This window comes from Episyrphus balteatus, chromosome 1 (assembly GCF_945859705.1).
Source record: "Episyrphus balteatus chromosome 1, idEpiBalt1.1, whole genome shotgun sequence".
Taxonomy (NCBI): Eukaryota; Metazoa; Arthropoda; class Insecta; order Diptera; family Syrphidae; genus Episyrphus; species Episyrphus balteatus.
In genome coordinates this window covers 101,982,451-102,054,539 of record NC_079134.1, presented here as the reverse complement: position 1 = coordinate 102,054,539, position 72,089 = coordinate 101,982,451, and the positions used below count along the sequence as shown (strand labels likewise).

The 72,089-nt window shown below is 32.2% G+C and overlaps 1 protein-coding gene across 2 annotated transcripts; it reads left to right on the top strand.

Moving 5' to 3' along the window:
• The first annotated feature begins 33,700 nt into the window (after window positions 1-33,700).
• LOC129905685 (venom serine protease) lies at window positions 33,701-48,661 on the top strand. Of its 2 annotated transcripts, none has more exons than XM_055981224.1 (4): window positions 33,701-34,337; window positions 46,661-47,018; window positions 47,085-47,189; window positions 47,251-48,661. In XM_055981224.1, exons 1-4 carry the CDS (start codon window positions 34,101-34,103, stop codon window positions 47,775-47,777), a joined length of 1,227 nt encoding a protein of 408 aa, XP_055837199.1. In that variant the 5' UTR covers window positions 33,701-34,100; the 3' UTR covers window positions 47,778-48,661. The 2 variants fall into 2 exon arrangements, with proteins under 2 accessions (XP_055837199.1, XP_055837200.1); XM_055981225.1 differs by having other exon boundaries at window positions 47,270-47,422.
• The last annotated feature ends 23,428 nt before the right edge of the window (window positions 48,662-72,089 follow it).

The window sequence follows — 72,089 nt, the reverse complement described above, 5'->3', positions numbered from 1 at the left end:
ATGTTAATAATTTTTTCAATATTCATCACCCAAAAATAGATTATGTCAAAAAACAAATGGCATGTCTTAAATTTTTGACTTTTTTAATCGATATCTCGAAAACGGTTCATGATACACAAAAAATTTGTATGAATGAATTATAGAACTCTTTAAAAGCTACAAAAAAGCTCCTTGTAACTCGGTCAGATAGCCGAGTTATTGTCAAAAAACCAATTTTATCCTTTTTTTCAAAATGGCTGAAAAAGCTCATAGGAAATGTTGGTCGAAAACTATAAGTTAAGCTTTTTTAAGCATCCTCTACAACATATCCAAAATTTAGCTTTTTCGGTCATTTTGCATTTCTAAGCCGTTTTTTCCGACATAATGACTGGCCTAGTCGTTCAGTTGGTGCTTTTAAAACCTGTTGTCTCGACTTTTATAATTTTTTTTCTGGCAGCCCTATGTCAATTTTGACCGGTGGACCTCATGCTTTCTAATCAGTCGAGTGAATGCTGTCGTGAAGAATCCTACAACTGCATTGCAAAGGTAGATCATAATGCATTCAAAGCGCACAACCCTCTTCAAGTCGGCTGATTTACAGGGAACTGAACCACTCCTTAGGCAATTAAAATTATTTTAATAACAATCTGTTCACCCACCAAATTAGTACGATATTTAAAGCAAGAGTTGAATCTTCTGGCTTAACTTCAAACCGCACAGGCCAGAAATTTCACCAGTTTATAATCTGTTTAACAAAAATGAAGACTTTTACCACTTCTTAGCTATCTACCTGATTCTTCAAGAATTGGGAGGGCTATACTTTCAAAAGAGCTTTTTATCTATTTCTGAAACCATAGATTTTTTAAATGGTAGGTAATGATGGTTGGAAAATAATTTTTAATTTTTGGGATCATGCACATCAAATGGTATAATCTGGATGATGATTTGTATAACAACACCAATATATTTCGAAATGAAGAGAGTACAGCACAAAGTATGTTGGATCTCCTACAGCGAACTTGCATAGAAAAACCCAAAACACCGTTAGGGGTTTCAAAAGGACACAACCAACAAAGCAAAGAAACATGGTAGTGGAATGATGAAGCTAAAGCAGTTGTGAGTAAAAAGAAAATGGCTTTCAAAGATTTGTCGAAGTGCCCTTCTAAGAAATGTGCCCAAATTCAAGCCAAGAATACGGATGACCTATATCGGGAGCTAGATGAAATTTCTACCCCGACTGCTGGTGCTATTCAAGAGCTGCGACAAAACAAAAATAAGATAAGGGCGCAACCATCTTATAAATAGACGCTCAAAGAAGAAAAAATGCTCAGGAGATCTGTTTGCCAAAGTTCATTAACAATGCTCAAGGCCAACTACTTGTGGAAAACGACGAAATTCTACACAGGCGGTGACAGTATTGTGACGAACTTCTAAATGAACAATTTCCAAGGAAATACCCTCAGAGTTTTGGAAAAAGATGGGAGACAACGGGTCAAGATTCTTGTTTCCAAGCTTATACGAGGTGATCGCATGCCTAATCAATGGAGGGAAAGTTACGTTCTTCCAATATACAAAGGGAAGAGTGATACGCGAAGCTGTGATAATTACCGTTCGATTAAGCTGATGTCACACACCATGAAGATCGTTGAGCGAGTCTTGGGTAGACGACTGCAAAAAATAATAAGACTATCTGATGACCAGTGCGGGTTTATCTCGGGTAAATCAACCACAGTTGCAATTCAGAGTATCAGATTCATTATGAAAAAACATCGAGATTCCTTAGAGGATTAGCATGTGATATTGGTTGATTTTGAAAAAGCATTCGATCGACAACCACGAGATCTGATATGGGTGGCCCTCAGATAGGGTTGCCAGCCGTCCGGGTTTTCCCGGACATGTACTCTTTTTTGGCTGTGTGGGGGACGTCCGGGATAGTTTCTATCAATTGTCCGGGATTGTACTCTTTTCTAGCCTTTAAGTATCTCACTACTTGTACACAGAGAAAAATATGACCCGCTAAAAACTAACAGATTGCCATATTGTTTTACCGTCCATACATTTCATAAGGAAATCTTATTAAAATCAACGATTAATAAGGTTTTTTTAAGGAGATTTCTTATTATTTTTATAGAGAAAATCTTATTAAATTTGACTGAAAAGTTGATTTTTTTTGCAACTTAGCACTAGAACAAAAATCGCGATCAATATTCTCATGGCAGGTTGGTTCAGGTGGTAAGGTAGGCGACTAATGATTTGAAGTCTCCAGTTCGATTCCCAGCCTGGTCATCGTTTTTTATTTTTTTGCAGATTTTAAAACAATAAGGAAAACCCGATTGTTTAAATAAGATTTCCTTCTTGGATGAAAACCATAGAGAAATCTTATTGTTTTTGTTCTATTTTATGTGGTCTATTTTTCTCTGTGTATGCTACTCTTAATTCATTAGACTATCATAAGAATAAATGTCAATATTAAAAAAAACTTTTATTCCTAGGAATAAGCTCTGAGGTTTATCTGACTTTATCTGAGGTTTAATTGGCCCTTATTATTCAAAAAACGAATCGAGTTCATTAAAAGCGAGGCGTTTTTATTTTGGTTTATTATCTGCTCAATTCTGTTTTGTATTCTGTTCCAATATAATCAAAACTCAAAAATATACAATATGGCAACATTTTAAACGATTAAGGAAAATCTAAAGCCACTTAAGTAAGTTGCTAAGTCAAAAAGACCATTTCTTTACTTAGTAACTTACTAAAAATTTTATTTGTAATTTGCAATTGGTTTTCAATGGAATTTTGAAATTTTTTTAACTGGAATTGCATTGCAACTTTTGTAGTATTATAGCTCAAATGTTTATTATAATACTATACCGAGAAGGCCAAACTTTGTCTCAGAGTTTTTTATTTATTTTTTTATTTGTGAAAAAATAAGAAAAAAATGCTACGGGAACAAGGGTTAAAAATGTGATTTTTAGTTAAATTTTAATAGGATTGTTCGGTTATTTTTTTTTTAATTATGCATTTTTTTTGTCCTAGTTTTGTACTCTTTTTTGTCCTTATTTGTCCGGGAAAGTCCGGGATTTTGCATCTCGATTACTAGTTTCGTCAAAATATATCTGGCAACCCTACCCTCAGACAACGAGGACAGACCTCTGAATCATAGTCGTAGCTAGGATTTCATTTCGGGGGGGGGGTTAGCTCAGACCAAAAAACATTTTTTTAAGAATCACAATACTTTGTATCAACTATATGTAACTGCAGTCGATTCATAATAGTGCAAAAGCAAATGGTCATTAGAACTGTGTCGAAGCGAAAAACTTGTCAATATCCTTTTCAAGTATTCGTAATTATAAGTTTAAAATAGTTCTGCTTACCGTAAACGAATTGAAAAATGGCCGAATATTCAGCGGCATGTCTAGTTTAAATTGGTACAAAGAGCGAATACGTTGGTTGATATAAATTGCGAGCGTCAGCGAGCAAGAAAATTTTTGTGGAGAAACAAATTTTAACCATTCTTAGGCTTTATACAAAAAATTATTTCGCACAATTTTATATATAAATAAAATGCACGACTGGGTCGCACGTACTTGCCATTGTAGTTCAAAGTATCGTTATCTTAAATATCTATTTGGAATTTAAGTTTTTGTTTAGTGTCGAGAAAAAAAAAACTCCAAAAAAAATGTAAAGTTTAAAAATTTAAATTTAAAATTTTTTTTCAAAAACTTTTTTATTTTTTTTTTTTACATTCGACTGTTCCAAATTATGTCTATAAGTTTTGAATAAAATTGACTTATTTTTGAGGAAATATATGAACTTAAAAAATATGTCAATTTTTGAAAACGGCAACGCCATATTTCCGTTCTCCGAATTTTTTGAGAAAAACTAAAAACGCAGTTTTGTTAGAATCAATAAGAGTATGAAGTACACCAAATTTAATCAAAATCGTTAGAGCCGTTTTCGAGAAAATTGCAATACCTCGAAAACGTTGTATGGGAGATATGCGTTTAAAGGGAGATATTAAAAAAATTAAAAAAACTGGTCTAGGGAATTACGTAAAAATCATCTGTACCAAGTTTCAAGCAAATCCATCCATCCGTTTAGACCCTAGCTCGATGTACAGATGGACGCACAGACGCACGGACCGACGCACAGTGGGGAAAAGGCGGAAAAAACCCAACTTTCGGAAGTACGATTTATTTTGATACTGCACGTGTTTCTAACAGTAAATTAGTTGAAGAATCAGAAAATGAAAACTGTTTTTCAAAAAAAAAAATTGTGGGCCTGGAGATAATCGCTCAAAGTTGAAAAATAGTGAAAACTGATAAAAATACAAGTAGTTTTAAAATGATCTATTTACCGTATAATTTCAAGTTTTGAACCAACTTTTTTTGTAAATAGGCTTAAAATAAATTGACAAACAATATGGTACATTAGTTTAGCGAAAAAGAATTGAATACGATTTTTTTGACAAAAAACATTCCATTTTAGTGACTTTTTATGTTCACATAAGGTTTTAACTACTTCCTCTGTTTGCCTCTGTTGGCGGATAGGTTTCGTTAGATAGTGTTAAATCTCAGCAATAGTTTTCAAAAAAAATCTCACCCGAAGACGTCCGTATTCGGTTTTTATAGCAATTTCAATCTGAAAAAGTCATTCAAAAAAGCAAAAAAAAAAAATAAGGCAAACAAAAAAATAAGCAGCTATTTTCGCCAGACAAATTTTTCTAAATGTATTTTGGTATGCTGAATCTGAATGTGAAGTCCGTTTTGCGAAACAACCCAAAATTTTTGATAAGATTGCAAAAAAAAATTTTAAACCCACAATTTTAAAGTTTTTCCCAATTTAGTCGCTGTTGGGATCAGGAGTTTGTGTTAATGAAACCTGCATTGCACATTTACCTATTAAAACAAATGTTTTTTTCACTAAGCCACTTTTTTTACTTTATTTATAACTATCGAAATCGGAATACAGTAAAACTGGTTATTTGAAACCTCTCTTATCTTTAGTTCCACTTGTCTCCAAAAAAAGATAGAATTTGATGGAATGTTCCGCTAATTGAAGGAAAAGTTTAGGCTTGGTAGCCGTTTAAATTATAGAACTTACCAAGGAAAAAAAAGTTTCCAAAAAAGTTAAATTTTGAAAAAAATGTCATACCTACCGTTTTTGGATATTTTTCTTTTTTTTGAAAGTTTTTTATTTTTTTTTTTTTATTTATGTAAAATTTAAACGGTATTTATTAATAAAATGTTCAAATAAACTCAAAAGAATTTAATTTTTCTAGTAAAAAAGTGATTGGAAGTAAGTCATTTACAGCTGCAAAAACTTGATTTCAGATTTTTTAATATAATTTTTTTCTGAGTGGACGTGGCAATGAGTGGTCATTGATGTAGGTTTGTCTTGCTATTTCCTGCAAGAAAATTGGTTCAGTAGTTTTGTCTTAATTGAGTTTTTTCCGGTCTCCCATACAAGGTGCCCCACTGTGCGACGGACGGCATGACGAAAACCACTTTTTTAATCTTCTCCATTATCGTAATGTTTAAAACCTCGATTAAATGATAAAAATGATTAAAACCTCGAATTTTTTTTCTACACGAAACCAATACTTGCCCTATAGAGAGCAAGTAAAAAATGGACAGAAAATTAATAGATACATTTTATCTTTTGAGTTCTAAATTAAATTGGCACTATAGTCCGGTCAAATTAGACATTTGAGGTTACATAAATTCCCAGCAAGCTGAAAATTGGTAGGATTGTTGGAAATACCATCATAAATAAAATTTAAAAAGTCCTCATCGATCCGAGTTGTGGAAAAAAATTTACGGGGGGTCAAAGGTCAAAAAAATGGGTTTTTCACGATTTTTAGCAAAACCAAAAGTCTTATCAAAAAATTTTCAATGCGAAAATTGTAGACCAGCTTATTATCTATAAACAGTGTCATGACACTTTTTTTCCTCAGACCCACCGTTTTTGAGATATAACGATTCAAAAAGTTGAAGTTGAGTTGTAATCGTCATAATCAGGCATATTTTGAAAAAAAAAACTCCCAACAGAAAAGTTCCTGAAATTTTACTATCTTTTAGCTTGAATTTCGTTCTTCAATGGTTAAGAATATGGAGAAAGCAAAAAAAAAAGGAAATTTTCTCCATTTTTCCGATTGGGAGCCATTCTCCCGAAACAATTTCCCTGGGAATTTTTGTTTAGAATAGGTCTGAATATAAACAGGGTGTCCGATAGGGAATGGACAACCCTAAAATGGCTGATAGCTACACTTATGACTGTTCCAAAAACAGATATAAAAAAGTGCTATCGCAACCAGTTCATAAAATATTGACTTTTTTTCGTTCAGTGTATTTTAAATTTTATCATCTTGTGTTTTCGTTCACTACAACCACAAATGAATGAATTTTATTTATTTCTTTTTTTTATAATTTTTTACAATAATTGGCTGAGTACATATTAAGTTTAAAAACTTCATAGCTATTGCACATTTTTCTTAAAAAAAATTTGAAATCTGTTTTTCGAGCAAAATGAAAAAAAAGTATTTTATGAAAAATTTTAAACTACTGTGGTACAAAATAAATCAAAGGAACCTAGGTGGCCACCTTTTTTAAAAATACTCTCAAATAAGAGGAATTTCAAAATGGTAAAAGGTTTGTCATACCTAGAGTTATAAGGAAGTTATCGGTACCATGAGTCTGGTCAAATAAGACTCAAAAAAAGGGGTGAGGTTACAAAAATTCCCAGCAAGCTGAAATTTGGTAGGATTGTTGCAAACACCATCATAAATAAAACCTAAAAAGTCCTCATCGATCCGAGACCTGGAAAAAAAATTACTCGGGGTCAAAGGTCAAAAAAACGATTTTTTTCTCGATTTTCACCAAAACGGTAAGTATTATCAAAAAATTTTCAATGCGAAAATTGTAGACCAGCTTATTATCTATAAAAAGTGTCATGACACTTTTTTTGCTCAGACCCACCGTTTTTGAGATATAACGATTCAAAAATTTTGAGTTGTAATCGTCATAATCAGGTCTATTCTAAACAAGAATCCGGGGGATATGTTTTCTGGAGAAGGGATCCCAACTGAAAACTTCCCGAGATCTCAGTCTCTTTAAGCTTGAATTTTGTTCCCCCATGGTTAAGATTGGGAGCCCTTCTTCCGAAACTATTTCCCCGGGAATTTTTGTTTAGAATAGAAATGTATAAGTGCATCACAGTTTTACACCACTGAAGATGTAAGACAAGTAAAAATACACTAAGACCCCACATACGCGATTAGGCTCATACGCGATTAGGCTAATTCGCGATTAGGCTTATACGCGATTTAGTTTTTACGAACTTTCCTCCAAAAACAACATCTTTTTCGGGTATATTACCAAGTTCAGGTGTGGCTTGGTTATCAGCTAGACCCAAAAGACTGGGGTTGGAAGTTGGTCAACAATGCACTAGAACCTGTTCCAACATTATTCCCACCTGCACCGGAAAAACTGCTGAACACAATTTTTTGCAACTGTAAAAAGGGATGTAGTGCTAAATATGGTTGCAAAAAAGTTGGACTGTTTTGTTCTGTAGCATGGACAAATTGTCAAGACCGGTCGTGCTCCAATGTTGAATCACCAACAATTGAGGATTCATTTGACACCAACGAGGAGACAAGCGATGTGTCATTATTAACTTGCATCCAGGACCAAGAACAAGAAGAAGTTGAAGAGGAAGAGAACTATGACACAGATGGATAAATCTACCTATTTTTTTTTTTTTGTATGAACCCCAATAAATCCGTGGAATAAGCCTACCAGGGAAACCACATTAAAAAAAACGCGCTAGGTACACTACCTCAAAGGTGGCGTGGAAACGTTTGCATAATTATGACGATTACAACTCAACTTCAACTTTTTGAATCGTTATATCTCAAAAACGGTGGGTCTGAGGAAAAAAAGTGTCATGACACTTTTTATAGATAATAAGCTGGTCTACAATTTTCGCATTGAAAATTTTTTGATAAGACTTTTCGTTTTGCTAAAAATCGTGAAAAACCCATTTTTTTGACCTTTGACCCCCCGTAAATTTTTTTCCACAACTCGGATCGATGAGGACTTTTTAAATTTTATTTATGATGGTATTTCCAACAATCCTACCAATTTTCAGCTTGCTGGGAATTTATGTAACTTCACCCCCTTATTTTAGTCTAATTTGACCGGATTACTACTTAAAAACAAAAACTTTAAATAATCCAAGTTGTTTGGCATGAGCTAATTATACTTCACTTTGAAAATTAACAATAAACTGAAATTGTTTAATTTTATAATTTGAGAATAAATGGATACATTTCTCGGCACCAAAAACCTTGCATAAATACTTGTGGTATTTAAAGAGTATAAAGAGCATTTTAAAATGTTAACATGGTGCTTAAGGAAATGGAAATGGTTCGAAAAATCCCTTACCAAACGTTGTAATGGTCCAAAAAAAATTTTGTTTTCCCTTATAAAAACTTCATCGACAGCTTCTTTAACGATACAAAATTGGTAGAGACTTTAAGGGAGATTTCCAGATAGGTAATCAAATCACTAAAATACAAAAACAAAACATTTAGTGCTGCACATATTAGTTTTGTTTATAATATATCTTTTGATTTTCTGAAAAAAATTTCGGGGGGGGGGGGTTAAACCCCCCATCCTTTTGATTGTTACCAATTTCATCCCTTAGCTGGACAAGTCCAGGGTCCACAGTCGGTCAACACAGAAAAAATGAGAACAAAAAACAAAACGTGCTAGTAGTATCGGGTCTTAAAATGGGCTACGTGACCAAACTACCAAGCTTGGACTTGGAAGACCTCTTAAATATAAAAGTAGAAATTCTAACCTTCGATTTGGCATCTTTTTCATACTAAAGTTTGATAACTATAAAAATGCACAGCATACTTTTTCATTAATTGCTCAGAAATATAGATATTTTTTGACATTCTATGAGTCTATTTTTAGAAATTTGTAATCTATTCCTAATTTTTGTTATGGATTTATTAAATTCATGCGTTCCATTCCGTTCGTTTCCAACCTTAAAGCTGTTCGCGGAAACTGCCAGATTTGGCCAGGAAGGCCTTTGAATTATTAAAGAAGACATTGCTACCTTTCATTTGACACCAATTTCATCTTTTAGCTCGATGAGTTATAGGACGGAACTAAAAATCGACCACTTTAATGCGCCCTACCGCCACTCCTGCCAGGTTACCGAAAGGAAGACCTGTGGTTTTTTTATATACTAATTGAGTCTAAGACCACCATGGTAATATTTTTCTTTGGATCGATGAGTTGAAGGGTGCCTAAAAAATGCATCCGATTTCAACCTACCACGCCAATTCTGCCAGGATGCGGACGGGAAGACCTCTGGATTTCGAAGTTACTCACAATCATCTTTTACTACAAAAGTGAATTTTTTCTTTAGCTCAATGAGTTGAGCGATTCTCTGCAGCCGCCGCCCGCTCTAATAGTTTATTTCTTTTATATTTATATATTCATAAATCTGAATAAAGAATTGTTATTAATTATGTAATAATAAAAATAATAATAAATTAATCACACAAAAAAAAACAACATAATCTATTTTGGTATATATATATCTTCACTATTAAACATAAAAAATAATCAACACTCTGTTGATGCAATGGAAACATTTTCTAATGAGAAGTTGTTATGTCTTCTTCTTACTCTTTGTAAATTTAATAATGTTAATTGTTGAAATGAAAATCTTGCAATTAAGAACATACCATAGAATAATTATGAGAATCACTCGCTTGAAGAAATGTTTAGCGAGAGAGAGCGAAAAGCTTAATTTATTTCACCTTCACTATCTTGCTCCTATCTGAAGACATCCTTGATGGCAGGTCTTGCCCGCAAGGGTAAATTAGCCGTTGTTCATATCGCTGTCATAGTAGTGATAGACACAACTTCGGGTCTCTGTAATTTTCTTTTAGTATACTGTCCTGGCCGATTGAGGGAGACGCGCCGAGCCATTTACACCGTTTCACAATATACACGTTCTGCATCACTTGATTGAAGCTTATAATTCCATTACAAAAAAAAAAGAGTTTATTTATATACATATACCTTATCACAACAAAAACATTAGTGTTAAAAAAGGAGCCAAGTTCTCCTATGTTGAAGTTATGCTGACACAAAAAGTACTGAAATGTAAAAGTGTACCAAGTTTTAAAGCTTGGCTTTAAATTTGTATAAATAAAATGTTGATTGAAAATTTTTCTTTAAATTACCGATTTTTAAAGCTATTTGAAAAATTTCTAAGCAAACAATCAACATTTTATTTATACAAATTTAAAGCCAAGCTTTAGAACTTGGTACACTTTTACATTTCAGTACTTTTTATGTCAGCATAACTTCAACATAGGAGAACTTGGCTCCTTTTTTCACAGTAATGTTTTTGTTGTGATTTCACTACTTTTTGCAAGGTATTGCTGTAGAACTTAAAATCTCTATAATTGATGAAGACTCAGAGAAAATGGGCGGTTACCACGCCCCTTGTCTAAAATTCTCAAATTTTAATTTTTTCTTTTGTTTAAACTACCAGGTCTACCACTCTTCCAGGCGGTTACCACGCCCCTTGGCTAAAATTCTCAAATTTCAAATTTTTCCCTTTGTATAAACCACCAGCTCTATCATTCTACCAAGTTTCAAGATTCTACGATAGTTAGAAGTGCTCTAAAATAATTGAAGACAATTCAGCGAAAATGGGCGGTTACCACGCCCCCTGGATTGAAAATCTTAAATTTTCGATTTTTTTCTTTGCATGCACCTCAATTCCCATCACTGTGCTAAACTACAAGTTTCTACGATAACGGGAAGTTCTCCATAATTTTGATGATCTGTCAGTGAGTGAATCAGTCAGTCAGTCAGTTACGGTTTTTGAGATTTTCGAAGCCCTATATCTCAGGAACTACTCATCCTAGGCAGCTGAAATTTCATAAGGAGTTTGTTTTCGACTAGTTCAACAAATGGAGCTAGTTTGAAATTTCTGACATATTTGGTATAGAAGTTGGAGGGGGGTCGAAAATGGCCTGAGTTGTGTCCTGTAAATAAGGGTGTAGTGCCAAAGTTGCTATAGAACTTGGCTGGGCACCTTGATATTAAAATTAGGCCAGTCATTATATACATTTGGAAATGCAAAATGACCGAGAAAGCTAAATTTTGGATATGTTGTAGAGGATGCTTAAAAAAGCTTAACTTGAAGTTTTCGACCAAGATTTCCTATGAGCTTTTTCCGCCATTTTGAAAAAAAGGATAAAATTGGTTTTTTCACAATAACTCGGCTATATGACGAGATGCGAAAATTTTACAAGAAGCTTTTTTGTAGCTTTTAACGAGTTCTACAATTCATGCATACACATTTTTTGTGTATCATGAACCGTTTTCGAGATATCGATTAAAAAATTCAAAAATTTAGGACATGCAATTTGTTTTTTGACATAATCTATTTTTGGGTGATGAATATCGAAAAAATTATTAACATAAAAATTGTAGCCCACATTCAGACCTACTATGTCGTATTTTTATATTTTTTTTTGGACAAAAATTACGACTTCCAGCCGGCCGCAAAGTCGTTTAGTCCGCTCCCACCGCCAAGCAAGCCGCCCGTTCGGTTGTAAAAAAAACAATCATTCATGTTTTTTTTAAATATTTATATCATTATATCAGTAACACATACACTTAAGAGCAAAAAAACGGAATCAAAAAAAATTATTTATATTCAAAATAAAAATTGCAATGGATAAAATAATGTTTCTTCAAGTTTCATGGTCTCATTTAAAAGCTTGAATTTTTTACTTTTAACTGTTGGTGAAAACTTATAAATGCATACTTTAGTATCATAGCTATCTGTCAATAAATTGCACATCATTTTTTCTAAATGTTAAATTTTCTTGATACTCTCTGCTTCAATTTCAGATTTTTTTTCCTTACGTTACTATTGACGTTATCTGTCAATAAATTGCACTTAATTTTTTTAAAATGTTAAATTTTCCAGATACTCTCTGTTTCAGTTTCACTCTTTTTTTCCTTACATGCTTCATTTATGTTGATTGGATCTTTATAAAGTGAACGGGTTTTTAAGTTCTTAGCATTGATTTAAAGCTTTTGTTTCAAGCTTTTTAATGGTGCAATTAACATTCATGTATATCAATTACATCTTGACCTATTATCGTTTTTACAGAACGAAAAGTTTGATTCCATTTTTTTGCTCCTAAGTGTACATACAAATGTTTGTATTTATTTAATAAATAATGAGAAGAAGATGGTAATGGTTTTTTTGTTACCCCAATTTTATTAACCCACATTTTGTAAATACAGTATACCGGCTTTTTGTGCATTTTGTAATTTGCTTCAATCTCAATATTATTTAGTTCATCAAAATTGCAATTAGATCAGTGCCAATAATTTTTGAAAATAAAAAAATTATTAGCAGCATATGGGTGGTTGGAAAATTTAGGATAAATGGTATATGAAAGCGGAAAAATAAATTGCCCACAAACTAATTGGTGGAAAAGGGTGGGTGGGCGAAAAAGTGTTGGTGTCGAAAATCTTGGTTTTTTACGATTTCTGTCAAAAGTAGACCTCTTATCAACAAAAGTTAAATGCAAACGTTGTGGGTAATAAAAGTGTCATAACTTTTACTAAAACCATTTTATTTATATAAGCCGTTTTTTATTATCACTTGATCCATATAGATCATTAATTAAAATGTATTACAACAACTACATGAGATCATGCAAGATCAAGATTCATGATCCTGATGAAAAGCAAGATCACGATTCGTGATCCTGATGAAAAGCAAGATCTCATGTAGTTGTTGTAATTAATATTATTAAAACCTTTTATTTAAGATTGTATGGAAAAACTATACTTTTGATTTAGAAAATATTGAGAAAAATTGAAAAAAAAAAACGATTTTTAAGATCGATTTAAGATAGAAACCAAATTGTACATTTCTAATGGCCTTTGACCTTCTTAAATTCAATCTAGCATTAGAATAGCTCTAACGTGCAAAGTTGTTGAGATATTGAATTTTGAACGTTCAAAACACTATTTTTGTGATGTATACTTTGATTTCTATAAAAAAAAAAACTTTTTGACTAGTGAAATCGAACAAGGCATTCACCCGCCCCCTTTCCACCAATTAGTTTGTGGGCAATGTATTTTTCCGCTTTCATATACCATTTATCCTAAATGCTGCTAATAATTTTTTTATTTTCAAAAATTATTGGCACTGATCTAATTGCAATTTTGATGAACTAAATAATATTGAGATTGAAGCAAATTACAAAATGCACAAAAAGCCGGTATACTGTATTTACAAAATTTGGGTTAATAAAATTGGGGTAACAAAAAAACCATTACCATCTTCTTCTCATTATTTATTAAATAAATACATACATTTGTATGTATGTGTTACTGATATAATGATATAAACATTAAAAAAAACATGAATGATTGTTTTTTTTACAACCGAACGGGCGGCTTGCTTGGCGGTGGGAGCGGACTAAACGACTTTGCGGCCGGCTGGAAGTCGTAATTTTTGTCCAAAAAAAAATATAAAAATACGACATAGTAGGTCTGAATGTGGGCTACAATTTTTATGTTAATAATTTTTTCGATATTCATCACCCAAAAATAGATTATGTCAAAAAACAAATTGCATGTCCTAAATTTTTGAATTTTTTAATCGATATCTCGAAAACGGTTCATGATACACAAAAAATGTGTATGCATGAATTGTAGAACTCGTTAAAAGCTACAAAAAAGCTTCTTGTAAAATTTTCGCATCTCGTCATATAGCCGAGTTATTGTGAAAAAACCAATTTTATCCTTTTTTTCAAAATGGCGGAAAAAGCTCATAGGAAATCTTGGTCGAAAACTTCAAGTTAAGCTTTTTTAAGCATCCTCTACAACATATCCAAAATTTAGCTTTCTCGGTCATTTTGCATTTCTAAGCCGTTTTTTCCGACATAATGACTGGCCTAAATACTAAGTAACATATGCCTCGTTGGTTAGGCTGTGTGTGAATTGCTTTACATTTTTTTACATTGGCTTGGTGCTAATAAAGTGGGTTAAAATACATTCTGTTGTAGAGCAGAATAAAATTTTAACCAAGGTGAAAATTTTAACCCAAATTTTAACGGCCTGAACAAAAAACTTTCTTATTCTATTTTAATATCATAGACTAAAGACCAATATACAGGGTGATTCAAGAGTAAAGTGCCAAAAAACTGGAGCGTGTAGGTTGGGTCGAGACAAGAAAAAAATCGTATGGGAGAGGGGGGTCTATTCCCCCACCCTTTTAGCCGGGAGGGGCAATTTTATAAAAAAACGACTTAAGTTGGAAAAAAAATAGTTCAAAATCAACGGTTATACCTACAATGACGTGATATACCTTTTTGTTTTCTGTTTTTGTTTAAAAACAAATAAGAGTAGGTATGTATTTTGAAAACTAAAATAGTACTTAATTAGGTACATAACATTAAAAAAAAAAAAAGTTCCAAATTTTTTTGTCAATTTTTTTTTGCGAAATTTTGATTTTGAAAATTAATTTTTGAAAAACTATATCATAAATCAACTTTATTCAAAAACAAAATAAAAGACGAGGTTTGTGGTTTTACGAAAAGGAAGGTATAGCACGTCAATGTAAATGTAACCGTTGATTTTTAATATTTTTTTTCCAAATTAAGTAAATATTTTTAGAAAATTCCCCCTCCCGGCTAAAAGGGATTCCCCCCCCTTCCCATACGATTTTTTTCTTGTCGCAACCCAACCTAAATGCTCCAGCTGGTAGGTATAGGTACAGGGTGATTCAGGAGTAATGTGCCAAAAAGCTGGTAAGTGTAGGTTGGGTCGGGACAAGAAAAAATAGTATGGAAAGCAGGGGGTCTACTACCCGTCGTTTAGCGGGGAGGGGCAATAAAAAAAAAAAAAAAGACTTAATTTGGAAAAAAGAATTATTAAAAATCAATGGTTACATCTACAATAACGTGCTATACTTTTTTGTAAGGCCAAGAACCTTTTATACAAAATTTAAATGAAGCCATTTTATATTACAGTTTTTGAAAAATTAATTTTCAAAATCAAAATTTTACAAAAAAAACTTCAAGCTCATTTTTTTTCAAAATTTTATCTAATTAAGTAATAATTAAGTTTTTAAAACTCGATGCTCTTATTTGTTTTAAACAAAAACAGACAACCGTTTGAAGAAAAACGCTCTATCAGTAGTTTAGGCCGTAGCTCGAGGTACACACATATGAAAAGACAGACAGAATTGCCGGACCCACTTTTTTGGCATCATCGTGATGTCATGTAAAATTACTATATCGAGTTCGATTTTTTTACGAATCCTAAACTTGCCCTATAGTATCTATATCGAAAGTAAAAAAGAAAAGTGAACTCAATCAAAAGGCGCTGATCTTATAGGTGTAGTATACTGTATACTTCTTAATAGTACCAAGTACTGTTAAGAAGGCGTTGGAAGTTGGTAAAAGTATATCTATACATCTATCATGTATGTATTTGTATATCAAGGTTTTAGCTGCAGGTTTGAGGTAAGGTGTATTTGAAATGTTAAATCTCAATTTATCTTGAGGCCAACGCAAATTAGAAATACGGTCCAGGAGCAAGCTGTTGCAACTCCACGAGCTTGCACACACCTAGAATAATGAATTGTTGCCACAGCACATAACTGACTAATTTTATTTTAAAATGCAGCTGCAGGAGCAAATTTTACACTAATTAAAGCGGGTTTTTATGTTTGGAAGATGAAAGTATGAATGTTATTAAGATTAGAGCAAGAGAAATACTTACAAATTTTTGATATCAACTTGAATTCCAATATGTTTTAAATAGTACAGGTAAAATAAGCATTAAAAAAAAAAAATTGTTACACTCATGAAACTTGGCAAAAAGTTTGCTGAGTCTATAAGAAAAATTTGGGTGGAAGGGTGTTTTTTCGCGGACAACAGGGAGGGGGTGAAGGTCATAAATATAGTGAACAAAATTGTTTGTCTATCATCATGATGAATATCATCATATTTTATATTTTTTGATGCTGAATCTAATGACATAAAAATAAAGTCAATACGATTGCTCTAAGAAAAGTTATTATCGATTAAAAACAAGGGTGCTTGTTTTTTTGACCTCAACAGGTAAAATATAACCGAAACCCATGTGAAAAACATGTTACACTGATGAAATTCGGGATGAAGGTTTAAGATAAAGAAGGGACAAGGAATTCATAAAGTTCTTAAAATTATTTTCGGTGAAAGGGTGTGATAGGTTGAGTTATGTGTGAGAAAGGTATCATAACAGCTGACTTAAATTTTATTAATTTTTCAAACTTGGTGAAAAAGTTTTGTTTGTAATAAGAATTAAGAATCTATAAAGTGTACAAAATTATTTTGTGTGAAAGGGTGTTTTTTTTAAGAAATGATGAAATTCGGAAATATGACCACAAAAACTGGGAAAAATTGTTACACCAATGAAAATTGGTAAAAATGTTTCTTTATAACACAAACCAAGAATCTAAACAGTCTATACAAATATTTTAGGTTAAAGGGTGTTTTTTTGGGAAATAGGGAAAATCCGCGATAAGTCCGATAAAATAAATGTGGTATAAATTGTTCCCTTACGAAATTTATTAAAAATGTTGTCTTTCACGTAGGAATTACGAAGAAAACAAGTGTATAATGTTTTTTCATGTGAAAGAGTGTTTTTTTTTAGGTGTAGAGAAAATATGGGTATATTTGAAAGAATAATATTAGCAAGAGTAATATTAGTGGAACCCTATTGAAATTCAGCAATTATGTTACTTTTGACATTAGAAACAAAAGTCCAAAGTGTCTATAAGAATGTCGTGGTTAAAAGGGTGTTCTTTTTTAGTGTAAACAAAAATGGTGGGCCACCCTAATGAAATTTGATAAAAACATTGATTTTGGGATAGAAAGCAAGAATAAAGAGTTTTCATAAAAAATCTAGGTGAAAGGGTGTTTTTTTCGAAGAGACAGTAAAATCTGTAGTTGGTCCCAAAAAGCCAATCTCGGCGATGCGGTTAAATATAAGATTTTTTAACGAACCATATCGGGGTTTTCACTTTTCAATTCAAATAAAACAATCAAAAAATTATACTACATTTCCATCTACCCGAAATCCGAGATTTAGCAAAGGAGATTTAGAATAAATTTCGAGATTTATTATAAATCTACTACCTACTCAAAATCACGGATGTGAGTTCACGTTCAACTACCCTTAATCCAAGATTTTCACCTACTTTCAATCCGAGATTTAGAACAAATAGAAAAAATGATAGGTAGAGCATGAGTTTTTATATTTATAATTTGAAATAGTTTAAATTTAGCCCATTCACATTAACTTGAAAACTAACCTTATTTAACATAGAGTACATAGAGAATTTCGGAATTAGATTACTTCTACAATATGATGGTTAGAATCATGGTATAAAAAAAGAAGGTATGATCATTAGAAAAAAATTGTGTATCGAGGACTGTTAGATAAAAGAAAAAAGAGGGCTTCCTAAGTTTTTGACAGCTGCCCTATTGAAATTGTTGTTGTTAAAAATTTTTCTTGAAAATTGTAGTTGCTTTTGACTTTGCAAAATTAAACGTCAAAAATGTATTTCTCCATTTTGTAAATGATCATAAGAGTGAACATACTTTTTCTTCTTATGGGTAATGGGTTACAAATTACAATAACGATTGTGAGCTCATTTTATAGATAAATTATACATACAATAATTGGGCACGTTCAAACACCTATCGGATAGGCTATCTAAGATAAACATATCTGGAATATCTCTTTGAAACGATATCCAAATAGGTTGCCAAAGTACTTATCAACAAAAAAATATGTAAAAAAGAAAAGAGGAAATTGTTTCTTTTGAACAAATTCCTTTTTTTTTATTGTTGCATAGTACTTGCACAATCGATTTACTTTTATTTCTTGCAAATTTATTTTATTTTTAAGCTGAATAATCGCGCGAATAGAAATTAAAATAAAAAATAGCCAAATGTTTATTAGCTGAGTACTCGGATACCTGAGATATACCAAAAATTCTCGGATAGGTACCTTCAGATTATTTTGTGACAGAAAATGGTTCGTTTCTTTGCTAATTTTTAACATTGTTAACAACAAGAGAAAGCTATTAGATAGCTTTATGTTAACTGTTTAAACGTGCCCATTCTTTCTTCAAGAATAACCCAAACCAAAAAAATCTAAAGTTCGACAGATATATGAAAAAATGTCATTTTCCCCAATCTTGCGAGATAAAACCCGCACTTTGACGAACTATAAAATTGTATTTAATCAACTCACAGAATTGGTTTGTATACCTATCATTTTTTAGATAATTTTATTATTAATAAGCCTTACCTTCGTCATTTGTTTTGTTAAAATGAATAATAATAAAAACGATACCAATTTTTTTTTCAAGATGGCGGCTGCTCCCGATCTTTTATCATCCCAACAAATTGACTTTTATGATTAGGACAACCACCCGAACACATTCCATGAAAAAAATTTTGTCCCGCGAAAAATGCGATTTAATTTACTAATTTTCCTGAGCTATATTAGAAGTGCTCTAAAATATTTGTAGAAAAGATTTAAGAAAAATATTTTCTGAAGTCAAAATTTTACTCAACTCAAATGAACGCTTAAGTTGAGATGAATCCCAACTTAATAAATTTGAAATATTTAAATTTAAAAAAACAATTAACTAGTTGAAAGTATATATACGTTAGTAAAATTTATGTCAGACAAAGCCCAAATAAAAATCATCCCTGTGTTTCGGAATAGTAAAACGGGCAGCATTTGCAATGTATGTAGCGAACTATATAATTTAAATATGTAGAAGTGAACGCAACTACTAATGAAACTATGTACCATACACTGAGTATAAAGACTAAAATATAAAGTCGTAGCCTCTCATCATCATCGTCGTCGTTTCCATTCTCCAGTCGGTCGGTCTTCGTGTCGTCATACCAAGAAGACACATAGGCTCAGGCTACATTGACTATCTAGGTTTTAGCTGCTTTCTATCATAGGCAGGTCCTATATAGAGGAGTTGCGGAAGACTGCAATTGCAATGTGAAGAAGAATGGAACAACTATTTGATGAGGTTGACAAGGATTTAACTTAATTTCATTTGCACTGAAATTGGAAATAAGGAATTTTGAGTTTTGATCTTATTCTCTTGCGTCGTCGTCATCGTCCTTTTTCCAAAAGGTAAAAACACAAAAAAGCTGTAGTATGAGTTCAAGAATAGGTTATGGAAGTAATACGTATATGTACGCATACATACATATGTATTTTCCGACGACACATCCTTTGCAAGTGGGAAATTTTAATTTAATGACATTAAAAGGGAGGTAAAGCAACGGTATGCCGAACGAAGAACGAATATGAATTGATAAAGTTTGATGCCAGGACCTACTGTCGTCATTGTATATGAAGAATACCTACAGCAAATTGTTCCAAACACCGACCTGAACACTCAATATGAGTCTTACGCTTTTATAGAAACTTTTCATTAGTTTTCGCAAGATTACACAATTAAAAACTTCAATGAATATTGGAACGTGTGATGGAGGTTTTGTAGGAACATGGAAAACCTGATATTGGGTAATTATTATTGGGAATCGGACTTTGATATTTAAGGCTTCCATGGTTCTTGGAAAGAAACTTTCAGATGGTTTGACCACAATATAAATGAAGGTTGTAATTGGATTGATTAGTAATTGAATATTTAGAAGTTAATCACGTTTTTGAAACATGTTTGTTATAGAATTATTTATTAGATAGGTACATTTTGCTATAAGGAATCGATCAAAATGCATAACGTCGGCCTCGTACGGAAACCTTGTAACTCCACCTTTTTTCGAAAATGACTTTTGAATGCCATTTTTTAGAAAATATGCCAGTGGAGGAACCCAGAAATTTTGAAGTCATTCCGAAAACTCCAAATAGACTTAAATTCAAATTTTGCATAGCACGTTACTCCCCGTTTCTCTCTTTTGAGTTTGGGAGGTACGAGGTTTCCTTATGAGACCGACTGCTCTTTTTAATAGTTGAGATGTTTTTTTCGTTGACTTTGTTTCAAATTCTCTACAAAAATGATTATGAATTTTTACAAAAACTAAAATAATGACAAAATATCATTTACCAGCTATGAGTACCTAAGTGAAAAATCTAAGTTATATAAAGTTTTTAAAAGTACAAGAAGGATTTGTCTAAAATAGGGCGATTTTGACCAAATTACCTTGGTTTTACTAATCACTTTTGGTGTTCGGTAAATTATTCCAACTCTAGTTAAGTTAACGTGTTTTCAATGCCAACAATGGGGTTACACAAAAAAAAATAAGGTGTGTACCTACCTATTTCTTGTATATTTAACTATAATCTTAACTTAATATAGTGACGTGATCAGTGATCAAATTTACCTTAGGTAGGTACTATTCAAGTAAATTTCGTACAGATTTTTTTGTATGAATTATGAAACAAAAGGAATCGGGTAAAAATTCTGGCTTCAAAATTCTGTTTTTCAAAATTCTGCTTTTTTTACGAAAATTCTATTTTTCAAAATCTGCTTTTTTTCTATTCTGTCTTACAAAATTCTGCTTTTTAATGGCCAGAATTTTGACCCGATCCCATGGAAATATTTCACTCGGTGACAACATTTTTGACTGCTAAATACATGACTTTTTACCAGTTTTAAGTTATTTTGGCAGCAATCTTGAAACGCACACCCTTTTGTTATGCATCTATAAAAAGGTTAGGAATTACTCCATCTATCTATATATCTTTAATTAAAATTGAACTCAGGGTTCAAAAGTTATAGCCAGATTTCTCGCGGTGGTAGCGTTTTTAACTGTTGAATATATGACATCTGGGCCGGTTTTAGGCGCCCCAATTTGTTTTCTATTTTACTTTTTCAACGGCGCTTTTTTTTGTCCTAAACTTTTTGAAGAATGAAGGAGCCCCCCAATTTTGGGTCAGTTTGTTTGGCTTCCGGAAGGACAATGGTGTCAAAAATGTTCTTTGATCTTTGAAGAACAAAGCGCCCCAAATTCTTTTGAAAGACTAAAACAATCCTAATATTCCTCCAACCAATTTAATTATTGCAAAGGCGCCCCTATATATAAATCACTAAATTATAATTATAGCTGGTAATATGGAGATGGAGTGTGTTTCTTTATTTTTTCCGGATATGGAAAAGAATAGGCCGACGAGGCAAAATAGTTTATGGAGAATATCCAGACTGTAATAATGAATAAAGAAACAGAAGGGAGACGGACAGAATCCCGAAATCCAAAATCCAGAAAGGCCAAGATCCAGAAAACCCTTAATCCCGAAAACTCAAAAATCCAAAATCCATAAAAAACCCAGAATCCCGAAAATCCATAATCCCGAAAACCCAGAATCCCGAAAACCCAAAATCCCGAAAACCCAGAATCCTGAAAAACCAAAATCCCGAAAATAAAACAAGGAAAATAAAAAACTCTTCAAAATTGTGTTTCACTGAATTTTTAACTGAAACATACAATTTAAACCAATTAAATAACAATTTAAAATTACAATTATTATAAGTTGTATATTAAAACTCATAATTCTTTGGATTTTAGTTGAACGAATTTTCCAACTGAACTCAATAACAACAAAACACAATAAGAACTTGAAATCATGTAAAAAAGAGATATTAACGGAATCATACACTTATATTGTTTTTTTTTTAGGTACGTGTTAACACCTTAATTACACACTAACATTGTTTTCGACATCGAAATCCCGAAAAAATTTTCGGGATCACATTCGGTATTCTGGGTTATCGGGATTCTGGGTTTTCGGGATTTTGACCCCAATCCGATATGTATTCACGAAATGGGTTATTTGTAAAATATTGTACTTTAAAGAATTATGAAGATTTAAATAGTTGCAAATAGGTGCAACTTAGCACTTTAAAACTTTCGGTATTTATTAGTCTTATTGTCCACAATTTTCATATATTTCAAATTAGACGCAAGAACTACTCCCGAGCTCATATTCCAATTCTTGAAAAATTGACAGCTTCTCCATTTCTAATAAAAACTACGTTTGTGTGTGAGAATAAAAAAATAGGTCTGTTCCTTGCTCCTCCATCCAGGGCACTCCGAGTCATGTCAATTAACTGTCAAAAAAATCAGAGTTTCTCAGGTTTTCATTTTACATCGAACACCTCAAAGATTTAGTTTCATCAGCTGATTTCAGTTTTGACATTTTTTACTTTATTTAGTTTCTTATTTCATGAATTTCGTGAAAAATCTCATATTTACCACACAAATTTTGTATCCACTTTTCGCACTATAAAAATTTTTTTTTTTAAACAGCTGATTTCATTTTGATAATTCTGCTATGATTTCATTTTGATAGCTCCGCTCTGACAAAATACCCAGAGTTGTTCAGGGTGCGTACAGAGCGAACATCGAACACAGAGGAAATAGCTCGGGTTGAAAAAGTAGTTACAAAAAACGCTTGACAACGGATTCGGAGCGACCCAGAGTGCCCTAGAGCTCACAACGAACAAACCTAATACTTATAAAGGTATGTAATTTTCGATTGGCCGTCCAGAAGCGTCCAGAATCATTCAGAAGCCTGCTACAAGTTTTTTTTTCTCCTAGTGAAAAAACAAAATTTATTGGATTTTTCACCCACACAGCTATATTAAATTTCAGAATTGGGTGGAAGCGATTCAAACTGTTTTATTGGATTTTAGAATGAGTGAATCATAGAGTGATTTCCAATCGAAAACGACATTAATGTACCTAACTGAAAAAGTTTTTGAAAAAATATTGTTCAAAAAAAACCAACTGTACCTACTCTTTAAATGTGTTTAAACAAAAAAGTCAGAGATAAAGGTAAACTGGTCAACTGAACCTAAATAACATGAGTATTTATTTTTTTTTTTAAGTTAAGCTTTTTATGTACTTTAATAAACGGCATATTGTTACATAAATGCATTAACAAGTATATGAAAGGTAAGACATAATCTACTATTGCTTTTTTTCGTGATTTAAAAAAATTGTTTTAAAATGAATTTTTTTTTTTGAGAGGCGCCACTTGCAATCTTGCCCAGGGGCGCCGCGCCGGTAGTGCGCTGGCAACAGATTCGGTCGCGACAAGACGCTCTGAGTAATGTTTTTGGGTACATTTGATGTCATATTGTGAGTAAGTTTTGTATGTTTTTGGCTAAACAGTAATGAAGAATTGTTGATTAAAGTGTTAAATTTGTGTTTTAATTATAAATATTGCAAAATCTCAGTACACTTTTTCAGAAACCGGTTTTTCTGTATTATGTACAGCTTGGGGAGCATTCGTACAGTCAAACACGGGGCACATTCGTACGCCTACGTATGCTTTCCATTAAATTTTCTTGAGCAGATTACAATCAAAACACGGAGTTACAGTTGTATTGAACTGAAATTTTAACCTTTAAAATTAGTTTTTTGCGTTCTATTGTAAATTTGGGTTGGTATTTTTATATAAATGAAAATAATAATTTCTTTCAGAATCATGGCGCGAAAAATTAAGTGTTTTATTATTTTTTGTTTTTTTTAAATTTTTTTAAAATTTTTTATTATTTTTTGTTTTTACTCGTAGCGTCAAAATGAATTCCTAATTTAAAAAAAATGCTGAGATCCCATGCTTTCCTTATATAAACAAAGTTTGAGTTAAATATTTTTCATTTTTTTTTGTTCAAGCAGAATTAGAGTTAACAATGAGTCGAGTTCAATTAATTAATAAACTAATAAGTATTTAAATGTTTTAAAACGCGTGTTCGGCATTATAATCAAAAGGAAGTCAAATTAACGTTTTAAATATCCTGTACGAATGTACTCCATGCGCTGTACGAAGGTACCCCACGGATGGGGAGGATTCGTCCAAAAATCTAATCTATTGAAAATGGCTATACTATAACTATTTAAGCCTTTGACTTAGAAGTGTCAAACTGTTTCGTAAAGTGTAATAATATACATATTATATATAAAGTCCATTTACTCGAAGCTGGAGTGAGTTAATAAATAACTAAAAATAAATAAGTTAAAACTGTACGAAGGGCAGTGGCGTATCCAGAAAAAATGTTGGAGGGGGCAGGAAAATTTTTCAAACATTTTTTAGAATGTGCGAAAAAAATTTCATTTCTTTTTATTAATCGAGAGTTAAACGCTATGCTGCGGTACTGAAAGTGGTAAAGTAGCATTATACTGCTCTAAACAGATTCGTACTATTGTCTTCTCCTTTCATACATTCAGAGTAGGTACCTAGTGTTTTTTCAAAGTTCTTGTGTCCCAAACAATTTAAACAGCAAGGAGTTGAGTCATCCTTAAAAAAAACTCTTTATTTCGTTCGAACTTTGTCATGTGCTGAATCCAAAACTGTTTACAGATTTATTCCTATCACGTCAAGAGTTTTTGGGCTAAACTCACCAATATTTTCGTTATATGCGGCCATGTTCCGCAATTCGAACGAAAGTGAATTCAAATCACTTTTCAATTTCACGTGAAATGAAATATATGTATATTCTTCATTTCGATCGGTTTTGAAAACTTCGAAATTGCTTCTAATTGTGAAGGAACTGAAGGATCTTCCATTTTTATTTTGTTTCTAGTGAAATTACTGCAATTGCAGATTCATTGAAAAAGGCCCCCAAATTCACGAACAGAAACAAAGTGAATTGAATTCGATTAGAAAATCTAAATGAGTGAAAAAATGCAGAACACCTATTTCACTTTCGGCAAGTGAATACGCAAAAAGTGAAATGCAGAACGTGAAAGTCTCAAAAACTAATTTTGAATGAAATTCTTTTTGATGTTTAATTCGAAATATAGGTATCAAGGGGCACGGTAGTGCCCAGCCAAGTTCTCTAGCAACTTTGGCACTACACCCTTATTTACAGGAAACAACTCAGGCCATTTTCGACCCCCCTCCAACTTCTATACCAAATATGTCAGAAATTTCAAACTCGCTCCATTTGTTGAACTAGTCAAAAACAAACTCCTTACGAAATTTCAGCTGCCTAGGAGGAGTAGTTCCTGAGATATAGGGCTTCGAAAATCTCAAAAACCGTAACTGACTGACTGACTGACTGATTCACTCACTGACAGATCATCAAAATTATGGAGCACTTCCCGATATCGTAGAAACTTGTAATTTGGCACAGTGATGGGGGTTGAGGTGCATACAAAGGAAAAAATCGAAAATCGAGATTTTCAAGTCAGGGGGCGTGGTAACCGCCCATTTTCGCTGAATTGTCATCAAATATTTTAGAGCACTTCTAACTATCGTAGAATCTTGAAACTTGGTAGATTGATATAGCTGGTGGTTTATACAAAGGGAAAAATTTTTAATTTGAGAATTTTCGCCAGGGGGCGTGGTAACCGCCCATTTTCACTAAATTTTATCAAATTTTTTAGAGCACCTCTGATTATCGTAGAATCTTGAAACTTAGTAGAATTGTAAAGCTAGTAAGTTATACCAAGGAAAAAATTTAAAATTTGAGAATTTTGGGTAGGGGGCGTGGGTACCGCCCATTTCTGCTGAATTTTCATCAAATATTATAAAGCCCTTCTGACTATCGTAGAATCTTGAAATTTGGTAGAATGGTAGAGATGGTAGTTTGTACAAAGGAAAAAATTTAAAATTTGAGAATTATAGCCAGGAGGCATGGCAACCGCTCATTTTCACTGAATTTTCATCAAATATAGAGATTTTCAATTCTACAGCCATACCTTGCAAAAAGTAGTGAAATCACAACAAAAACATTACTGTTAAAAAAGAGCCAAGTTCTCCTATGTTGAAATTATGCTGGCACAAAAAGTACTGAGATGTAAAAGTGTACCAAGTTCTTAAGTTTGGGTTCAAATTCGTATCAATAAAATTTTGATTGTTTACTTGGCAATTTTTGAAATAACTTTAAAAATCGGTAATTCAAAGAAAAATTGTCAAGAGAACAATCAAAATTTTATTGATACGAATTTGAACCCAAACTTAAGAACTTGGTACACTTTTACATCTCAGTACTTTTTGTGCCAGCATAATTTCAACATAGGAGAACTTGGCTCTTTTTTAACAGTAATGTTTTTGTTGTGATATGTTTTTTCGTAATATGTTGCTCTTTAATCCAATTCGGAAGCGCAAACTGCAATTTTCTTAAAGAAATTTGTTGACCACTTAGATTTTGAGATATCAAAAATTTCTATTTCCAGTATCTTTGATCAAATACAGCGTTTTGAGAATGCATAAGAAGTATTGCAAAAATTTAACGGTAATGTAATTGGACGCCAAAATACTAAGAAAATTGTCTAAAGAATTCGGAATTGGACTAAAATCTGAAAAAAAAAATTATTACAACCCTCATAGTCAGCTAAGGCTCCTACTCAAACAAACCAAAACAGCCGTTTCAGAATTTGTAGGTGGCTCAAGCATCTGTGATGCCTCTAAATCTCTAAGATTTACGAACAAGTTTCAGTTAATCATGTACATTTTGATGAAATCAGCTAAATAAAAACATGATCTTGAGGGCGGGGGGGGGGGGGGGGCGGCTTGAGCCCCCTGAGCCCCCCCTCAATACGGTACTGAAAAAGGGTGACCACTTCCCCCTTTTAACGGAAACTTAAGATATCTCGAGCAATAAAAAAGATATCGGGAAAATTTAAACAGTTTTTAAAAGAAGAATATGTGTTCTTATAATCACCGTTACAAATTTGTTTATTACATTAAAACAGAACCTCGAAAACAGCCAAAATGACATTTCTTAGCATTTTATAACAAAGGCTAATCAATTTTTTTAGATTCGAATTCAGTGCATCAAAAACCCCTAGAAAAGTATATCTTGGTTCTTGTGGCGAAAAAAAAAATTCAATTTTGTTGACCAGTGTTATCACAGATAATATAATACAGATATCTTGTGTGCTCAGAAAAATTTTTTTTCCTTACCAGACAAGCCTTACCGGATAAGGAGCTTTCAAAAATAAAGCTGAAAAAGCCCTTTTTCAATGGGATATTTTTTTCTCATTCATTCTCATAGGAAAGAAGAGGTTTTTTTTGTCAAGAAAGAAGATGAGCGAGATGATTTTGTGTGTATTTACTGAATATGTTAAAGCTTTTGGAAAAGCTATTTTTTGGTCAATTGCAGTTTCATATATCATTTCTCTCTAGATGAATAAGACATCTGTATAATTTATTCAGCTCGTTTTCGAAATAAGCTGTGTAACGTCAAAACGGAATAGAGCAAGATCCCAGGGCCGCCAGACATTACTTATTTTCTCAAGAAAAAAATGTATGGAATTACGTAGTGCTAGGACATACTATTAGTGAATGGATACTGGCTATCTTGTGCCGACGGCCATTTTACCACTAACAGGTGCTAAAGGTACGAAAAATACGTAGTTACTTTTCTTATTTTCTCAAGGCTGATTTTTATATATGATACTCAGGGAACAAATACATTAATTTTTGTAGGCTGCCAGACCCGTCGGATGGGCCTAACACCTTGCCAGACACGCATTTTAGTATACGGGAAAGTTAGATTTTGTTATATGGAGGTCTGGGAAAAAATTTATAACACATTATGACTTTAGGACTCGAAAGAGTATTAAGACACGAGTCGAAAACCACATTTTGAACAATCGCATCTAGAGTCATTTGGCCGCCATTTTGTTTTTTAATAAAAATTTCAATTTTTCACATAACTCATGTATTTTTGAATCTACAGAAAAAAAATGTATTGCAAACTTGAAGATAATTTAATTTACTACAATATATGTTAAATTACTTTTTTCGATTATACCTTCGGTTTAAGAGTTAGGGTGGTTTTTTTTTTGAAACCATATTTTCGTCATATCTCATTTATTTGAGCTTTTTTAAAAATTAACTTGAAGTAAAAGTTGTAGATCTTTTTATTACCTTCAATTATTACATTAACGGTTTTTCGATTTGACAGTCCGTTTTTGATCTGTAGGAAAAAAACTTCAAAAAGGTTGCAATTTTTTAATATAGGAAAAATGTTCTAGTACAGGGTAATTTGCATTAAATATAACAACAACCTAGGCGTGTAGGTTGCACTCAGACAAGAACAAAATCGTATAACTAACACTGCCAGACCCATTCCGACAGCCATTTTTTTTGCCAGACACCTTAAAACTTTGAACAAAATAGTTTAACTTTACTTATTTTCTCAAGCTTAATTTTTATATATGATACTCAGGGAACTAATTCAATAAATGTTTGTAAGCTCACGCTGCGCTGGCGCTGATACACATAGCGAGCATTTGTGCGTGTCTGGCAAGGTGTCAGGCCCATCCAATGGTCTGGCAGCTTACAAACATTTATTGAATTAGTTCCCTGAGTATCATATATAAAAATGAAGCTTGAGAAAATAAGTAAAGTTAAACTATTTTTTTCAAAGTTTTAAGGTGTCTGGCAAAAAAAATGGCTGTCGGAATGGGTCTGGCAGTGTTAGTTATACGATTTTGTTCTTGTCTGAGTGCAACCTACACGCCTAGGTTGTTGTTATATTTAATGCAAATTACCCTGTACTAGAACATTTTTCCTATATTAAAAAATTGCAACCTTTTTGAAGTTTTTTTCCTACAGATCAAAAACGAACTGTCAAATCGAAAAACCGTTAATGTAATAATTGAAGGTAATAAAAAGATCTACAACTTTTACTTCAAGTTAATTTTCAAAAAAGCTCAAATAAATGAGATATGACGAAAATATGGTTTCAAAAAAAAACCACCCTAACTCTTAAACCGAAGGTATAATCGAAAAAAGTAATTTAACATATATTGTAGTAAATTAAATTATCTTCAAGTTTGCAATACATTTTTTTTCTGTAGATTCAAAAATACATGAGTTATGTGATAAATTGAAATTTTTATTAAAAAACAAAATGGCGGCCAAATGACTCTAGATGCGATTGTTCAAAATGTGGTTTTCGACTCGTGTCTTGATACTCTTTCGAGTCCTAAAGTCAAAATGTGTTATAAATTTTTTCCCAGACCTCCATATAACAAAATCTAACTTTCCCGTATACTAAAATGCGTGTCTGGCAAGGTGTTAGGCCCATCCGACGGGTCTGGCAGCCTACAAAAATTAATGTATTTGTTCCCTGAGTATCATATATAAAAATCAGCCTTGAGAAAATAAGAAAAGTAACTACGTATTTTTCGTACCTTTAGCACCTGTTAGTGGTAAAATGGCCGTCGGCACAAGATAGCCAGTATCCATTCACTAATAGTATGTCCTAGCACAACGTAATTCCATACATTTTTTTCTTGAGAAAATAAGTAATGTCTGGCGGCCCTGGGATCTTGGACTAGAAAATCAGTGCAAAAATGCTTGGAAAAAAATATATTCCTTGCAAGTGACAAATTTGAGTTCGTTTAGTACTTTGTGAGGATGGCCGAGCGGTCTAAGGCGCCAGACTCAAAGACATATATTTTGCCTGCATAAAAGGTATCTAAGAGGTCTGGGGTTCGATTCCGGCTTCGGGCAAGACTTTTTTTTAATTTTTTATCTACATTTTAAGATTTTTAATAAATTTTGCAGTATAAACTGCAGTAAATTTAGAAATAGAGCGCTAGTTAGTAAAAGAAGTGATTAATTTTGTTACTGGTAAAACTACATTTAAAGATGTGTTTAAAATTTAGCGATTGATTTATTAGTAAGGCCCATGTTAATAAATATTTTATAAACATTCTAATGGAATTAACTTTTTTCTTTTATTTCAATTGGCTTTTTATACAAGAATTCCTATCGAACCAACTTAACAACTCAGAGAGCTTTTGAGTTTGGGCATTATTTGTTGTTTTTGAACTTTAAAATAAAACAAATTATAATTTTTAACCAACAAAATTGTAAATTACTTCACACAACATGTAAATAACTTTCATTTTACATAAATAGAACTGTTTTCATTCAGACTCCGACACAAATATTCTGTCGTAGAAAAAAGGGTTCCATTCCATTCCACTCGAATTCAATGATTCCTGTTTTTTACGAATTTCGAAAATCGTAGAACTTTTTCCACTCCGAATTTACTACGATGGATTTTAAGATAGTTTTATTGGGAAACGTAGGATATTTTCACCGACGATGGAATTTGTGATAAGGCTGTTTATCTATGGTGTTATCTTGGCCGTGTTTTATTGGTACTCAGTATTTTACTGAGTAAACATTTTATGCTCTAAATAACAAAAAAAGATTACTTTTATTTATTTTTTATAATCCTTTATTGTCGAAGGGTAAAAAATGTATATGTTAAGAAAAAAATTTTCCCTGTAAACCAACAAATAGTATTTTACTGAGTAAACATTTTATGCTCTAAATAACAAAAAAAGATTACTTTTATTTATTTTTTATAATCCTTTATTGTCGAAGGGTAAAAAATGTATATGTTAAGAAAAAAATTTTCCCTGTAAACCAACAAATAAAAAACTTTTGTTTATCCTTAGCAATCATTTGTTGTTGCTTACCGTGTAAAATTTTACTAAGCTAAGTACTGAGTTACCAATAAAACACGGCTCTTACTAGTCATATGTAGGAGTAGGTATATAGTAAGAAAAACTAGATTCATTTTTCTCCGTGTATACAATATAAAGAATCAAAGATATTTTCAAATTAATTTAAATTAAGTAGAAATGTTTCTCTTTAATCTTTATTTTATGGTATTTAGAATCATGTTTAATTTAATAACAATATGTAGGTACTTGTATTTCTAAACATCTTGCACATGCCTCGACAGATTTGTGAGATGTCAAAGTCTATTAAGGACCAATATGCAATGCGACTATTTTATCAATATTAAAATCATATTGTTTTGTATTCAATATTCAAGTTCAAAGGCAAAGACAGATAAATGGTGTGACGAAAGTACTTTTACTGTGGAATTTGTATTTATGTGCGTATTGCGTAAGTTGTATGTAAACAACTAACACAATGTTTAAATGGGGTCAACTCAACACAGTCGCTTGCTTGTAAACTTACACTTGAAGAACGAAATGTGAAAATGAAGAGCAACTAAACTAGGTACTAATGATGATCTATTTTTTCAAACCTAGCCTAACTAAAAATACTTTTACCTCTATTGGTTAAAAATTGCCGTATTGTTTCTTAAAGTTAAAATTAAGTTTTTTATGAGCAATAACAATTATTTTTTTGTTGAAATTTTATAGTTTAAATGGTACCAAAAGATTGAATGAAAAAATATTTATGAGTGACAATCTTCGAAAGATTAAGTGATAAATGCAATTTTCTCACAAATTGTCTTCAAACACAAAACCAAAAACTATTTTGAATACAACGGGAACACCAACAATATTAAAATATACATTTTTAATAACCAAGAAGTTCATTCCTATATGTTAAATTTAAATGAAATACATTTAAAGAATAGTTTTTGAAAAAATGGTCTTCACACTCAGAATTTTAAAGTAAAATTTTATTACAAAAATTATTATTACAAAAAAGTTTGAAAAATAGTCATTTACTTTTTTTCAAACTTCTTCGTAATAAAATATAAATTTATCTTAAAATTGTTGGGCCATAAATATTTTTAGTTACCTAAATTCAGAAGAGGAAAAAGTAATATATTACTTAATTTTAATATTGAAACAATTGATTTTCTCTAAGACTTTGACAAACAGAACTTTCAAACTTCTTCTATTTAACCTTCAACAATAAAGTCTTTGAATGAAGAAAAAATAAGTTTGTATTCAAATGCTGACCTCTGAAATACAAAATAAGATAATTTTTTTCAAAAACTTCTATTAAAAAAATGAAATATTTTTGTACTTTTTTGTATGAACTTAAATTATATATTGACATTTTCTTTTCGGAATTTATATAGATAACAATAAATATGGCCAAAACATTTTGAAAAATAAATCCAAATTTTATTACGATAAATTATAAAGAAGAACATGGTGATGTTAGCATTTTTTCAATAAATATTTTTTTCAAAGGAGAATGGGCGTTTTGGACGGTGAGCGGCCATTAAAGAAATTAGTATCAAATGAAAGACCCATTGAATAAGAAGTACAGGAAGGGGTGTTTATCCAAATAGGTGAAACCGCTTTTTATTAGTGTGAGTTGTACAGATGCACATGTATTGGTAAAGGGTCGGAGTGCAGATATATTGTTCACTGAAGGGGCGGCAACAGAAATGTAACTGGTCTCGTGAGAGACTTCCGTATAAATGCTATTTTTCATCATAATTATATACGAATTTTAAACTGTTTTTTTTTTTCCTAAACTAAAAACAAACTGAAAATTGTTTTAAAATCATCAAGAGTAGCTGAAACATTGGCGGTCAATGATTGCATCGCCTTGTCATCACCAATAAGAGTGAGTTCGCCCCTGGAAAACGAGTTCGAAATTTGACAGATTATATAAAATTTTTGACAGTTTATATAAATTTGTTTTTTTTTTTTTAATTTTTTTGTGGCTTCACTCGCCAACTCTATAGGTGTGATATACACCCCTTCCTGTACTTCTTATTCAATGGAAAGACCTTTAACTTAGGAAAAACTTTTACGTTGGAAGTTTCGCTGACAGGCATGATACTTTTTACATTGTATATAAATTCCCCCAACACGCCAGGGCCCCGTAAGGAGACAATGCACAGTGGGTACCCTCCCACACAAAGTGCGGTCAAAAATATAATGACCATTTTTTTTTGAACGAAACGCCTGTATTATCATTTTATATGATTTATTATTGCAAAAAAATGCATCAAGTCAGTTTTTTAATATTTTTTTTATTTTGAAGAAAAATAAAAAAAGGTAGGTAATAAAAAAATTTAAAAAAATTTTTTTTTTTTAATAATTAATGCCGGAAATGGAACATGACTGTCAGTCGAGCACCTTATCCTTACCCTCTAGTTCAGTCTTTTATAAAAATAATAATGCCAAAAGGTTTTTTTTTAGTTTTACGTTGTAACAATATAATTTATTTTTTTAAGAAGTATTAACCTTCTCGTTTAATATCCATAACAATTTAATACTGTTCACAATTTTTTAACACCCGCTATCACTATCGCAAGTTCACACCTTATAACTGCAGCGAAAAGAAAAATGTACCTTTTTTTATATACCGACTTTGAATGGCTATTAAAAAATGAAAAAAGGGGTAACCGTCAAACTTTTTTTGGTTTTGGTTCGATGGGAGATTGTAAAACGTTGTTTAATCATTGTATTTTAAAAAAACTGACATTTACTTTTTTAAAAAATTACATATTATCTTGGGGCCCCAAAAAATATTACTTACATAATTTTAGCGCCCAACAAATGATAGGTACATCAGGGGCCCCAAAAAAAATAAGTGGGTGTATAGGTCCTTTTTTATTTGTTCTTATTTTCTATATCAAAGGGGCCCCAAAAATGTAGTCTTGGCCTGGGGCCCCGACAACTCAACGTACGCCCCTGCTCTTAAACTCGTAAAAAAAGAGATTTCAAGTTTAAAATTGCTTTTTATGTCTCCAATACGACAATTTTTAACAAATATACGAAAAAACTCGTAAAAAAGAGATTTTAAGTTTAAAATTGCTTTTTTTATGTCTCCAATACGACAATTTTAAACAAATATACGGTCATTTGATAAATTGTAAGAAGAAACCTAAAGGTTAATACAATCTCGTATACCTACATACTTTATTAATCAAAAAAATTTTTCAGTGTAGGATTAATAAATACGAGTATAATAATAGATACATACTACATAAATAAGGCGCTTAATATGTAAACAAAACAAGAAATGAAAAAAAAATTACAAGTGTCAACTTAGCATGACAAGCCACAGTTAAACCAGTTCACGACTGTAGGCAATTTGTTATAGAAGTACGCTATCCAGTTAAACTGATCAGTGAGAGCCATAACTGCAAAGAAGTACTGAGGAAAAATCTTAAGAAGCAATTTCTTACGGCAACTGTGAACTTTTATTTGTTTTTTAGTGTCAGTTCAAGTTGAAACCGGATGCTAAATAGTGTGATTCTGATCAACAGAATATTAGTTAAAAAGCGTTTAAGTCATTATGAATTCTCGAAATGCTTCAATTGTATTTGTTCTAGTTTTGTGGTCCCAGTGTTTTCCATCGAATGGATTATTTGAAAACTGTAATCATGTGCTTGAACTGAAACCGGATCAAAAGCTTTACATTAATTCACCATATTATCCAAATTCATACCCGCGAGGCACATCCTGCCGCTATACGGTGCAAGCACCAATCGACTTTGAAATAAAATTCGGTTGTGAAATTGATTTTAGTTCGGTAAATAAAAAGTTTTATAAAAAAAATTATTTAAGTGCTGAAGAAGTTGTTATCATCAATAATGGCTGAAACTGACAAACTTTGAACGCAAAAGTGTAACAAAACAGTAACAATAATAATAAATCAATAGACCGTAAGAGGGCAGTTTATTTATTTATTTTATTTTATTCAACACGTTAAATACTAACGCAGTAATCTCTTATATTATAACATTATAATGTACATTAAATATACTCATAAATACTTAAATCTATTTTATAATGGATGAAAAACATATTCTTAGGGATTATCTTATTTTAAACAAAATTATTTTTCCTGAACTTTTTTTTAAATGACGAAAGGGTTTTGAATGATTGACTTTGCGTGAGCAACCATTTCTTATCGCTGCCTGAGAATTAAAAGGTTGCATGTCACCGCAGCTTTATTATGAGAAATCGACCTTATAGTCCGGTCAATTTAGACATCCGAGGTTACATTAATTCCCAGCAAGCTGAAAATTGGTAGGATTGTTGGAAACACCATCATAAATTAAATCTAAAAAGTCCTCATCGATCCGAGGTGTGGAAAAAAATGTACGGGGGGTCAAAGGTCATAAAAACTGGTTTTTCACGATTTTCAGCAAAACGGTAAGTGTCATCAAAAAATTTTTAATGCAAGAATTGTAGACCAGATTATTATATATAAAAAGTGTTATGACACTTTTTTTCCTAAGACCCACCGTTTCTTAGGTATAACGATTCAAAAAGTTGAAGTTGAGTTGTAATCGTCATAATCAGGCCTATTCTGTAAAAAAAACTCCTAACTGAAAAGTTCCTGAAATTTTATTATTTTTTTAGCTTGAATTTCGTTCTTCAATGGTTAAGAATATGGGAAAGCAAAAAAAAATGGAAATTTTCGCCATTTTTCCGATTGCGGCCCTTCTCGCGAAACCATTTCCCTGGGAATTTTTGTTTAAAAAATGTCTGAATATATACAGGGTGTGCAATAGAGAATGGACAACCCTAAAACGGCTGATAGCTACACTTATGACTGTTCTAAAAACAGATAGAAAAAAGTTCTATCGCAACCAGTTCATAAAATATTGGCTTTTTTTCGTTCAGTGTATTTTAAATTTTATCATCTTATGTTTTTTGTTCACTACAACCACGAATGCATGAATTTTATTTATTTCTTTTTTTTATAATTTTCTACAATAACTGTTTGAGTACATAAATGCTTTAAAAACTGCAAAACTAGTGCACATTTTCGTAAAAAAAATTTTGAAATCTGTTTTTTGATACAAAATGTAAAAAAAAGTATTTTATGAAAAATTTTAAACACCTGTGGTATAAAATAAATCTATGGAAACCTAGGTGGCCAACTTTCTTAAAAATATTCTCGTTTGAGGGGAATATATTTAAGGAAGTTGGCCACCTAGGTTTCCATAGATTTATTTTATACCACAGGTGTTTAAAATTTTTCATAAAATACTTTTTTTACATTTTGTATCAAAAAACAGATTTCAAATTTTTTTTACGAAAATGTGCACTAGCTTTGCAGTTTTTAAAGCATTTATGTACTCATACAATTATTGTAGAAAATTATAAAAAAAAGAAATAAATAAAATTCATGCATTCGTGGTTGTAGTGAACAAAAAACATAAGATGATAAAATTTAAAATACACTGAACGAAAAAAAGCCAATATTTTATAAACTGGTTGCGATAGAACTTTTTTCTATCTGTTTTTAGAACAGTCATAAGTGTAGCTATCAGCCGTTTTAGGGTTGTCCATTCTCTATTGCACACCCTGTATATATTCAGACATTTTTTAAACAAAAATTCCCAGGGAAATGGTTTCGCGAGAAGGGCCGCAATCGGAAAAATGGCGAAAATTTCCATTTTTTTTTTGCTTTCCCATATTCTTAACCATTGAAGAACGAAATTCAAGCTAAAAAAATAATAAAATTTCAGGAACTTTTCAGTTAGGAGTTTTTTTTACAGAATAGGCCTGATTATGACGATTACAACTCAACTTCAACTTTTTGAATCGTTATACCTAAGAAACGGTGGGTCTTAGGAACAAAAGTGTCATAACACTTTTTATATATAATAATCTGGTCTACAATTCTTGCATTAAAAATTTTTTGATGACACTTACCGTTTTGCTGAAAATCGTGAAAAACCAGTTTTTATGACCTTTGACCCCCCGTACATTTTTTTCCACACCTCGGATCGATGAGGACTTTTTAGATTTAATTTATGATGGTGTTTCCAACAATCCTACCAATTTTCAGCTTGCTGGGAATTAATGTAACCTCACCCCCTTATTTTAGTCTAATTTGACCGGACTACTTAAGACTTATTTTGCAAACCAAATATATTAAATAAAACAGTAAGATTTTATGAGCTTTTTTAAAAAATTTCCTGGAAACTTTTCATACAAAAGTTACTTAAAAATTATTTACTAAGAACATTGTATTTTTTAAGAGTTCATATGAAATAAATAGGTTTTATATTGAAAGTTTGTGTAAATAAGTTTGAAATTTCTTTTCACAATCTTATTTATTGTGAGAAATTATTTTGTAGTTCATTCATAGTTTTCTTAGAACAATCATACCATCTTTTGAATTAATAAATAGTTTGTTTTAGTTTTTGACTTTTTTTATGAGCTATGCTGAATGGGTATTGGTTGTTGGTTGATTCCAAATCTGAATCAAGATCAAAAATCCATTACTGGGCTAAAACACAATAAGCCATATTCAATTCAAAGTTCTGTGGCCACAATCAATGACCACTTAAGTGAGTTAGGAAAAGCTGAGTTTCACTATAATGTTCCGCATTTTGTTATTTGCCGCAATAACAACTCAATCGTTTCATAACTCGATCTAGGGGGTTTTTAAATATCGTTTTTTCATAGTAAAAAATTAAGCAAGTGTAGACTTAAAAATGGAAAGCATCATAAGACCACTCAAATATTTTTTTCTTAGCTCACTTCGTGGTCATTGATTGTGGCCACAAGTAATCGTTTTACTTAAACTGGAGTTCTATTCATCCAAAGCAATTCAAATGGAATAAACTCAAGTTTTTTTTAAAAGCATCTTAAACAGTATTTATGAATACGCCCCAATGTAAACGAAAAAGTATAAACAATTGAATTAAAGCAGTTTTCCAAATTTTCTCTTTGTGTTTTCTACCTATAGCAAGAAAATATGATTGAAAAATAACACTGTGTTACAAGACAAAAATCATGTGAATCCAGTCAAATAAGGGTTTAATCTCGGAATTAATGCTAATTGAAATTGTTTTTCCTCAATACCTTTGTTTTGGCATTCTTTAACATACCTCAAAAGTCTAGAAAAATCTCATGTCCGCAAGTCGCGATTTTCAAGGTCATAGCCCGAAATGGAGATTTTCAAAATCAGCAAAAATAGACGATGGTTTGTATACACGTAGTGGCGAAGCTAGCATGGGTGGCACCCGGGGCAGCAATTATGGTGTCACCCTAAGAATGAAAAACAGTAAAATAATTGAAATTCCATTATTCTATATAATTATGATTTTTAACTTGCATAGGCAAATTATTTTCGAAAATTTCACATCGATTTGGGAATTAGTTTTAGAGAAATCAACGTACTTGTGAAGACGTTTTGGCATGGTTTACATGGTTCCCAAAATTTTTAAAAGGGAGCGGGTCAAAATTCTTACTTCAAAATTCTGGTTTTCTAAATTTTGCTTTTTTAACGAAAATTCTGCTTTTTTTCTATTCTGTTTTTCAAAATTCTGCTTTTTAAAATTCGGCTTTGCAAAATTCTGCCAGCATTATATTTGAACAAAAAAAATTCTGGCAATTCTATTTTTGACGTGATAACGTTTTATAAATCGATGAACCATGGCAGCCACCACAAAAAAGTGACGCCATTTTCTAACGTTACATTCTCGCACCTTCGCAGTGCGACAAAAAATTTCAATTCAAAATTATAAATAAACTATTAGAGATACAAAAATCTTCTAAAGCTTATTTGAAAGATAATAACCTAAAGCTTAATTCAAATGAAGGATTTTTAAAAATTACGTCATTTAATAGGGTAAACAGGGGTAAAACGGAAAGATGAAATTTGGGCTAAAATCTAAACGCGAAGTCGTAGAGAATTGATTGCTATATATAGATGAGATTAATTTAAAAATAACTGCATTTAAGAAAAAAATTCTAAAAAATTTTGAAACTAAGCTATAACGTTTTGTTTGAACGTTGTACACGTGTTGGGGCTATGACAAAATGATGATTTTGGGTAAAAGAAATTTTTTTTGACAATTCTAAAGATGTCAAATGAAAGATGGGGGAAAAAAAATTAGGCGTCTAATACGGATTTTTTTAAAATACACTGAGTTTTAAAATATGATTTTTTGAAAAACACCAATTTTGTAGGGGTATTTTTGGGTAGTTTTTTATTTTTAGTATTTTTTTGGAGCGCTCAAAAAATTTAAAAGACATATAGGCCTGGGCTATCCGCATACATGTGCAAAAAATTGGAGTTCTAAAATGATTTTTGACTGAATAACAGGAAAAATAAGTTCTTTAAAAACAGGTTTTTTGAGCGTTTTTAACCGATTTTCATCGTTTTTGATTTTTATCTTTTTTTCTTTAACAGATAGAGAAATGAAATATATGGAGAGTTGATAGAGTATAACTAGGACTATATGTGTGTGAAATTTCAACATTTTTGTAAACACAATTATGAGATAACGGTAAAATAAAATGTTGGAATTCAACAGGTTATAACTTTGATCTAGAGCACATAGAAAATTGATTAAACTTTATTGAGCATTCTGATACCATTACCTTTCATTTGGTATATCACACATAACGGTAGACTAACTACAAGCTACACAATGTTAAATCAAGAAACTTGCGAAAACACTCAAAACACCAGTGGAGATCTGTTGCCCCCCGAACAGCCACCAGTGTGGGAAGTACCGTAATCTCAGTCTGGAAATTCGACATGGTTGACTTTAAAAAATTGTAACTTTTCTTGTAGGCAACTTGGAAATAAGATTGAACCGTCATGTGAAAGGTGAAACAATAAGCTTTCACGTGATATAAAAATTTTTATAGGTTGTCATTGCAAAAAATGATTTTATAGCATGAGAACATAAAAATAAATGTTTTTTTTTGCTTTTTTTTCATGAAAATACATGGAGTTCAAAAAATTCTAGCTCTTTTTGTAGATGTCTCAAAGACCTGATATATATATATATATGTATATTTTGAGCTATGAAAATGATTGTTTTCAATAAATTATTATTTTTATACTTTTTGCGCATTGTAAAAATTTAAAAATGGTTTTATTCTTAAGAAGAAATACTTGGCTTTTAAATCGCATAATTTTTTTGTAAGCTTTTAAAATAAAAAAATTAATACATATAATGAGAAAATAAAAAAGGTATTTTTTTTAGCTTTTTCTTGTAAATTATGATTGTTTGAAATAAGTAAACGCTTCAATTGACTCATTTTAAACAAAAACACACAACCTGTTTTCTGACGAGGTTATCACGTAAAATCATCGTCCGTAAATCGGCTTTACAGACAACCTTTTTTTTTATAGCGCAGCGCATATGCTGGAAAAAGAAAAATACACCTCATTAATGTAATTCAACATTGGTACTTTCCTAAATTTTTTTGTTTAAGTGCCGCATATATTTTTGTAAATGTATAGACTGACTTTGTTTGATACAAAATACTCTTTTTCTTATTAAATTTTTTGAATATTCATCTATATTTGAAAAATTAATAAATTTTTAATTATTTTCGGAAATCTTTAATATTAAAAACCTTTCCTTTAAATTTTCAAATTTATTCATTTATAAAACCAAAATTAATATGCATTAAACGAATGAGAAATTATGTAGGTAAGTAATCAAAAAGCAGATAATTTTTTCGATTTTTTAAGCCACTCCAAAGTGTAAATTTTCTTGGTAAAAAACCATTTTTTTCTTTGGGAAGCCGCCATTCCTTCCTATTCCTTCGTTCATTACTTGTATTAATCTGATCTCAAAACGAATCTTTTTGTTTTTCTTATTTTAAATAATTTAGGTCAGAGATATCTTCCTCACCGCCGGACATCTTTTTATGGAAGTCCTCTAGGAGATCTGCTACGAAAATAACGGAACTCAATATACATCGCGAATTCTTAAAGTACACTAAATTTTCTATATGTACACTGAGGTTGAATGGTCTTTGTTTCAAAGATGAACTACTTTGATTTATGTGACTTTAAGATACGAAATCATGAAACATTTACCGTTTTTCCACGTTGATTTTAAAATGTTCATCTTCAACGCCAAATCATTCTGAATAATAATTAAATCAATGTGTTTTTCATTGACTTTATGTTGTTTTATGGTGGCTTTTCCCTCAGCGTACATTTTTTGTACGTATTTATTTAATAGAAAGCCTCTTCACAAAAAATTCAAGAAAAGATTTTTCGCACTTAGGTACAATTAGATATAATGTCCCATTCACAATATTGCGAGACGACGAGACGAGAGCGAGACGTTTTTTCTGAACGTTTTCGGTTTAAAAAAAAATCGTTTTAAAATCGTATGGAAATTCACAATACTGCGATTTTTTATTCTATAAAGTAAACAAAAATAAAAAAAAAATAAACAGTATTTACGGAGAATCGAACTCCGGGCGAAGAAGTTGGGAGGCAATCACCTTCTCACCTGAGCTAACTCGAATGTTTTAAATTTAGAAAACTTTTATTCATATAAACTGTCAAGAATAGCTGCGTTCCTTTGGAAATCGTCGCTTATCTTTCTCAACCTCGTATCTGCAAAATTTTGATTTTTCGTTTTTTTCGGATTTGGTATCGTTTCTTTCCGTCTCATAAGTGTAACAAACCCATATCTAAATAGCTAGCTCAAGTTATCCAGAAATGACCATGCAAATTCCTTTCATCTTACTTCCTTTGTACTTGTTTACTGCAAGAACCTCGTAACTCGAAGTTACGAGGTTTTCCACAATACCTCGTTACCCAAACTCGAAGATACGAGGTTGTTGCATTTCATACATTACAGGAGCGACCAATGATATTACTGTTGTTTTGTTTTCAAATGCAGATTATAATGAAGACGAAACTTTTCTTGAAATTCTTATGGGTAATTTTCAAATTAACCGTAATTAAAGCGGTTTGTACAAGTTTGGTTGATTTTCGTTAGTCGTGTTGTCATTAAAATCGCGTTGATAAAAGTGTTTCTTTGAAGCCAATGTAATTTTCGCTCGTATTTTAAAGGTATAATATGGGCTATTTGTACTTTTTATTAATTAAATTTTATACTGATAAAATGCGTAGATAGTGATATTTTTAAGGCCTATTGCATCAACCACTTTGCATTATGCAACTTTGCACTTTAATTTTGCAACTTCTGTTGCACCAAACTCCAATTTGCAAAGAGTTTTTTGAAAAGTAAAACAAAAATTCCTTCTTTGCAAATTTTGTTGCACCAACCTCAAATTTGCAAACCTCAAAATTCTGAAAAGCGCAAAGTTTTGCCAATTTGGCAAGAATTCTTTGATTTCGTTCCACCAAACAAAAAAAACTTTGCACGTTCCATTTCAAATTCTGCAAAGTTTTGCAATAATATGCAAAGACAAAATTTCATTTGCGGATGGCCATTTCTCGTGTAAAGTTGATTTTAAATATGATAATTTAAAATGATTCGCTTTGAACGACTTTTTGAAGATGAAGAGTATAGTAATAGTTACGTGAGTGACGTAAAGTTAAGAATAAATTTTGAAATTAGGAATAATTAACTATCGGAAATATTTAACTATGGTTAGTATATGAAAACAAGTTGAAGTGACATTGTTAGAATTTGTTGTGTTCTTTTTACAAATCATTTAGGAATGATTTGTTGTTAGATAATGTTAAACTGTTAAACGACTATTTTTTTTTTTATAATAATGCCAATTTCATTACTTTAACCGAAAATCATGTTTTTATTCAAAATAAATTTTCTCCCATCATGAAATTTCAAAAACTGCATTTGAAGTTAATTTTCCGATAATTAATAAAAGAAATAAAAATGTTTGAATTGTCTTAAAAACCAAACATCTAATTTCAAAGATCAACACACTAAACTCATATCATGGAAGAGAGTTGGAAATAGTTAAAAATCGTGGCTATTTGACATTTCAAATAGAATCTAGGAACGATGTTCAGCTGTCTAATAGTTAAAAATTGTAACTAAAGAAAAGACCATAGTTGGATATTATAAACATAAGTAAACTATGGTAAAATGAAGAAGGCACCTCTGCTTCATGGCCACATAACCTCCTCTAGAATTCAAAATGTTGCATCATTCAGAGAATGATTGCAATTTAAAGTTAAAATAATGATATTAAAAATTCTGTTATTTTTTTCTCTAACCAAATTGCAGCAATGCAACAGTCTAAGTAACTTTAACCAAAAAAATAACAAATGAAAAAGTAAAGTACAACAAAATTTCAAAAGATATCGTTGGTTAAGTAAAAACGAAGATTTTAAACTTTTTTAACAACGAAAAGAAGTTGAAACTATTTACTGCTTTACTTTGCAAATTTTCAAACTACGCAAAATTCCATTTTTAGTTGTTGCAACGCCCGCACTTTTTGTTTTGCAAAGAAACTATAAAAAATTGGAAAGGGCAAAGTGGGGCACTTTTAATTTTTGGTGAAAAGTATTATTTTACAAAGTAGTAAAATGCAAAGTGCAAAGTGGTTGGTGCAATATAGCCATGGTATATATTTTACTAATGGCATATAATATGTTGTACCTATATATTTTTGTCATCTTCAGTGCATTCGTTAAAAACTACAAAAGTTCTTGGTTCTTTAATGATTAGTGTTAATACAGCAACCTCGTATCTAAAATTTTCGGTAAATCGATTGCACTGGAACTCTTAATGCTGTAACCTCGCATCTGAAAAAACGTCTCTTACCTGGAGACCGTAATTTAATACAGGACTGAAACACATGAAAATCATGCGTGTTGTAAGTTCAAATGAAATGGCATTTAAACATTTGGCTTAAAAAAATTATAGTACGAAATAATAAGTTTTTTCTTCCTACTGAAAACCTATTGAAAAGGAGATACGAGGTTGAGAAAGAAAGACGACGAAATATTTATCTACTTTTTAGTACTTAAAGTTGCTTTGAACTACTTTTTCAATATAGCAAAGTAGTTCAAAGTAGTTTTAAGTACTAAAAAGTAGATAAATATTTCCAAAGGAACGCAGCTAATATTTTTATATTAAAATTTCATTTTCGAAAAATCGTCGTCTCGTGCGTCCTTTTTCCAAATTTTCGGAATTTCAACGCAACGAGAATCGGAATATTGTGTATTGTTTCATATATTTTCATTACTTGGAATTTTTTTAAATCGTCAAGGAAAATCTCGTCTCGCTCTCGTCTCGTCGTCTCGCAATATTGTGAATCGGGCATAACCCCTTAAATCAATAGTAGGTAGATTCTTGGATATTTTTAAACAAAATTGTTCTATAGCTCTATCTACCAGCCTGGGTTGCAAAAGTCGATACGATTGTATTTTTTTCGATACACTTGGCTTGGTTAAAGTACACAAATACAATTTTACTAAATTCGATACAGTTTTGTCCTTCCGCTTATATCATTGTTAAAGGTATTCTGGATCAATTTTTGCTTTTCGATTCTTCTAAGATATTGTTAAAACTGCAATATTAGCCAAATACACTTTTGATTTGAATAGAACATTAAACGGTCAAAGGTGAATTTAAAGTCTTTATTTAATTTTCTTCAAAGAAATAAAATTTTCTTTTCAGGACATTAATTTTTTGTTTACATTTGAAATTTATTTAACAGAATGGCACAGGTTAGGTTTTTTAATTTTTTTTAAATTCACCTCAATTTTCATAGCCATTGACCACAGTACACATTACACACATCTTCTGAACGTTGTCAAAATTTGTTTTTCAAAAATGGGAACCAATCTGTTAGGTCGGCCTTTAATTTTTTTATTTCAATCGCAGAATGTTTTAATTTTTAAAATGTCATTTGAAAAAATTATGGTGAATATGGTGAAAATATGATGAATAATTGTTAAAAAATTAGTGGTTAGCGTGGTTTTTCGGTTTTTGTGCGTTTTTCGCACAATTCTAATTTTAAAAAATTATGATTACGTTACGGCAGCTGACATTGGTCGCCAAATTGTCATGTTTTCAGTTCGGAAGATATTACCTTATTGGGTCTGTTCCAGACTTTTTGTGCACTAAATTAGGAAGTCTGTCAAATTAATGAGAGTTGGGAGAGTATTCTCTCAGTAGGAAATAAAACTACGAAAGACTGCCAAAAAGTCTGGAACAAGTTGAACACCATTATATAACACAATTTAATATTTTATGCTTAATTCGATAAACATTAACACTTTTTTAATGCAAAAAACACGTAAACGCGATTCAATTTAAAAATCACTGCAATTTGATTTGTTTTCTTCTTTATTTATTTGTTTGACATACGTCAATTTTTCATTTGACAGAACTCATATTTCTGCCGGAAGAAATTCTTTGGGCTAAACTTGTCAGGGAGGGGAAATTTTACTCTCTCGTGAGCGCTCTTTTCTACACAATTTTTGAAGTTGGGATCAGACTCTGACCAAAAATAACCAAATATTATGTACTAAATTCGGCAGTTTCAAAATGAGTGTGAAACGGAACTAGAGCTGTGTCAATCGTGATTGATTCGGTCTTTTTGACCCGTTCACCGAAAATTCTGAGTGATTGCAATCACTATAAACCAAATCAATCAATCGTTATATCAATCTCGTTCATAAAATAAGAAAGTACGAAGTAGAAAAGTGCGTTTCGTTCATCCAAATCGTTTACAATCAAAAACCACGAAGTGGAAAAGAACGTTTCGTTCATCCAAATCGTTCACAATCAAAAACCACGAAGTGGAAAAGAACGTTTCGTTCATCCAAATCGTTTACAATCAAAAACCACGAAGTGGAAAAGAACGTTTTGTTCATCCAAATCGTTCACAATCAAAAATCATCTAAAAAATCTCTCAGAACTCGGATTTCGTTCATTCCATTTTCCATTCATTCTCAATCATCATTTCGATTCCATGCATACAACTGATACAAGTTTATATAAGCAGGTTCAGAGTTTGAATTGAATCGGATTCGATTGGGAATTTCTATCGAATATCTGACCTTGACTTCTTTTTATTTTTGATGTATCTATTTCGACGTTTTGAACTTGGCGGAGACATAATGCCTTACTGATAATCAAAGTTACCATTAAAATTTTCCAAAAATATATTTTCAAAAAAAAGCGGAGATAATTAAATTTTTAAAAAACTCTCATAGAAAATATAAACGAAAAATTGTTTTATATGGTTGCATTGAAATGTTAATATGTAAGGTTATATGCCATTTCTTGTTTCTTCTCTCATTTTTCAGAACGAAATGAGTGAAAAAGAAATGGTTTCGAATAAATGAACGAAAGAACGATTGATAGAAAAGACCGAATCTTTGGTGAAATCAATCTTTGAACGATTCGATCTTTTGAAATGAACGAGTTGCCCAGCTCTAAACGGAACTATTATTGTGTGCTGTGGCCATTAGGGTCGAGTTATTTTATTTTTGTTTTTTATTTTCGAATTGGCATGGTAATTAAAAGTTGCGCTATTTATAAACGAACAAAATTGTATACTTAAAATTTTTAAATAATTTCATTTTGAGGTGCCCCAAGCCCTCTGAAGGCTTAAAAAGGGGACTTTTTTACCTTTAAATTAAATGGGGTAAATAAAGGAAACACTTTAAAATTTATTATTTTCAATAAACATTTTTAATTTCAAAGTAAACAATTTTAAATTTACACTTTATATGTTAAATTCGAATTTATGAATAAACACTTTCAAATTGAAAAACTTTTATGTTAAAAAAAAAAATTAAAAGCATTTCCTTTTAATTTTAAATTGAAAATATTAAAAACGCCGATTTTTGCTTTTAACTCCCGTATTTTTTTTTTCACCAGTAAACACTTTTAATTTTCAAACTTTTAATTTAAAAGCTCGGACTTTTGAATTTAAAGTGCACTTTTTTCCTCAGTGTACCAAGATTAAAGAAAAAAGATTGCTTCTTCAACAAGATAAACTGAAAACAAGGTCAATATGTCTTCTCCGTTACTTTGGAATGGCCGTTGAGCTAAGTACTGAGTTATCAATAAAACACGGCTATTATCGTTATCGTCCGTAAACCGAACTTACACTTTTTTTTAATTTACCTACTATCATAAGTTTTTCAAGTACTATTTTTCATTTATATAGTTCAATAAAATTAACTGCAACTCGGATATATTTTATTTTAACAATGAAGGAAGTGAGGTTCTCTACGGTTCTGAATATTTCTGTGGGTCAGGGAGGATAGAAAAGAAAAGCTTCATTAATAAAGCAACAATTTCGTATATTTCTTCGAGTGTTTCCCAACGCATTATTCATGACAGCAACTCTTCACAATCCGGCCGCTTTTCGTGTTTAGTGGAAGTAATTGAACCTCCTTGTGACTGTGGATGGAGCTCTACAGAAAGGGTGACTGGTGGAAGCGCTGCTTCCTTGGGAGAGTTTCCCTCAATGGCAGCAGTCGTTCGAAAGTTTGGAAACAATTTTTTTTGTGGAGCTACAATAAGTAAGTTGAAAAAAGTTAAAAGATGACCATGTCTCATTCTTTTTTTTTTTATTATAATTATATTAGTTCATCATCGATATTTGCTGTCAGCTGCTCACTGCTTTATAGCTCAGGAGGTATCTCTACCCGAACTTATTAAAATTGTTGTGGGAGAAGACGACCTCTCAGCCAGTAAGTTTTAAAGAATAAAAAAAAAATAAAGAGAGAAAACTATACAAACAATCACGAAAAGTTTATGATTCGTTTTACAGCCAGCAGTACGACATTGAAGAAATTATAAAACACAAGAACTTCGAGTTGATGAATCTTAGAAATGATATTGCTTTGCTGAAAACAGTACAGAATATTGAATGGAGTCGGGTAGTGGGACCAACATGTCTGCCCTTTCGTTTCGTAAAGAAATCATTGGGTGGCTATCAAGTGGATACTGCCGGGTGGGGTACAACAAGTTTTGGTGGACAACGGTCCAGCAAATTATTAAAAACAAGCCTGTTCGTCCTTAGTAGTGAAGTATGCAAACAAACTGTGGATGCAGTGATAACAGGCCAATTGTGTACTTCGTCGTTGTCTGGAAAGGACACGTGCCAATATGATTCTGGTGGAGGACTTTATTTAAGAATGAGTCGAATGTATGCAGTTGCAATTGTTAGTTATGGCTATGCATGTGATTCAGAAGTTCCCTCCGTGAATTCAAGAATTTCAACATATCTGAAGTGGGTGCAAGCCAAAACTGGAAATGTGAAGTTTTGTGTTAAATGATATAAGAAAATGTTTTGTTTTGGTCCTGAAGCTTTTAAGCTAATAAAGTGCTGGATTTGGAATTTGAAGAATTTTATTGTTTTTTTTTTTTTCAGCATTTGTTATTGTCGGTATAGTAAGTACATATGCACACATTGAGGGAAAAATAAGCAGAGTAAAATGTAATAAGGTCATAGTCAACGTTGGTTTAATATTGAAAAAACTAAGATGAAACATATTTAAATTAAAATTGAAAGAACATAAAACAATTTTTAATTTTTGTCGGAATTTAGGTTTTGTTGCATTTTATTACCCTAATTTTTAACAGTGAGATAGCTCATTAGTAAAGCATTCACTGAAACAACTTTGATAGGTGATTTATAACGGCAAACCACTTTAAACTAACGGTGTTCTATTTTGATTTTAAAATTATCGTCTTCAACGCAAAACCATTGCAAAAATAGTTGAATCAATGTGGTTTCTTTTTATTTTCCTCAGTTTGTGCAAATGATATAACAAACAGTAGGACTAACCATAATCTATGTTGAGGTAATGAGGGTAAAAAATAAAAGTTTCTGTCTTAAATTACATATATCTACATTTTAAGATAAAAAAAAAAAACAAAATTTTAAAATATTTTTTTCGTAACCTAAAGCACTATTCACATGAGCATGCCCAACGAATGAACGAAAACTCGTTGATTTTGACATTTCAGATGAGAGTCTTTAATGCGTCGCGAATGAAGTTTGAATTTGACACCGTTCACCACCAAAACCAAAACAAAAACAATTTGTTCGTTGGAAATGTGCATTTGGAACGCGAATTTAGTCTGACAGTTCGAACCCACTAGATTTTTTTTCGCGACGAATAAATTTGTTTCCTCAAATTTATTTACATTTTGTATTAAAAAGTGAATAAATGTATCATAAAATGAAATATAAACTGTATTTCTATTTATTTGTTGAGAATAGGAAAAGATTATTTAACACTTTTAAAGTCAAAGGTGTCTGGGATGGAGGCACTTTTGACAAAAAGACTTTTTTAGAAATTTGTTTTAATGTTAAAATGTTTTCTGTAAGTAGGTATAATCTTGATTTATCAATAACTCAAATAGGTACAAAACAAAACATTGTTATACATTCCAAGTTTCACAGACCTTTAAAAACTAGGTGTCAAATGAAACCTCATCTCTCCTAAGTACATATATGAAACACCCATAGGAAATTTCATAGCTTTATCACTAACTTGGAAAGAGTAAAGAAAGTAGGTATAAGACTATGCGCTTATTTATCTTTTATTGATGATTGTAAAAGTGACTTAATCAAAAGCGTGCTATAATTTGGTATTTCATTTTTGAAGAAATCCTTTCATTAATTAATAATAAACAAAATAGGTATACATTAATTACCGATCCCATTTAAATTATAAATTGAAGGTTTCAATTTGTCAGAAATATAATATTTTTGTTTGTTCTTTTGAAGAAATTTCCTTTATTTCTTCGTACAAAAGTTATATTTTTCCATTAATAATTCTAAATTAAGAGATTTTCTCAATAGTTGGTTCATTATCTTTCAAGTTATGTGCCATTAAATTTGATTAAATTCATATATTTACCTAGGTATGTATATATTTTCAATATGTACATAAGTAGTACCTAAAGCTTAAAATTTATCACAGGTATAATTTCTTTATCTTTCATAAATCACCGTGTCTCCTCCCTTGCCCAGTTAGCACATACAAAATTCAAACTCCCTTACAAAAAAAAAAAAAAAACACGGTTGGGTCAAGCTTTAATGCTTAACAAACGCCATTGGCATTTTTGCTCGGTTTGACTACAGCTTAGCTACATAATGAACAAAATATAAATAAAAGAAAATTTTGAAATTTTTACCTATACTAAAAATAAAATATATTCTTCATCAATCGCCTCAAGGTTTCTTGTTTCTATCGCCATAAAAATCGTTCAACCACCCCAAAACCTAAAATTTTTCAAACCTAAAATAAGCTTTCATTGACGATAGAGACTGCAGAAAAAAAAATAATGACGAATCGTTGCTCCATCACCGTCATCACCATCTCATCACCACCATACTCACCATCTTCAATTTATCGTCCTCAATTTCATTGCCACCAGCTCTTACAACATACGAAAAACCATAGAATGTAAAACGGGGCAGAGTGCGAGAAAAAGATTGCCCTTGCAAACATCATATATCAGGTTTCAGGTGATGGCTAGCAAAGTGACTTGAATTGGACATCCACGTTATTTTATTCGTGGACTTACATAGTATATAGTCATCAGCTGCACCCTTTGAGCATTTTAGAAATTTTCGATAATTTTTATTTTTGTTTTGTCCAAAATTTGTTCGTTTTCGTGCTTTTTCTCATTTTATGTTTTAATGATACAGGGAAGTCTTTGTTGTTGGCTAAATGTTTTGATAATGGAAAAAAAAATCTGACTGACTGTAGATACACATAGGTAGGCTCACATACATAGAATTGGACCCGCCACCCTTGGTGGACTATTGCTTATAGCGAATGCGTATACCTACCATCATTTTAGCACCATTCCGCACACTTTTAAGTATATATTCATGTAAGTACATATGTATATGTGAAATTTAGATTTGTTTTTGCTTGAGATTTACAATGGTAGTCCATAGTAGGTACAAGCAAAACAAACAAATTGTGTGGCACGAATACGATAACTTAGGTGACGATAGCGGTTTTTTTGTAGAAGAGTTCAATACAATCACTTTTTACTATAGGAGTGGGGGTCTATTTACCCCCATTTAGCGAGGGGGTCAATTTTCTAAAAACTGGCGAAAAATTAAAAAAAATATTTAAAAAACAACGACAAGTCGGCAACACATACGTACAGTTAAGAAAGAATGATACCTTTTTCAAAAGTCAGAATTGTACACTTAATTCTATTTTTTAAATCAAGTTATTTTTATAAACTTTTTCGAAATAATCGATTTCAAAGTCAAAATTTGGGGAAGTTAAAAAAAAACGTTTTGAATACTATTTTTGTCAAGACGGCGGAAATTAATCGATGAAATAAAGTGCCTCGATTAATTTCTTATCAAATACTGAAAACTATATGTTTATATGCCTTCTAATCTTTGAGAAAATTGAAAAAACAGGAAAATTACCTTTTTATCAGATTTTGAATTTCTTGACAGTTTTCGCCAATAACAACAGCTTTTTATCTAAAAAGTAACATTCCTGGCCTGCCTCGCGAGTTTTCAGGATTTTAACTTAGTTTTTTATTTTTCAATTTTCTTAAAAACTAGACGGCTTAGAAGCACAAATGGTTTTGCATATTTGATAAGGAATTAATTAGGGCAATTCAAATCGATCAATTTCGTATTGAAATCCACAGTCTTGAAAAAAATAGTAGATATTCAATGTGTTTTTTTAAACTTTTTTTCCCAAATTTTGACTTTGAAATAGTTTATTTCACAAACAAAAAATTAAAATTAAGTGTTATTCTTAATTCTAAGTGTAGCCCCTAACGGGGCCAGATAGACCCTCCTCCCTCCCATAGTAAAAAATTTCGCCTAAGTTATCGTACTCTCCCCAATTGTGGTACCTATAGAGTTTTTAATGTAGTGAAAACTATGAAACTCGCAAAAAAGCACGTTGGTAGGCCTACTTCTTTCTGGAACAAGGTTTAATGGACCGATGAAAGTTCTTTTTCACTTCACCAAGAATGAATTTTGTTCGGAAGCGGTGTAGAAACCTAGAAAGCTTTGTTAAAAAAAAAACTCTTCACAACGTGCTTTTTTGCGAATTTCATAGTTTCATTGCTTTTCTTGCTGAATAAATCCCAAAATTGTTTTGCTTTCGTTCACGGAATTCTTCCCTAGGGATTTCATTTCCAGCTCCATGATATTAGGGTTCAATCTAGGATTCAAAGTGAATTGCGCAAAAAAAAATCTTGTCTTTTTTTGTGAAATTTTTTATTTTGTACACATCTTTGGTAGATTCTACTCAGTCTTCGTACTCTTGTGTTTGTTTACTACCCAGGACATAACATGACGCAAACAAATCAGTTCTCCATTGATTTGTTTAACAGGTAACGGGAATTTTAACTTGTAAATGCCCTAATTTCAATGTTTATTTGAGAAATGTTTCCAATTTTTTTTTATGAATCTGAGCCTAAGCATGTTCAACGGTTGTATACATGCTTAAAAAAGCAGAACGTATTGCTTTACCTTGACAACATTGAAAAAGAATGCTGGTCAAAATACTTTTGCCACTCAAAAATTAGCACTTCTAATACAAAAAAACTGCCTGAAAGCCAAATTTCACCCATATAGCACTACTTTCACCACCATGAGATTCACCTAAATATACTAAATAAATAACCATCAACTTTACCTATATAAAGTTTAACCTTTAGAAATTATTGTTATCAGATCGAGAATTGTAAAACAGTCAAAATAATAGACCGACGACTGTACCAGGTATATTTTCATTTAATTTTATTTGCATGGGGAAAGGTGCGAACTACAGCTCTTGATTTCGACCGGGTAGTACCCGTCCTCACAAATACCCGGGTTTTCGGGTACTACTGGAGTACCCGGGTACCCGGGTATTCGGGTACCCGGGTATTCGGGTACCCGGGTAGTTCGGGTACCCGGTAGTTTCATGTATTATAATACCCGAGTACCCGGGTACAATAAAGCCATTTGTTTGTTTTATTTGGAAGCGTTTGATTTAAGAGTATTAGGGCCATGGGATCTATGATGGGTGGAAAATTTTTTTTTTACCAAAAACCAAAAATGATTGGTATATTCTAAGCTACAATTTAAGACAGTAAACACTAACGTTAGGTGTGTTTTTTTGTTTATCTATATAGATTTTGTGCAAAAAAACGACATCGGGATTTTTTAAATCCATGCAAACATTTGGCACCACTGTACATACACTTTGGCAGCTGTCTGTCAAAAATGTTGCTGTTGTTTTTTTTTTATTTTGAGTCCGAAGTGGGGAGGCCATTACATCCATGTTGGATACAAAAAAAAAATGTTCACAAAAAAACAAAAACCATTTGTATGGCCATGGCATCCATGTTGGATTCAAAAAAATTTTTTTTCACAAAAAACCAAAAATCATTGGTATATTCTTAGCTACATTTTAAGCCCATAACCATAAACAAAAAATACCAAGACTGGAAAATTTCGTACGTCTTTCCCCGCAAAACCCTTTTGTGTACAGTGCTGTCTGTGAATATATGTGAAAGCCACCACGTTGGTAAATGACGTTAACACGCACACATTTATAGATTCACGACATTCACCACACAGCGGACACGAACACAACGATAGGTTCACGACATTCACCATACCTCGCAGCTTGTAGGCAAACGTCAGTTGACCGCCGAGTTTCCAGTCTTGGTATTTTTTGTTTATGCCCATAACCATTAACATTAGTTGCGTCGTTCTTGTGTTATAAGCGTTTGAAGGTAGCCATATGGATTTTTTTTTCGATTTTTTAAAAATCAACAGTGGAAACTTTTTTATTTTTATTTCTAAGTTTTCGAAAAAACTTTGGTAATTTAATATATATATTTGTTCAACAATCTTATCAGGATCCATTTAAGACTTTGATCTGAAAAATGCATCGCGTATATCTCGAAATATTAACATTTCAATACAACACTGTCAAACAAATTTTTGATTATTTTTTTCTATGAGAGCTTTTTTCAAACCTCATTTTCTCCGCTTTTTTTTTTTACTTAATATTTTGGAAAATTTAAAAAAAATCAAAATAAACAAAATGAAAGGTATCTTTGCACACGGCAAGGACCCTTCTCCGGTGGGCATAGTTCGGCCACCCAGAGGAATGGAGACGATGCGGATATTGCATCTTTTGATTTTTGCTAGTAAACCAAGTTAAAACACTTTTTGACGACAATTCTTCGCTTTGACTGGAGAACTGCTTTGAATTTAATTTTTGCCTTCAATCTTATACCTATGGTGTGTTATTTACCGTTTAAAATGCTCAGTATCAACAATTTTCCTAACAAATACTTTTTTTTCTTTTGATACCCGAGTACCCGGGTACCCGGGTACTCGGGTACCCGAATACCCGGGTACCCGACTACCCGAGTAATACCCGAAAACTCGGGTACCCGGGTACTCGGGCGAGTACTCGGGTATCCGGGTATCAAGAGCTCTAGCTGCGAACAGTGAGAAACTTTTCTTTTAAATTGGTATATTTTAAAATGTTTCCAACCTATCTTAACCAAACTTTCTAGCCATTATAATACATATTTTATCTTACCAAATGTTCAGAAAAAGATATAGTTAAGAAATGAATTAAAGCATCACATTAAACTGAAATGTAGAAAAAGTCAAAACGATCAGTGGACAAGGAATTCTAAGTACCTACTCTTTATTTTTTTATGAAAGAACATATCGCACCCCCGGTGGAACAACGACGTAAGTGCAAAAATGTTGATTCTTCAGAAAACGAGATTAAACATTTTGAAAACGTTTGAAAACAATGTCGGTCCAACGGTCCAAATACATTTCTGCCCCCTGGATACAAATAGAACATTTTCAATTGGGTCTTTGTTTCATCGGAAGGAAATACCTTTTCTTGGAACTATGGCATACTTAACTCAGAAAATTCAAAATTTGCACTTACGTCGTTGTCCCACCGAGGGTGCGATATAAATGTAAAACACATGTCCATTAACATGATTTCTTATTATTATACACTCTTTTCATAACACTCCAAAAAATCCGTCCATGGTTCCATCTGATTTTATGTGGTTTTCTCTTTTTAACATTTTAGAATGTGTTAGTGGTTTGTAAATAACACATGCCCAAATTATATACTACTATACAATACAAACAATAAACATACAACATAACAAAATTAGATACTACACAAATCGAAAAAAAATGAAGATAGTGGCGCACTGTTCGGAAAACATGTTTTTAATCCCATTTTACTTATGTTAAAGTCGATTAATAAGACGTGTTTAAGTTAAAAAGTTTTCACGCCATTAAGAGGTTCATGTTTCCCATAGTGATTGTGATTTTCGATTCTAGGAAGACCACTCTAGTCCGAAATGTCGAAAATATCGGTTTTTTGCTTATTACTCTGAGTATTGAACCTAATATCAAAGTTGGATATTTAGTTAAAAAGTCCTAACTCTTCAATCGCTAATGAGTTTGAGTTTGTGACAGAACTATCACAGCACCCGTCTAAAATTTAAAATTTGGCTTGTCAAAAGTTAGTCTTTATATTAATGTTAGTTAACATTTTGTTAGGTGCTTTATCATTCACGTTCTACCTCTAGAAAATATTTTTTTTTTTTGAGTTCATAGGCCTCTGCCGTCTAAATGCCTCAAATCCTTTTCTATATTAATTAAGAAGCCAAACAAAACTACAACTCTCTCTAGACATCATTTAATCTTTCAGCGCGCGAAAAAAAATTAAAAAAAAAAAGTAAAATTTAACTAAAAACGAACATAAATAAACAGCCAGGCAAAAAATACTTCATTTTTGCATCTACATACTTGGTCGTCGCCATCATCCTGCTCGTCCTTCGTTTGATCTAGCTACATACATAAGTATCTGTATGTGTTCCAAGAATGATAATGCTAAACACTGGATGACTCTACAGGGTGAAACTACCACCCACTCTTAGACCCGCAAGTCCGTAACCCAATCCTAACTTGCACACTACATCATTGCAAAAAAAAACCTAAGGATAGAAATGGACCTGGAGAAATATTGTATTCGAAGAACCGAAACGCAACTATGCCAATGCGACGACGATGGGGTCGACGGAGACGGGATAAACGAAGACTCGTCGTCGTCGTTCTGCAAAATTGAGAGGATGGGGATGAATGAAAAATCGGACAGAAACAGCGTCCAGTTGCTAAAACAGTGACCACCACCACCACCGCCATTTGTTCATCGTCGTCATCCCCCAAATACTCGCGATTTTTTTAGCAATTTCTGCCGCAAAAAGACACATACAACGATGAATGAATGAATTTAGCATTTTTTGATAGGAATTGATTCCTGGTTTACTTTTTTCTGTTTCGAGCGAATTTCTTTTCTTTTTTTAGCTGAAATTTCGCGCCGTACAGCATCCAATGATGTCCTGAGTCGACGTAGTCCTTAGAGCCGTTGCGAGTCCGATTCTCGTTCAACAACGGCTTGTATGGGAGACACTCTGGTTTATCGGGGGTTGGGCATGGAGGCGTTGGCGTTGGTGGCTCCAAATTCTGGTCGTCATCATCGTAGTCGCAGTCGCTTTGCTCGGCGAGTTTGGGAAGAGGACCACAAGTGGAACACACATCGTGTTTGTTTGTCCGTTATACTTTGCCTTCATTTTTTTTGGAGGATTTTCGAATCCTGTAGGATGAGAAAAGTGATAGAATAATGGTATGAGTATACGGGTGGTGGAAATTGGGAATGCTATAACAGCTATAGCTCTGCTAGGACGCCAAGTTGAACAATAAAAATGTATAATTGGATATGTGCAGTGTTTTCTTCTATTTTTTGAAGCTGGAGCTGCTTCGCGATGTATGCCCTTGTCGTCCCTTCTAGAACTTTCTATGGTCAACATTTACTTTTTACATGTTGTCCTTGAAGTAAAAGCAAAACAAATGCGACAAAGATGGCAGGAGCAGGGGTTGAAGCAAGAGAAAGAGGATGTGTGTTGGTTAATGCAAAAAACGACGAACGAGAAAAACTTAAAACAAATGCAAATGAAATGAACGCAACGACTGGCCACTGGTCATCAACCAATTGGGTGGGGAGAGCTATAGGGAGAAAACGGTGGTGGTTATGTGTGGAGAATCTGGCAATGCTAGTCACCTACCTAAAGATGACTTCTGGAGTTGAATGTAGAGGAGAACAATCGAAAGAATCACCGTAATCATAATAAAGTACTTTTAAGGGAAAGGGATTTTTTTTTAAATTTTTTGTTTTTTATTTTAATTTTAATTTTCTATTTTTATTTTTGTTAAAACGCGGATGGCTATTTGTATTGGGTAACGTCTGTCGAATATATTTTCCCTAAAGAAGGGGAGACTTTTTATGTTTTAAATTATTTCAATTATTTAGATATGTACACATTACGAAGAACGATGATACAAAATCGATGAGAATGTGTGGACTCTGCTGTGTATTCTTATTATGCATGCATGTGTGTATGTATATATTTCTGTATATTTAAAAACCTGAACACTAACAAACTGATTTGTACAATTTTGAAGACCCTACAAAAATTTAAATTGATTTATACAATATTGAAGACCCTACTAAAATGAACATTCAATAGAATAAAAAATTATATGAATTAAAGAATTTAGGTATTTAAGTACCAAACTCATAGATATTTGGTATAGGTATGAAGGCATAGAGAATTTATCGTTGAATTTTAAAAAACTTATGAAGAAAATTGCAATAAAGTAGACAGGTAGGTAAGTAATAAAGCTTTTGATAACTGCACATCCGAATAATCTTTCGAGTACCTACTCGTGTTTTCAAGTATTATACCCGAATAAAATTACGGGTATCCGAGAAATGCATGTACCTGGTTGTTAAGTTGCCTATTATAATTTATTTAATGTCAATTAGAGTTTACAATCTCAAATAGACTAACGAAATTTTTAATTTATACATTGAATCATTATAAAATTAAAGCTACATATGTACAAAAACAGTAAAATTATCTATCAACATTATTTAATTAGTTAAAAAATACAAGTTTAACATATTTTTGAATGAGTTTCTACTCAAATGGAAATTAAAATCTATATTATTTGACACTATTAATCTCCCTTACACTGCTAGTCATAGGTTCATTAAACGCATATTTTACTCTATGAACGTTTTCACGGAATAGGGTTCGAATTCTTAGTTCTCTAGAAGGAGCGTAAACATCAATCAGCGATAACAAATAAGGACAATCAATTATCATATTGATAAAATATCACTGACAAAATTTATAGCAAACATCTAACGGCGGTTTTATAATGTCTTTATACCAATAAGCTGACATCTAACGTTATACGAAGGCATTTCAATGTTCCAGCCTAGTTTGTGTACTACAAATCTTGTAAATTTTATTTGGACATTTTCTATTCCTGTAATATGAACATTGTAATGAGGATTCCCCACTACGCAGCAATATTCCAGGACCGATCTAACATACGCGACATAAAGGACTTTTAGTGTGTATGGGTCCCTAAGACCAAACGAATTACGAAAAATAAAACCCAACATGGAGTTGGCTTTGTTCAACCATGAATTCTGTATGATGTACAAAGTTTAGCTTGTAATCAGAAATTACTCCAAGGTCTTTTTTAATAGAAACTCTTTCAAGGACATGATTATGCATATTGTAATCGTAAACGATAGGTAACAAACGACGAGTAAACGAAAAACATTGACATTTGGATATGTTAAGGGCTAATTGGTTTATATTGCACCAGTTGATAAGATTTTTAATATCATTTTGGAGAAGTGTACAGTCTGTTAAATTTTGTGTACGTCTAAAAAATTTTAAATCGTCCGAAAACATAAGACACGTTGAGTTAATAAGGACATCAGGAAGGTCATTAATAAAAATAAGGAACAGCATTGGACCTAAATGACTCCCTTGTGGAACGCCGGAAGTTACAGAAAAGGGATGAGAGGTAATCGAACCAATTGAAACCATCTGGCTGCTTCCTGTAAGATAAGCTGTCAGCCATTTCAGTATGTTGGAATGAAAACCTATGTTCTCTAATTTTTGTAATAAAATTTTATGATGCACCCTATCAAACGCCTTTGCATAATCGGTGTAGATAACGTCCACTTGGTAACCCTTTTCTAATGAATTGAGAATACAAATACAATTCGTGAAAATGGTTAGGTTAGTGGAAGTTGATCTACCGGATACAAAACCGTGTTGGTACGGGGATATGGTTTCTTTTAATACAAAATTCAATTTATCGCAAACAATTTTCTCAAATAATTTAGGTATTGAGGACAATTTACTTATGGGTCGGTAGTTTGTGATTTCCTGTTTTGGACCACATTTGTGTTAGTTAAGTTGATACCTATTCTTTTTCTGTCACAAATAAATTTGAGATTTTGACAATTGTGCTCATTGTTGTTGTTGTTGTTGAAAGGAAAACATTTTTGTGGCACTCGAGGGCTGCCGAGGTAAAGCTATTGCATTGGCTTTTTTATCAATTTATGCAATTCTAATTATATATTTATTTATTTTTTATTTATGCAGTATTTTCATTTCTTTGATATAATTTCAAGTTTTTTCTTAAATTCAAGTTACAATTGAATCGATGAGTGAAAGAACAGTCCAAAAAAATCACTACTCAACTGCAGAAATGCTCTACGCATGAAGACCTACCAATGAGCAAAATAACATTACAATGGAGAGTCAAATTAATACAAAACAAGACTCCCACACCCCACTGCTTTGATTGAGTGGAAGAAAAGTACAAGTCCAGGACTTGTAGGGGAAACCGGGGACAAAAGTAACACGTCATGAAAGTAACAAGCCCATTTACAGTATGAAGTGTTTGAGAAATTTCATGTATGCATTTTTGCTAACACTTCAGCTCTTCTCCTTACGAATTAGTTTTTGTCGAGCGGTCGAGCGATAGGCACGTGCCACATTAAAGAAAAGGTATCTATAATTTGAAATTTTTTTTTTTAGTGCCAGTTTTTTGAATAAAAATGTCATAGAATCTTAATATTTTAAGGTAAATTTTTTCCCAAGGATTGCTTAATATATTATTTATCGTTCTTGCAAAATATTTCAAATTTGTGTGAATTATTTAAGCTATGATTACACGGTCAACGAAATCGGTCAACACGTTGACTCTCTGACGTAAAAATGACGTCACAATCTGTCCCAAGAGTGTTACGTCGTGTGATCGTCAACGAAAACTGCTGTCATTGCGTTGACGGGTACGATGATATTCGCGTTGACACACATTTTTGGGTCAACGCATTGACTATTTTCGATGACCGTGTAATCTCTCTGTCAATGCCATTGGGAAGCGTTGACAGGGTTTTAGGACTGGGTGTCATCGCAATGACCCTGTTCCAGCGTTGACGCGGCAGAATTTAATACCATGTCATCGTTTCAGATTGACATTATTTTTTGTATAGAAATGTGATGAAAGTTGTATGGGGAAAATATTTTGTAGGGCGATTTTTTGAATGGAGTACCATTTTGGAGGGAGGGAGGGGGTTCTCATTTACAAAAAAAAAACTTTTCAGTATAGCCATGGAATCCATGTTGGATGCAAAAATTTTATTTTTTACAAAAAACCAAAAACCATTTGTATATTCCAAACTACATTTTAAGACCATAAGCATTAACACTGGGTGCGACGTTCCTATGCTATAAGCGTTTGAAGGTGGCCATATTGATTTTTTTCCTATTTGTTTTTAAATAAATGTCGTAACTTTTTTAATTTTTTTCTAATTTTTTGACAAAACTTTGGTAATTTTACATTTATATTCTCTCAACAATCTTATCAGCAATCATTAAAGACTTTCATCTTAAAAGTGCATTGCGAATATCTCGAAATTTTTACATTTCAATGCAACCATGTCAAACTAATTTTCGTTTAATTTTTCTATGAGAGCTTTTTTCAAATCTCATTTTCTCCGCTTTTTTTTAAAATATTTTTGGAAATTTTAAATTTTTGCTTTGTGTCAAACAGTGTGATCAACAAAGTTTTGTGAGTCAACGCGTTGACACTGCTAAGTAAACACGTTGACAACATTGACGCAATAGTGTCAATCGTGTGATAGTCAATGTTTTAAGCATTGACACTGTGAACGTTGACGGTGAGATGACAGAGAGAATATGAATTTTTTCTTGACGTCAGAGGGTCAACGCGTTGACCGATTTCGTTGACCGTGTAATCATAGCTTTAGTGTTTCATAGTATTCTTGCGGCAGATATACACGGTCGTATTTTCTTATAGCTCTTTTAACCACGCCAAAGTCTCTATCGCAGGGCAAAAATGAATGACGGACCTTGTGTGACGGAATTGAGTGGAAGCGATTCAAACTGTTTTATTGGATTTCAGAATGAGTGAATCCTTGAGTGATTCCAATCGAAAACGACATGAGATTTGAAAAAAGCTCTCATATGTCGTTTTCGATTGGTTTCACTCAAGGATTCACTCATTCCTAAATCCGATAAAACAGTTTGAATCATTTCCACTCAATTCTGGGGTCGAATTACGGCATACGTTCGTTAACGAGTGGTTGCTATGTGTCCCTATCGTTTTCTAATAATTAAATAGAGACAGAAATAGTCAAAACGATAACGTATGATCGTAATCGTATGCCGTAATTCGACCCCTAAAGTTTTGTATCGGTGTAGGTGAATAATCAAATCTCTGCTCACAAGGCAAAACGGCTTAAGTCTTTTTTTAACATTTTTCAGGAGATCGAATTTAAACTATAAAAATATTAAAGAAGAACCGTTATACGTAGAAACATGAAATTTGGTCAGAAGCATTATAACTTCGCACTCCTTTTATATGCATTTAAGGATTTAAAAAAATAGTTCAATTAAAGTTTTTATAAGCAAAACTTCTCACTTAAGCCCTTTTGTCTTTTTGGAATTAGAAGTTTAAATTTGCTTATGTTACTTAAGCCGGTTTAACGAATTTTTTTTTTATTCTTATGTATACTTACTTATACCTAAGCCATTTTTCCTTTTCATAAATTTAGCCATGTAATTAATTAAGACTCTTTTCCATTGGGAATTTTTCATTCGGTTTTATTAAAATAAATGTTAAAAGACAGCCTGGGCTGAGATCGTTAATGCCGCGTTTTTTAATATTAAGAACTTGAAATGGTTCTTTTTCATCAACAGAATTTTTATAAAAAATATTGAATGGAGCATCTGATGTGAAACGAAGCCATCTTATGTTCTTCCAGTTGATTTTGTTGTTATTGTCATTTACTTTGCGGAAAATGCACTTATTCTTAACAATTGAACCAAAGTTGTGAAATTTATTTTGAGACATCTCGTTGACCAAACATTTCTTTTTGGTTCCGACTCCTCTTACAAACTGGTACCAATCTCTTGGGTGGTGAATTTTATAGGTTGAACTTTTTTTCTTTCTCTCAATGATGGAATGGTCTATGTCACATTCCATATGGGTGTGACCCGGAATCAAGAACTTGTGATCGATATATTTTATATTATTTGATTCATTGCAAACGCTCATTAACATCATTATAGCAACCATCTTATTTTTGTTTTGTCCGAAACAGTTGTCACTGTAAAAAGTGACATGCTCGGTATCTGGTGACAGGATAGATGGCGAATTCAAATGCTCAAACAAACATGAAGCTATCTCGTTACCACTTCTATTGGCAACAGCTTCATGCCACATGTAACAATGGGGAGTTCCTTTTACACAGTCGTGGACGGTCAAATTAAAAGTATACAATTGACGTTTGTAAAAAGATACCGAAGATTGTAGATATGGGGTGGGAAGACACTGCTGAAGATCGAAAGTGGAAACTTCCATACCTGTTTGATTTTTTGCCGTTTCAATATCCTTTTTTTTGGATTCATATACAGAATTTGCTTCTATATGGTGTTGTTTAAGCTCCGGTTCAACTGATGTAAGATCATCTCCCGTCGCTGTCGATTTTCTTATGGCCAACATGTCACATTTTGTGCAAGTAGCAGCTTTTGGTTTCTTGAATTTAATGTTAAGAGTTTTGAAAACCTCTGTATATTTGGTTAAGGAAACTGGGCTCTCAGTTGTTTTGGTGTAAAGACTGTACAGCTTGGAAAGATTCAGATTGGCATCAAAATACTTCTGACTCGACTGTTTACGAGTATAATGGCTCTCGTATGCCGGGATACTCAATATGTGATTTAAAACTTCATTTTTTTTCGTATCTGATATTTTATTTGTCGGAACTCCTTTTCCTCGCATGTCTCTTAAGACCACGGTACCTGGAGACTCGATTTTTTCTGCGATGACAGTTTTTAAAAAGCGGTCAGTTTCATCCAAAACTGTTTTGAAACATTTCTGACAGACCTGTGTTCTGATGCCTTTGAGATTCAGAAAATATGAGTACGTAAACTTGCGATTTCGAGTTTTAGAGCTCTTCTTTGAACGGGTTGTTTTTTTTTCTCCAATTGAAATCAGTCCAGAAACAAACGCCAACTTAAGATTATAGTTTCCTAGACTCCAATACTGTTTAAAAATACTTTTTTGTTCTGTTGGTGAAATTTTATGCATACATTTCCGTTTGCAATCTGTGAGCAGTCTCATCGTTCTTGCAGGAACGTTTTTTCCAGATCTGGTAAAGTAGTTTTGGCCCAAATTTCGTTTAACACTTCTTCCCCTCCGCGAATCTTTTGTTGTGGCATTCTCAAGAATTAAATTATTACTTTCTGGACTATGGGTTTCTGAACCTAAATTTTGTTCTATTTGGGTGGCCATATGTTCAATTTCTGTGTCAGAAAAGAATGTTTGTGGTGATTTTTCTGGCAATTCAACGTCTGAGTCGGAATATAAAATTTGTGGTGATTTACTTGGCAAACGATAATCTGGATCTTTAACGCTATCATCACTATCTTCGTAAAATGATTCATCTGACATCATATCAGTGGCAAATGTGAGTTTCAAATCTACTATGGATATATCTGCCAGGTCGTTATTTGTTGTAATCGTTTCATTAGCGACAACTGGCAGAAATAGATCGTTTTCTATATTTAACAAAGTGAAAGTTGCCTTTAATATACATAACTAAATATTCATAACTAAATTTTACCATCAAAATCTCTAGGACGACCTGAAGTTCGTGAGTTCTCTCCAGAGCAGCTTGGAAGTAAACTTATTCACCTTAAACTCATAAATTCATGCAACATCGAAAGTTTACAAATTGAAAATTATAAGTTTACACAAATCTTTGGATGAACAACCTTTTAATTTATTCATTTGGTTAAAGGCCGTATAGTTTAATATTTTGTTTCTTAAATATCAAAAATTAGAAAATTTAAAATTATTTCCCAGCAAAAGTTTAATTCATAGATGCAAAAAAGATTAATTTCTTCTACATATTAACTAATTTCATTTAATGATGTATTCATTTAAGAACTATTCGCGTCAATTCATAATCACAACTTCGTTTAGTTAAAATTACCTAACAAATTTTACTAATTTTCTGCAGCAAAATCCTTGGAAAATAATTTTAATTAAACTGTGTATCATAATCACAAAATTTGATATTGCATTAACCGTAAGTATTATGAAATTGTAAACCTACTGCAGGGATACCCTAAATATAGCAATATTGGTTTATTTATATTTGTATAAGTATTGTATGAAATAAAATGAAAATTAAACAACGAGATCAATCACATAATAGATACTCAATAAACTACAAAACAGAGGAGAGCCAACATACCACATTTGATCGAATTTTTAGGTTCAGGATTAAAATTTTTAGCGCCTTTCAAAAGGGCAAGTTGAAGCATTTGCCTTGCTCTATTCATTTTATTGTTATAAATTTTTTTTTATGATTGTCAATTGTTAAAATTTTTTTTATTCGTTTTTGTTAATATTTATTAATCAAAAAACACATTCACTGACTAACACAATCACAAAACACTGACTGACTTATTAAAATAGACACTTATTTAAATCATACTATACTAACGTTCTAATCACTTGCACAACTCAAACTGGAATGCCTTATGTCAGCATAGATCAGTTTCCCTTTTTAGAATTTTTTTAAATCCAGCATACTTTGATCGGAGTAAAACGGCTTATTTGAATTTAAAACAACGTTTATATTTAAAATTCTTTTGGTAAAGTGGCTTATGTCCGTTAAATCTTTGTTCCAAAGGAAAAAGTTTTGAATTTTTTTTATTTTGCGTTTGGAAAAACGTCTTATGTTCACTTAATTCAAATAAACTCAACGTTTTTAGTTTGGTAAAAAGACTTATGTCAACTAAATTAAAATTTTAAAATTAAAACCGGCTTAAGTGCACATAAAATTTTGCTCCACATTAGATTTTATTTTGGAAAAGAGGCCTAATTATACTTAATATTTTTTTCCTAATAAAAAAACTGAAATTTAATTTTTTTTAAAACGGCTTACTTAGACATAAGCCATAACAAAATAAAGCGAAGAAAATAGACAGTAGTTAACCTTCCCTCCTCCATCTTATTTTTTCTTACACGTTGCTCCAACTGGGGTATGACATACCCCAATCATAAATATTTAAAAAGTATATTGTTTTCATAAAATTAATTTTTTATTCATCAATTATATTTTTAGTACACCGATTTCAAATAATATTTTTCACTCAAACAATTAAAAAATAAATACTTTCTACACAAAAAAATTATTTAAAAATTATACTTAGAGAAAAAATTTCGTTTTACAAATTTTTCTGGGGTATCTCATACCCCAGAGGGAGGACGGAAGGTTAAGACACTTTACTTAAGCCCTTTTACCTTGTGCACAGAGAAATAAAAATTATTTTGTTTTGCACGAGAAAATTTTGTTTGACGTTAAGTTTCTAGGTATTAGTGATTTTGAGTCGATCCTAATTTCAAATCGAGAAGAGAATTTTTCTTCTGAGAAAAGTTTTAGCTGTCATTTTCGTGCAAATAAAACGGTTTTAGAAGACTTCGGAATGCTTCCGGGCGCTTCTGGACGTCCAATAGAAAACGACAATAGAAAAATTAAACGAAAATTAGTTTGACATGGTTGGATTCAAATGTAAATATTTCGAGATATACGCAATGCACTTTTAAGATAAAAGTCTTGAATGAATACTGATAAGATTGTTGAACGAATATAAATTTTGAGTTGAGGACTATTCTTTCAAAAACTTTTGACTAATTTTAGTGGATTTAAATATTGTAGGTGTTGCCGTTGTGTTCAAAATATTTTTTTGGGTTTGAAGTCAGTTTGTGAGAAAATTGCATTTATCGCTCAAACGATGGAAGATTGTCCCTTACTCCCTTATATTTTCTTTTCTTAAATTACCTAGAGAATCTTTTGCTATCATTTTTTTTTATGAAATTTAAGCAGAAAAATGGTTTTTTTAAATGGTTTTGTTAAAAAAAATTTAATTTTAATTAAAAAAAAACATTACGGCAACATCGGCAATTTTTAATCTATAGACTTTAAAGTACTTTAAATTACCTACGTTTGAAAAAAAAAATTGTCGAAATCACAGCTGTTCCCTAATAATTTGTTTTAGTTACTCTACTATACATACAATAATACAATCATCTCCACATAATAAATATATAAATATATAAATAAGACAAATGTATTTAAATAACCCACCACCAAATAAATGAGTTAATTTAACGAAAAAATAATGATAATTGAATAAAAAAATGAAAATATAAGTAACTTAGAAGATAAATAAAGAATTTATAATAAGTTTAAATGACTTCAAACATAAATAAAAATAAATAAATAAATAATTTGAAACAAGAACTTTCGATTTCATGAACAAATTAGTATTTTCTTTGCGTGAATGACTATATCATTATTGTTTGAAAAGGTAAGAAAGCTAAGATAAATAGTTTATGACATGCTTAAACGACCCTTTTTATATATTATATAAATAAATAAAATAAATAAATTACATAAACATCTGCTGTTGAACAACAAGGCTATAGAATACAAAGGGCCCTAATCGGGATATTGCAAGTGAAAACTATTTCGAGTAGTCGCATGACTTATCACAGGTGTTCCTATTAGTGATGGGAACTATCGAATAAAAACTATCAAACTATCGATAGTTGTAAAATATTCATTCATTCGATAGTTTAAAATCATTCATTCGAATAGTTTTTTCGTTCGATAGTTTTTTATTCGATAGTTTTTTCATTCGAATAGTTTTTTCAAACGATAGTTTTTTCATTTGAATAGTTTTTTTTATTCGATAGTTTTTTCATTTGAATAGTTTTTTCAAACGATAGTTTTTTCATTCGAATAGTTTTTTCAAACGATAATTTTTTCATTTGAATAGTTTTTTTATTCGATAGTTTTTTCATTCGAATAGTTTTTTCATTTGAATACAAAGGCGGTAAAGAAAAAAAGAAAGGCGGCACGGTGCATGAAAAAAATAGAAGTTATCTGTCGGTCAGTGCGGTGTCATAAAAAAGTGACAAAAGAGAAAAAAATAACTCTTTGACCTGGAAAGCGGAACATGTTCATTGTTCAGCCAGTGTATAGTTTTACGATTTTTATATTATGTTCTTCAATGTATGATGGATGCTTCTTTATTATGAAATCGGATGAAAAGTGAAAAACTTGATAAAACATTATTTTTAAATAGCAATTTTGATATCATATATTCATTTTAATTAATACGTTTTTTTTATTAATTTTTTGTTTTGTTAGTTTTCATAGTTCCAAAGTTTATAAAAATTTCTTATTCTTTTTTAATATTTAATATTTTTGTTATTTTTCCTCTGCAGTTCTTATGTATTAAAATGAAAATTTTGTGTTCTTTTGACATAATAATATTTTGTTTCTTTTTGTGCGCAAATGTTTTGCTTCAGTGTGGGTTTTCCCCTGTTTTCGTTTTAATTTAAATCATATCATATTTTCGCAACATAGAAACAATTTAGCAACAACCATCTTCTTTTCTGATTCAGTACTTGTTATTAATTATTTAATGTAACCTCAGTTGAGAAATAGTATTTAAATTCTTGTTAAAAAACTGCAAACAGTGAAATAAAGTATGTCCTTTTCCTTTACAAGGTCAATATATTAGTAAAAACTGAAATAAATAAATCGGATGAAAAAATTGTGAGTAAAAAATAACTGAATATTTGATAGTTTTTATTCGATAGTTTATTCGATAGTTTTTATTCGATAGTTTATTCGATAGTGTATTCGATAGTTTATTCGATAGTTTATTCGATAGTTTATTCGATAGTTTTTATTCGATAGTTTTATTCGATAGTTTTACTCGATAGTTTTTATTCGAATGAATGAATGAATGAATGAACTATTCGATAGTTCAAATCATTCAGTTACTAACTATCGATAGTTCAAATCATTCGATAGTTCCCATCACTAGTTCCTATATGCTATATCATAGAGTAATCTATGCTATTGCTTAATGTTCTTAGCATGGAAAACCCCTATCTTTTTCCCAGCAAGGGAAACTCATACAAGTTCTTGCCCAAACTCTTAAGAGTTCGACACATTATGTATTTTTGGCAAAGTTTTAATGAGAAATACTTCGACGAGTCGCTCAAAACGAAATTCCGTTGGAGCACCTCTTGCCCCGGCAAGAAACGAATATTGCGAGTTCGGATATTGTAGGTATATTTTTGCACCTTTCTCGTTAGCTTTCAGAATGTTTTCTCTTACTTTTTAACGTATGCACTGGAGCCGACACAGTTGTTCGCCATCATCAATCGCGTTCAACTTTTGGAGAAGATTATAACTCTTGCCGTGTGTGTGTCGAAGAGTGGGCGGCACTTCTCAATGTGCATGCGATATCACTGATGTGAGTATCCCACTCGCGTTCATCGGCCTTCAGATATGAGCGAACGGTAAGGGCCCAAAAATCGATATATAATTTTTGAAAAGGTAAATCCGCAATTGGAGGACGAAGAACTTTATATACTTCATATTGCGCGACGAGTTTCTTTATTTGGACCGTCATATTTAGTCAGAGCAAGAATTGCTTTACTCGATGGAGAGTCTTCGCGATCCCTCCATGCGTGGCTCGTGGAGGTTCGTGGGTGAGTCGGATGATATCTTCAGTCCAGTCCAAAGAAATCCACATCCGCCATTCGTTACTCATCAAAGATGCCTCGCCACCTACTGGCAATGCCCTTTTGTATACAAAGTTATCTTCGACCGGTAATTCTTGTGAGTGGTTCTTGATCGTCTCTATTAGACTTCGATACTCTTCAGATTGAAATTCACCCGATTCAAGGTCTACCAATGGAGCAATTTCGGCTGGAGAAGTCCTTGATGAAACGCCGATACTAACCTGCCATCCCAAGTAGCAGACGCACTTGCCTAAGTTTTTCAGTATTCGTCACCACTTCAACCTTTGCGGGGTCCGTTTTCAATTTCACACCACCCACGATGAAACCCAAGTATTTAAGCTCTTCGGAGCAGAATTTGGATTTCTTAACGTTGACTGTGAGATTGGCTTTTCTCAAACAATTGGCTACCTGTTCTAGCAGAGTGATATGGGTATAAAAGTCCGGTGATATTATTAGTAAATCATCCAAATACACGAAGACGCTTTCTCTGAGTCTTGCAGGGATTACCTTCTCCGTTAAACGACATAGCCTTCGGGCTGCGTTGCATAACCCAAAATGCATGACCGTGAACTAGTACAAGAGTCTCCCCGGTACCGCAAACGCAGTTTTCTCACTGCTCTGCTTCTCGAGTGGTATCTGCCAGAAAGCTTCTTTTAGGTCCACGCTGCTTATATAATAGGTGCCTGACTGGCGACTGTGGAGCCTTTCAATATAATGAAGCTGGTTTGCATACTTTTTGGTCACCTCGTTGACCTTACGCAAATCCAGGCAAAAACGATATTAAATAGTACCGTTTTCACGCGGTTTCTTTATAAGGACCACGGGAGAACACCAAGAACTTTCACTTTCCTCAATAACTCCAGGTTCCAACATTCTATAGCTCTTTGTACAATAGGGCATGTACCGCAGGCGAAACAGGGTAGTGTCTCTGCTTAACTGAAATAGCGTCCCCGGTATCAATAACATGCTCCGCCGTAGATTTTTTTCCAAGGCCATGACACTCGAAATCAAGAAACTTCTTCTTGACGGTTTCCTATCGGGACCGCTGCTCGGGCAGCAGTTGATGGGAATTACTTACGTCCCCGTTCTCTTCTGGAATCGCTTACTATATTTGGTGCTAGGTGGAATGCTTTCCAGAAGTCTATTCCGAGATACAGCTCTTGATCTAAGCTCGGAACCATGCAGATTGTAGAATGTTATGTTTTCCGTAAGATTTTTGTATGTCATTGGAATATCCCCACTTTACCTATGTATTATTGACTGATACTTACCATCCGCCGTTTTTACATTGGACTGATAAGGCTTAAACTCCAACTAGGTTAAGGGGGAAATCCCTCTGGAATTTTTTATTTTTGAATTATTTTGTTTTGTCTAATAAATTCATTTATCAGCCGAAGAAACTATTTTCAGTGGTCTTAGCCTTAAATGAAGCCTCAAAAGTCTCTAGATAGTCCCGAATCCCATGCGCTCCGAACCTACCACAGCATTTTTCTCGAAACGCGTTTTTTTTCCGCGCCGTGCAACGTAACTCAAAAACTAATGAAGCTATGGACTTGAAATAAAAGGCAAATTACTCGTTAAATAATTGGACGTTGCATGAACCTAAAAGTTCAATAAAATAATTACAATAAATATTTTTTTTAACAATTTCTTTATAAAAAAACATTGTGTTTTTTTCGTTTTTTTGGTCTCTAATTTTTATTTAAGATTTGTTTTTACTAAATTTAGGTTCATGCAATGCGTATAAATATATTGAATTGGAAAAAAATTTCTTTTTTGATCATAAATAGTTTTCTGGACCATTGCACGGCGCGAACGCGAGGCGTCAACTTCAAAGAGCTGTAGAGCCGCCATTTTGTTTTTTTTTTTTTACTGCAAAAAAATTGTATCAATACTTCATAATGTCAATAATATAATATACCTACTTTTCTAAATTTCAACAAATGCTTTCGGTTTTCCAAAAAAAAAAATTATTGAAAAGCTGTCTTCGAGAGGGATTTCCTCCCTTAATGAAAGATTCATAATTTTTCCCGAAAATACTGACACTAGCCCCACTGTCTAGCAATCCTATAACCTCCTTTCCAGCCATGGATACCTTAGAATAAGGCCTGGGGTCAGTGTGCGTATCGACAACGGTAGCTAACAGATTTTTCTTTGTTTCCTTTCTATTCTGATGTCTTTCTCTGGTTTTTAATATTCGATTTGATAAGTTTTTAGTTGAATTGTTTAAAATCCGGTTCCTTGCTAATCCGTATTCTGGGATTCTAATATGTAACGGTTTGAGTTCGGTTGGTTTTAATTTTGTTCCAGTATTTGCTATGGTGCTTTAAATATTCTTGCGATTAAGTATTTTTATTTGAATTACAGTATTTTCTTTTAATTCTTTTTTTGTTTATCATGGGGTGGTTGAGTCGAAGGCGGCTCCCCCAAGCTCGTCGCGTTCCTCAATTGGTTAAACGGGTTGCAATTACGAAACCTTGGAGTAATTACCTCCTCTTTGCCGCACCTACAACAAAAAATGTTACGAATCGTAGATGGACAGTAAATAAAAGTACATATGTCCAACGACTTTACAGTTTCAAAAGTTTGGGTTTCTCTGTCCGGAAAATTCGCGGCTGTTCTGGTGACGGTTCCCCAAATGATTGACCGCTGCCAAATTTTCGTCGTACTGACAATCATCGGAAAATTCTAGCTCATTGGCATGGTAACGTCCAGGTGGTCTTTGCTGTTTCGGACCATCTCTATCTCTACTGGGAAAAGCTTCCTCACCTTCCTTGCAAACGGCTCGCAGTTGCTCCATGGAGTGAAATATATTTTTAATTTTTATTATTTTTTCTTTTATATTTTTATTCAAATAATCAAACAGCGTAATATTTTAACAATCTCAGCTTATGGTAAATCTTAGGATATTTTTTGATGCTTGATTTCCTTAACCCAAGACAATCTGACTTCCCTGAAAATAGTTATGGAAGAAAAAATCTTTGGGTATAGCTAATTGAAAATTAAGAATCTTCATACCATAATTTCCGAGGGAAATTTTTTGAGAAAGAAAAATTTATCTACGATTGATGAATGATGAACTTTATATAAATACCTACAGCTTTAACTTTAGTCTATATTGTTATATTGTGTGTGCTCGAGAACTAGTAGTAACAACATGCGGCTTGCCACATGGAAATTAACACATGCATCTTGCCGCATGCAACTTGCCCCATGCAACTTGCCCCATGCAACTTGCCACGTGCAACTTGCCACATGCAACTTGCCACATACAACTTGTCACATGCATCTTGCCACATGCATCTTGCCACATGCAACTTGTCACATGCAACTTTCCACATGCAACTTGCCACATGCAACTTGACACATGCAACTTGCCACATACAACTTGTCACATGCAACTTTCCACATACAACTTGCAAACATGCATTGATTGGGATACTTTGCTTAGTGGTTCAAACATAGATAATAAGTTATTTCAGTTTTATAAAATAATATTTGACTGCTTTTTAGAAACCATCCC

What these genes read in the sequence shown, in the direction of transcription:
- LOC129905685 (XM_055981224.1), top strand. Translation starts at nt 34,101, where the DNA reads ATGAATTCTCGAAATGCTTCAATTGTATTTGTTCTAGTTTTGTGGTCC. An exon ending in TTTTTGTGGAGCTACAATAA is followed by an intron (nt 47,019 to 47,084) that starts GTAAGTTGAAAA and finishes TAATTATATTAG; the next exon opens with TTCATCATCGATATTTGCTG. An exon ending in AGAAGACGACCTCTCAGCCA is followed by an intron (nt 47,190 to 47,250) that starts GTAAGTTTTAAA and finishes AATCACGAAAAG; the next exon opens with TTTATGATTCGTTTTACAGC.